The sequence below is a fragment of the Aegilops tauschii genome, chromosome 1 (genome assembly GCF_002575655.3).
Source record: "Aegilops tauschii subsp. strangulata cultivar AL8/78 chromosome 1, Aet v6.0, whole genome shotgun sequence".
In the NCBI taxonomy this organism is placed as follows: domain Eukaryota; kingdom Viridiplantae; phylum Streptophyta; class Magnoliopsida; order Poales; family Poaceae; genus Aegilops; species Aegilops tauschii.
Window position 1 is genome coordinate 350,615,220 of NC_053035.3, and position 72,089 is coordinate 350,687,308.

The 72,089-nt window shown below is 44.6% G+C and overlaps 2 protein-coding genes across 6 annotated transcripts; one reads left to right on the forward strand and one right to left on the reverse strand.

The window, feature by feature from the left end:
* Nucleotides 1–17,267: 17,267 nt before the first annotated feature.
* LOC109744918 (uncharacterized) lies at nucleotides 17,268–23,687 on the reverse strand. Of its 3 annotated transcripts, XR_002228408.4 has the most exons (7): nucleotides 23,472–23,687; nucleotides 22,851–23,209; nucleotides 22,303–22,398; nucleotides 20,764–20,823; nucleotides 20,014–20,251; nucleotides 19,192–19,267; nucleotides 17,268–17,386 (listed from the first exon to the last, which is right to left on the reverse strand). XR_002228408.4 is itself a non-coding variant. In XM_020304054.4 (6 exons), exons 1-5 carry the CDS (start codon nucleotides 23,584–23,586, stop codon nucleotides 20,027–20,029), a joined length of 855 nt encoding a protein of 284 aa, XP_020159643.1. In that variant the 5' UTR covers nucleotides 23,587–23,687; the 3' UTR covers nucleotides 18,857–19,267; nucleotides 20,014–20,026. The 3 variants fall into 3 exon arrangements, 2 of the variants coding, with proteins under 2 accessions (XP_020159643.1, XP_020159644.1); XM_020304054.4 differs by lacking the exon at nucleotides 17,268–17,386 and having other exon boundaries at nucleotides 18,857–19,267; XM_020304055.4 differs by lacking the exons at nucleotides 17,268–17,386; nucleotides 19,192–19,267 and having other exon boundaries at nucleotides 19,705–20,251.
* A 4,061-nt stretch (nucleotides 23,688–27,748) lies between these two features.
* On the forward strand, nucleotides 27,749–33,557 carry LOC109744917 (CSC1-like protein At4g02900). Of its 3 annotated transcripts, none has more exons than XM_040386506.3 (11): nucleotides 27,749–28,179; nucleotides 28,365–28,514; nucleotides 29,384–29,519; nucleotides 29,685–29,786; nucleotides 30,041–30,160; nucleotides 30,282–30,368; nucleotides 30,433–30,773; nucleotides 31,660–31,905; nucleotides 32,036–32,360; nucleotides 32,641–32,874; nucleotides 32,975–33,557. In XM_040386506.3, exons 1-11 carry the CDS (start codon nucleotides 27,866–27,868, stop codon nucleotides 33,224–33,226), a joined length of 2,307 nt encoding a protein of 768 aa, XP_040242440.1. In that variant the 5' UTR covers nucleotides 27,749–27,865; the 3' UTR covers nucleotides 33,227–33,557. The 3 variants fall into 3 exon arrangements, with proteins under 3 accessions (XP_040242440.1, XP_040242448.1, XP_020159642.1); XM_040386514.3 differs by having other exon boundaries at nucleotides 32,662–32,874; XM_020304053.4 differs by having other exon boundaries at nucleotides 30,282–30,362.
* The last annotated feature ends 38,532 nt before the right edge of the window (nucleotides 33,558–72,089 follow it).

Here is a 72,089-nt window from a genome sequence, read left to right on the forward strand (position 1 = left end):
TTGGAGTCAAGGGAAAGTTAGCCCCGAGATTTGTAGGACCGTATCGTGTTTTGGAACGTATGGGAGAAGTTGCCTACAAGTTGGAGTTACCTGAAGGACTGTCAGGAGTTCATGATGTGTTTCATGTTTCACAGCTGAAGAAGTGTCATGCTGAGATGGCCGATATACCGTTAAGAGATACAGTACCCTTGGAGGCGATTCAGTTGGACAGTGATCTGACCTATGAGGAGAAGCCAGTCAGGATTCTTGAATTTCCCAGCTGAGTCACCCGCAGCAAGGTTATCAAGTTTTGCAAAGTTCAGTGGAGCCACCATACCGAGGATGAAGCCACCTGGGAACGAGAGGATGATCTTCGCAAAGACCACCCACACCTATTTTCTAGCCAACCCGAATCTCGAGGGCGAGATTCATCTTAAGGGGGTAGGTTTGTAACATCCCAAATTTTCAATTTGGAATGTTATACATAGATCATTCATGCATATCATATTTTATTGCATTTCGTTTCGCGATCCTCGAAATCCTAAGCAACTCAAGGACCTCGGAGAGAGTTGGGGATTTCCCTGTTTTCATATTTGAGTTTTATCAAATATTGAAACGAGGATTATTGGTTTTAATTATTTTTCTCTCCGAAAATATTTCATATTAAAATACATGAGAGGAGATAATATGACTTCTCCAAAATAATTGAAATATTGGAGGAAAAATATAAAAATCAAATATTTGATTTTATTCGGAGTTTATTGCTATTTTATTTGCATTAGAAAAATTGCACGTTTTTCAAAATTGCACTTTAGGGCCAAGAAAATGTTCATCTCGTTCTAAATATTTTATTTAGACGGTGAAAATTTGTTTTGCTATTTTTAGATTTTTATTTATTTTTCTAGGATTTATCTTCAGCGGAAACTGTTTAAAAAAACTTCAGCGCCCGACTGGGCCGAAGCCCAGCCGAGCCAGGCCGGCCCGCCCCGCCGCCACCGCCTTCCCCCGCGCGCCCGTGCCCGCACCAGACTCCGCCGGAGTCTGGGAGTCCGTCGCCACCCCAGTTTCCCCTTCCCCAAGCCGACCCCGTCCCCCCCCCTTTATATGCCGCCCCGCCCCGCCGCCACCACCCCGTCCCGCCCGCCGCCCGCAGCCGCAGCAACAGCAGCCGCCGCCGCCGCTTGCCGCGCCACCGCCCACCGCCGCCGCCGCTTGCCGCGTCGCCGCCCTTCGCCGTCGCCGACGATGCCACCGAGCCCCGCCGGAGCCCCGAGCCCCGCCGGATCCGACGAGGTAGCCGTCGCCGCCGGTTTTCTCTAGAAAACGGATCCAGTTTTTTTAGAAAACCCTAGTTCGTTTTTTTATAGACCGGTTTTATTTTTTTCTCGGTTTAGTTTATTTAGCGGACGTTCGTCCGTACGTTCGTTTAACGAACGGTGTTCACTCGTTAGCCGCAGACAGCGAACGTTCGTTCATTAGCCTGTTCGTCAGTTTTTCTTTTTCTCGGATTTCTCGCGATTATTTTCGATCGCGATTTCTATTCCGATTTTCGTTTCAGTTTATCTTTTCGCTCATTTACCGGAATCAGGCGATTCAAACATCTAGATCTTCGTCTCGAAACCCTCTTTCTGTTTAATCAACTTGAACAAGATTTTGGTACTGTAAAATTTGACTTTAGTTTAGATTAGAAAACGGATCTTGTTTCTTTCGCAGTTTGAGTTTCGTTGCTCCGTTTGATTTGATTCTTTTTGCAAACTAGAGTTCTTAAGTTGAACTTTCTGGTCAATTCTTCTTATTTGAGTTTTGCCCGTGCATCTTTGCTTGAATGCTTATGTATGCTGTTGTTTGTTTGCGATAGAATTCCCGGAGTGCGAAGCGTGCTACTACGAGTCCCTAGGTTTTGCGGATCGTCAGCAAGGCAAGTAACACATTGATCATACTCCTTTCATACCCAGTTTTTATGCATTAGTTCCAATCCTCAAACATTGCATGATTAGGATGTGATTAACTTGTGGGTTTCGGGAAGTAGTTGATGAGGTAGAACCTATTGCCCTGTTATAATCAATCCCTTGGGAGTTACTTCTACGTATTGCTTATATTGCTATGCTATGCTCGTAGACGTGGTTTGGGTGAGTGAATCCATGACAGATGTGGGATGATTAATTAATGGTTCAACTTAAGGTGGCAACTTTAATACACATCTGGGTGGATTGCTTGTCGGGCACCTGGAGAATCCAGTGTTGTCCTAGGATAACCCGGAGTACCCGTGTGATCATCCGAAGGTCTGCCACCCAGGCTCAAAGGGAACTGAGATATTTTCATGCTAGAAACTTCCGTGTGCAGTGTTGGGGAACGTAGCAATAATTCAAAATTTTCCTACGTGTCACCAAGATCAATCTAGGAGATGCTAGCAACAAGAGAGAAGGAGGTTACAAGAACGCGGTTGATGGAGTCATATTCGCAGCGATTCAAATCGCGGAAGATCCCATCTAGCGCCGAACGGACGGCGCCTCCGCATTCAACACACGTACAGCCCGGGGACGTCTCCTCCTTCTTGATCCAGCAAGGGGAGAGGAGAAGTTGAGGGAGAACTCCAGCAGCACGACGGCGTGGTGGCAATGGAGCTCGTGGTTCTCCGGCAGAGCTTCGCTAAACACTACGGAGGAGGAGGAGGAGTTGGAGGAGGAGAGGGCTGCGCCAGGCCAGGGGTGCGGCTGCCCTCCCACCCCTCCACTATATATAGGGGCAAGGGAGAGGGGGGCCGGCCCCTTAGATCCCATCTGGTGGGAGGGGCGGCGGCCAGAGAGGATGGCTTGCCCCCTAAGTCAAGGGGGGCGCCCCCCTCCAGGGTTTCCTCCAACCCTAGGCGCATGGGCCCTAGGGGGAGGTTTGCGCCCAGCCCACTTAGGGGCTGGTTCCCTTCCACCAACAGCCCATAAGGCCCTCCGGGGCAGGTGGACCTCCGGAACCCCTTCGATGGCCCCGGTAGAATACCGGCATACCCCCGAACACTTCCGGTGACCGTATGATGACTTCCCATATATAAATCTTTACCTCCGGACCATTCCGGAACTCCTCGTGACGTCCGGGATCTCATCCGGGACTCCGAACAACCTTCGGTAACCACATACTATTTCCCATAACAACTCTAGCGTCACCGAACCTTAAGTGTGTAGACCCTACGGGTTCGGGAACCATGCAGACATGACCGAGACATCTCTCCGGCCAATAACCAATAGCGGGATCTGGATACCCATATTGGCTCCCACATGTTCCACGATGATCTCATCGGATGAACCACGATGTCGGGGATTCAATCAATCCCGTATACAATTCCCTTTGTCAATCGGTATGTTACTTGCCCGAGATTCGATCGTCGGTATCCCAATACCTCGTTCAATCTCGTTACCGGCAAGTCTCTTTACTCGTTCTGTAACACATGATCCCGTGGCTAACTCATTAGTCACATTGAGCTCATTATGACGATGCATTACCGAGTGGGCCCAGAGATACCTCTCCGTCATACGGAGTGACAAATCCCCGTCTCGATTCGTACCAACCCAACAGACACTTTCGGAGATACCTGTAGTGTACCTTTATAGCCACCCAGTTACGTTGTGACGTTTGGTACACCCAAAGCATTCCTACGGTATCTGGGAGTTGCACAATCTCATGGTCTAAGGAAATGATACTTGACATTAGAAAAGCTCTTAGCAAACGAACTACACGATCTTGTGCTATGCTTAGGATTGGGTCTTGTCCATCACATCATTCTCCCAATGATGTGATCCCATTATCAATGGTATCCAATGTCCATGGTCAGGAAACCATAACCATCTATTGATCAACGAGCTAGTCAACTAGAGGCTTACTAGGGACATGTTGTGGTCTATGTATTCACACATGTATTACGGTTTCTAGTTAATACAATTATAGCATGAACAATAGACAATTATCATGAACAAGGAAATACAATAATAACCATTTTATTATTGCCTCTAGGGCATATTTCCAACATTCTCCCACTTGCACTAGAGTCAATAATCTAGTTCACATCACTATGTGATTGTGATGAATCCAACACCCATGGGGTTTGTTCATATCTCGCTTGTGAGAGAGGTTATTAGTCAACGGGTCTGAACCTTTCAGATCCGTGTGTGCTTTACAAATCTCTATGTCATCTTGTAGATGCAGCTACCACGCGACTTGGAGCTATTCCAAATAATTGCTCTACTATATGAATCCGGTTCACTACTCAGAGTCATCCGGATTAGTGTCAAAGTTTGCATCGACGTAACCCTTTACGACGAACTCTTTTACCACCTCCATAATCGAGAAAATTACCTAGTCTACTAGTTACTAAGGATAAGTTCGACCGTTGTCATGTGATCCATTCCTGGATCACTACTGTACCCCTTGACTAACTCATGGCAAGGCACACTTCAGGTGCGGTACACAGCATAGCATACTGTAGAGCCTACGTCTAAAGCATAGGGGACGACCTTCGTCCTTTCTCTCTCTTCTGCCGTGGTCAGGTCTTGAGTCTTACTCAATACTCACACCTTGTAACACAGCCAAGAACTCCTTCTTTGCTGATCTATTTTGAAATCCTTCAAAATCTTGTCGCGGTATGTATTCACTTTGAAAGTACTATTAAGCGTTTTTGATCTATCCTTATAGATCTTGATGCTCAATGTTCAAGTAGCTTAATCCAGGTTTTCCATTGAAAAACACTTTTCAAATAACCCTGTATGCTTTCAAAAATTCTACATCATTTCTTATCAACAATATGTTAACAACATATACTCATCAAAAATCTATTGTGCTCCCACTCACTTCGTTGGAAATACAAGTTTCTCATAAACTTTGTATAAACCCAAAATCTTTGATCATCTCATCAAAGCGTACATTCCAACTCCGAGATGCTTACTCCAGTCCTTAGAAGGATTGCTGGAGCTTTGCATACTTGTTAGCATCTTTCAGGATTGACAAAACCTTCTGGTTGTATCACATACAACCTTTCCTCAAGAAAATTGTCGAGGAAACAATGGTTTTTGACATCCTATCTGCAAGATTTCATAAATAATGCAGTAACTGCTAATATAATTCCAACAGATTCTTAGCATCGCTACGAGTGAGAAAATCTCATCGTAGTCAACTCCTTGAACTTGCCGGAAAACATCTTAACGACAAGTCGAGCTTTCTTAATGGTGACACTTACCATCATTGTCTGTCTTCCTTTTAAAATCCATTTGCACCCAACAGCCTTACGACCATCAAGTAGTTCTTCCAAAGTCTACACTTTGTTTTTATACATGGATCCTCTCTCGGATTTTATGGCCTCGAACCATTCGTCGGAATCCGGGCCCGCCATCGGTTCTCCATAGCTCGTAGGTTCATTGTTGTCTAGCAACATGACTTCCAAGACAGGATTACGTACCACTCTGAAGTAGTACGCATCCTTGTCGTCCTACGAGGTTTGGTAGTGACTTGATCCGAAGTTTCATGATCACTATCATAAGCTTCCACTTCAATTGGTGTAGGTGCCACGGGAACAACTTCCTGTGCCCTGCTACACACTAGTTGAAGTGACGGTTCAATAACCTCATCAAGTCTCCACCATCCTCCCACTCAATTCTTTCGAGAGAAACTTTTCCTCGAGAAAGGACCCGTTTCTAGAAACAATCACTTTTGCTTCCAGATCTGAAATAGGAGGTATACCCAACTGTTTTGGGTATTCTACGAAGATGCATTTATCCGCTTTGGGTTCGAGCTCATCAGCCTAAAACTTTTCCACATAAGCGTCACAGCCCCAAACTTTTAAGAAACGACAGCTTAGGTTTCTCTAAACCATAGTTCATACGGTGTCGTCTCAACGGAATTGCGTGGTGACCTATTTAAAGTGAATGTGGTTGTCTCTAATGCCTAACCCATAAACGATAGTGGTAATTCGATAAGAGACATCATGGTATGCACCATATCCTAATAGGGTGCAGTTATGATGTTCGGACACACCATCACACTATGGTGTTCCAGGCGGTACTAGTTGTGAAACAATTTCCACAATGTCTTAATTGTGTGCCAAACTCGTAACTCAGATATCTCTATGATCATATCATAGACATTTTATCCTCTTGTCACGACAATCTTCAACTTCACTCTGAAATTACTTGAACCTTTCAATAATTCAGACTTGTGTTTCATCAAGTAAATATTCTCAGCATCTACTCAAATCATCTGTGAAGTAAGAACATAACGATATCCACTGCATGCCTCAGCACTCATTGGACTGCACACATCAAATGTATTACTTCCAACAAGTTGCTCTCTTGTTCCATCTTACTGAAAACGAGGCCTTTCAGTCATCTTGCCCATGTGTTATGATTTGCATGTCTCAAGTGATTCAAAATCAAGTGAGTCCAAACGATCCATCTGTATGGAGTTTCTTCATGCATATCTACCAATAGACATGGTTCGCATGTCTCAATCTTTTCAAAAAACGAGTGAGTCCAAAGATCCATCAACATGGAGCTTCTTCATGCGTTTTATACCAATATGACTCAAATGGCAGTGCCACAAGTATGTGGTACTATCATTACTATTTTATATCTTTTGGCATGAACATGTGTATCACTACGATCGAGATTCAATGAACCATTCATTTTAGGTGCAAGACCATTGAAGGTATTACTCAAATAAACAGAGTAACCATTATTCTCCTTAAATGAATTACCATATTGCGATAAACATAATCCAATCATGTCTATGCTCAACGCAAACACCAAATAACGATTATTTAGGTTTAACACCAATCTCGATGGTAGAGGGAGCGTGCGATGTTTGATCACATCAACCTTGGAAACACTTCCAACACATATCGTCATCTCACCTTTATCTAGTCTCCGTTTATTCCGTAGCCTTTTATTTCGAGTTACCAACACTTAGCAACCGAACCAGTATCTAATACCCTGGTGCTACTAGGAGTACTAGTAAAGTACACATTAATATAATGTATATCCAATATACTTCTGTCGACCTTGCCTGCCTTCTCATCTACCAAGTATCTAGGGTAGTTCTGCTTCAGTGACCGTTCCCCTCATTACAGAAGCACTTAGTCTCGGGTTTGGGTTCAACCTTGGGTTTCTTCACTAGAGCAGCAACTGATTTACCGTTTCATGAAGTATCCCTTCTTTCCCTTGCCCTTCTTGAAACTAGTGGTTTTACTAACCATCAACAATTGATGCTCCTACTTGATTTCTACTTTCGCGGTGTCAAACATCATGAATAGCTCAAGGATCATCATATCTATCCCTGATTTGTTATAGTTCATCACGAAGCTCTAGTAGCTTGGTGGCAGTGACTTTGGAGAACCATCACTATCTCATCTGGAAGATTAACTCCCACTTGATTCAAGCGATTGTAGTACTTAGACAATCTGAGCACATGCTCAACGAGTGAGCTTTTCTCCCTTAGTTTGCAGGCTTAAGAAACTTGTCAGAGGTCTCATACCTCTTGACGTGGGCACTAGTCTGAAATCCCGATTTTAGTCTTTGGAACATCTCATATGTTCTGTGATGTTTCAAAATGTCTTCGGTGCCTCAATTCTAAACCGTTCAACATTACGCACTGAACTATCACGTAGTCATCAAAACGTGTATGTCAGATGTTTGCAACATCCACAAACGACGCTCGAGGTTCAGCACACCGAGCGGTGCATTAAGGACATAAGCCTTCTGTGCAGCAATGAGGACAATCCTCAGTTTACGGACCCAGTCCGCATAATTGCTACTATCAACTTTCAACTAAATTTTCTCTAGGAACATATCTTAAACAGTAGAACTAAAGCGTAAGCTACGACATAATTTGCAAAGACCTTTTGACTATGTTCATGATAATTAAGTTCATCTAATCAAATTATTTAATGAACTCCCACTCAGATAGACATCCCTCTAGTCATCTAAGTGATACATGATCCGAGTCAACTAGGCCGTGTCCGATCATCACGTGAGACGGACTAGTCATCATCGGTGAACATCTCCATGTTGATCGTATCTACTATACGACTCATGTTCGACCTTTCGGTCTCTTGTGTTCCGAGGCCATGTCTGTACATGCTAGGCTCGTCAAGTCAACCTAAGTGTTTTGCATGTGTAAATCTGGCTTACATCCGTTGTATGCGAACGTTAGAATCTATCACACCCGATCATCACGTGGTGCTTCGAAACAACGAACCTTCGCAACGGTGCACAGTTAGGGGAACACGTCTCTTGAAATTTTAGTGAGGGATCATCTTATTTATGCTACCGTCGTTCTAAGCAAATAAGATGTAAACATGACAAACATCACATGCAAATCATAAAGTGACATGATATGGCCAATATCATCTTGCGCCTTTGATCTCCATCTTCGAGGCGCGGCATGATCACCTTCGTCACCGGCATGACACCATGATCTCCATCATCGTGTCTTCATGAAGTTGTCTCGCCAACTTACTTCTACTACTATGGCTAACAGTTAGCAATAAAGTAAAGTAATTACATGGCATTTTTCATTGACACGCAGGTCATACAATAAATTAAGACAACTCCTATGGCTCCTACCGGTTGTCATACTCATCGACATGCAAGTCGTGATTCCTATTACAAGAACATGATCAATCTCATACATCACATATATATAATTCATCACATCCTTTTGGCCATATCACATCACATAGCATACCCTGCAAAAACAAGTTAGACGTCCTCTAATTGTTGTTGCATGTTTTACGTGGCTGCTATGGGTTTCTAGCAAGAACGTTTCTTACCTACGCAAAAGCCACAACAGTGATGTGCCAATTGCTATTTACCCTTCGTAAGGACCCTCTTCATCGAATCTGATCTGACTAAAGTGGGAGAGACAGACACCCGCTAGCCACCTTATGCATCAAGTGCATGTCAGTCGGTGGAACCTGTCTCACGTAAGAGTACGTGTAAGGTCGGTCCGGGCCGCTTCATCCCACAATGCCGCCGAATCAAGATAAGACTAGTAACAGTAAGCAAATTGAACAAATCATCGCCCACAACTACTTTGTGTTCTACTCGTGCATAGAATCTACGCATAGACCTAGCTCATGATGCCACTGTTGGGGAACGTAGCAATAATTCAAAATTTTCCTACGTGCCACCAAGATCAATCTAGGAGATGCTAGCAACGAGAGAGAAGGAGTGCATCTTCATACCCTTGAAGATCGCTAAGCGGAAGCGTTACAAGAACGCGGTTGATGGAGTCGTATTCGCAGCGATTCAAATCGCGGAAGATCTGATCTAGCGCCGAACGGACGGCGCCTCCGCATTCAACACACGTACAGCCCGGGGACGTCTCCTCCTTCTTGATCCAGCAAGGGGAGAGGAGAAGTTGAGGGAGAACTCCAGCAGCACGACGACGTGGTGGCAATGGAGCTCGTGGTTCTCCCGCAGAGCTTCGCTAAACACTACGGAGGAGGAGGAGGAGAGGGCTGCGCCAGGCCAGGGGGTGCGGCTGCCCTCCCACCCCTCCACTATATATAGGGGCAAGGGAGAGGGGGGCCGGCCCCTTAGATCCCATCTGGTGGGAGGGGCGGCGACCAGGGAGGGTGGCTTGCCCCTCAAGTCAAGGGGGCGCCCCCCTCCAGGGTTTCCTCCAACCCTAGGCGCATGGGCCCTAGGGGGGGTTTGCGCCCAGCCCACTTAGGGGCTGGTTCCCTTCCACCAACAGCCCATAAGGCCCTCCGGGGCAGGTGGACCCTCCCGGTGGACCTCCGGAACCCCTTCGGTGGCCCCGGTACAATACCGGCATACCTCCGAACACTTCCGGTGACCGTATGATGACTTCCCATATATAAATCTTTACCTTCGGACCATTCCGAAACTCCTCGTGATGTCCGGGGTCTCATCCGGGACTCCGAACAACCTTCGGTAACCACATATTATTTCCCATAACAACTCTAGCGTCACCGAACCTTAAATGTGTAGACCCTACGGGTTCGGGAACCATGCAGACATGACCGAGACATCTCTCTGGCCAATAACCAATAGCGGGATCTGGATACCCATATTGGCTCCCACATGTTCCACGATGATCTCATCGGATGAACCACGATGTCGGGGATTCAATCAATACCGTATACAATTCCCTTTGTCAATTGGTATGTTACTTGCCCGAGATTCGATCGTCGGTATCCCAATACCTCGTTCAATCTCGTTACCGGCAAGTCTCTTTACTCGTTCTGTAACACATGATCCCGTGGCTAACTCATTAGTCACATTGAGCTCATTATGATGATGCATTACCGAGTGGGCCCAGAGATACCTCTCCGTCATACGGAGTGACAAATCCCAGTCTCGATTCGTACCAACCCAACAGACACTTTCGGAGATACCTGTAGTGTACCTTTATAGCCACCCAGTTACGTTGTGACGTTTGGTACACCCAAAGCATTCCTACGGTATCCGGGAGTTGCACAATCTCATGGTCTAAGGAAATGATACTTGACATTAGAAAAGCTCTTAGCAAACGAACTACACGATCTTGTGCTATACTTAGGATTGGGTCTTGTCCATCACATCATTCTCCCAATGATGTGATCCCGTTATCAATGACATCCAATGTCCATGGTCAGGAAACCATAACCATCTATTGATCAACGAGCTAGTCAACTAGAGGCTTACTAGGGACATGTTGTGGTCTATGTATTCACACATGTATTACGGTTTCTAGTTAATACAATTATAGCATGAACAATAGACAATTATCATGAACAAGGAAATACAATAATAACCATTTTATTATTGCCTCTAGGGCATATTTCCAACATGCAGCCACAAGCTATTATGGGCTCTAGCATAGTTGAGTAAGTTGCATGAGCTCTTGAAGAGGTGGATCAATAGGTAGAGGGATGTAGGTTGGTATGGTCTGCCCGGAGTAAAGAGTTAATGTTTCTGAAAGACTGTGTCTCGGTCATCCGTTTCTCAAACACCATGTAGTGCGAGAAATCCAACGGAGGAGATCGAGTCTTGTGGGGAAAAGTGCGCAAACCTCTGCAGTGTGTACAATCTAATCATGGTTAGTCGTGTCCCCGGTTATGGACATCTTGATTATCTAGTACTTGGATTATCCTAAGCATCTCATCACTTTAAATTAATATTGTTGGGTTGATAATTACTTTTAATTGGGATTGAGTTGGAGGAACCTTCTCAATGATGTTTCAACCACCATGATAGTTAAAATAAAACTTATTTCTTTGTTGTAGGGAAAAATTGGCTTTTCGCAAAACTATAACCATAGAGCTTTTCACCAGCCAAATATGCATGTAGTGATAGCATTATTCTGTTCTTGCTCTACGTTGTTATATTGCCAGCATATTCCATGTGCTGACCCGTTTCCGGGCTGCAACGTATTATGTTGCAGACTTTTCAGACGAGGAGTAAGGTTGGTTAGGTCATTGCCATACAGCTCAGCTATGCCGTTGGAGTTGATGGACTCACTTTATCTTCCAAGCCTTCCGCTGTTATCGTATTAGATGGCCTTAAGCCATATTTATTGTAATAAGTTCTCTTCTGAGACATTCGATGTAATAAGTGTGTGATTGCTACTCTGTTATAAATCCTTCGAGTACTGTGTGTGTCAGCATTACCAATCCAGGGATGACACTGAAGCACAGAGACTAGACCGGGTGAGGTCGGGTCGCTACACAACCATTGTATGAGAGTTTGGGAGAAGGTTTTGGAGAAGTAAAATCAACTAAGGTACCCGATGGTAGACGGTAGAAGAGGATTCTAGCCTTTGTATCAGTAGTGGCCACTAATCTGACCACGGGAACCAATCATCACTAGTACAGCTATTCAACCCGGTTGCTCAAATTGGACACATAAGTTGTGGTGCACTTCCTAACCATGGCATAAATAAATTTCCGGTGCCTCCAATGCCCAATATCTGCAGCGAGATGAGTAAGGGAATGCCCCTCACAAAGCAATACATACTAGATCTTGGACCCCTTCAGTATCATCCGTTGCTTTTATAAAAGAAGTCGATCTAGCCATTCCATCATGCATATGCCTAACCCACGAAAACTTTTTCCTACTTTCTTAACTCCTATTGGACCAAACTGAAAGACTAGCGAACTCCTTGAATTCACACATGCCTCTTCACCAAGTATCTGACTCCCTTCGGGTTCTGTTCTCTGACCAGCATAATCTTTATGACTTACAATGATATTTTATGTGTGGAAAGACTTACAATGATATCGATCACCTTTTAACCACAGTAGTGACCACATGGCATGTATCTAGCTCCATCAATCCACTAGTGCCTGTACAACTCATATCTCCTAAAAACTTGTTTTTTTTACTATTTTACTTTGTATATTTGAGGCCCTCCAAAAGATACCTATTAGAAGCAAATACGTGAATGCACAGTGAAAAGAGTGAGTTAGACGATTGATTATTTGTGCATCCGACAGTTAGCCTAAACAATAGAGTGTACAATTATATTCTCTGTTTGGATGCCTGATGTTATTGGAACATATAATTGTCATATGGATTCCATTTAGAAACAGAAAGTATAATAAAGACATACACACATATATCACTAATAAACTAGAGTCGTGGAGGTTTAAGATTGACGAAGTCAACAATAACGCCTCGTTACTAACATTTGTCGCTTAAAAACAGTCCATCTTCGTAAGACACACGAGATATCAAACCTAAGATTCGGTCCTGGTGAACTAGAGGTACAACCATGAACTACCTCCACTAACCACGCAAGCTATGAGTCGTCCATGTATGTACTATTTTTTCTTTGAGACTAGAGTTTAATGAAAACACAATAGATGAAGCAGAGAGGTGGGTACACACACATGATTAACTAACTCATACACTTTGTTCTTCGTACATTCGGCGGTCAAGGAACCATAACAAGGCTTTAGAGATGTAAAATCAACTCGGCCGCTGCTAGCCCCTACATCATCAGTGCCTATTGATCTGACCATAGGAAGTAGAGGACCAGTACTGGTACTGAACCTATCTGCTCAAGTTTTTTTTTTTTTTTTTGAGATGGAACACTCCCGATTCCTTTTTTTTTTTTGAGATGGAACACTCCCGATTCCATAAATCACACCGGCTCAGCTCCAAGGCTTGCCATCCGGACGTTTACATCGTCAGGCAGGTCCTTAGACCAAATTTGCCTAGTCGCATCACAACGTGCACCAAAGGCAGCTATGGAGTGTGCTAGCTTATTACACGCCCTGGGGGCAAAAGGGAAAGAAATACTACTGTAGTAAAGTTTAAACGGGCAAACTGCCGGATGTCCCTGAAGATCACTCCTTCAGCTGCTAGATCAGACGCCTTGCCTTTGACTGCATTAATTAGAGCCTGACAGTCCGGTTCCACATCAACATTCATCATTCCCCATTCACAAGCCGACTGAAGGTCCGCCGCACACGCTTCCGCCTCTGCGCGGGTTGCTGTCGCAACATTTCGCAGCTGACCAGCACCTGATCCTCGGAGTCTCCAGTGCTGTCGCGTATGACGAATCCCCAACCACCTGAGCCTGTAGTAGTCGGATTAAAGGCCCCGTCACAGTTCAATTTCATCCGGTCACCCAAAGGCTTCTCTGCCAGACCGCCTCCTGTCTTACTGTTCTCTCTGTATGAGTCTTACCACACAGATTCAGAGAATCCGTTGCAAGGTGACTAATTTCTGATGGTAGGTGATGCACCGATCCCACCTTCTCCCCTGCATTCAGTTTATTACGCCATGTCCACCACTTCCAGAGCAGGCAGGTGACTAGGATTCGTTGGTCACAAAGGCCATGATGGTTTCCAAGAACTGGGCAACGCTTTAGGTGACTAGGATTCGTCAGTTCGATCCACTAGAGCCTGTACAACTCATATCTCAAGTGTGTTTTTTGTACTGTTTTACTTTGTATATTTGAGGCCATAGGCAACGCACACAAGCGATCAAAGCACTTTACATACAATATTTTCCTTGATCAGCTCAAACGGAAGGTTTGCGACTGCAATGTGACGGTTCAGGCATGTCGAAGAGCTCGAGCGCAAGCGGGAAACAAGAGAGCTTGCCAGCTTGGGGCACAGATTAAAAGGAACTGGGCAATTGGCCGAGGACCTTGATAATCCACACGTGTCATTTGTTTTACTAGTACAAATGCCCGTGCGTTGCAACGGGCAAATAAAAGTGCGCTTCATGTGCCATTTCTTATATCCAAGGTTGATAAACCAGAGTAATAATGTTAAACTCTTATTTTTGTTCAAAGCTTGAAGTGTGGTCATGAAGAACCAACCTAACTTCCCACATGTGTTGGAAGAGTAGTTGTGCATGGAATAGTATGTGAATCGATTATATGTTTTGCTTTTTGAAAAAAAAACACAAATATTTCTTTATTTTTTAAGAAAATGAATATTTTTTTATTTTTTATTATAATTAAAACATGTTTTGAAGTCGAACATTATATAAACACGCGATTTCTTGATTTTTTAATGATTTTGTGAACAGTTATAACTGGTTTTTAATTGGAACCATTTTTTGGGAATTTTCAGCATTTCTTAAAAAGTTTAAACATATTTAAAACATGAATATTTTTTTGAAACCAAGAACATTTAGAAACACTCGCTATCTTAAAAAAACACACGCCTCCGTGTTGGTAAATAAATAATGATTATTGGTGTTCGCACCATGGAGTAGAGTTAAGATAGTCATAGTGATGTCCTTTGATGGCACTCCATTAGCTTAGCACTATCACCGGGTGAAAGAGTGGTGTATTTATTTTTAGTGCGACATACAAACATTGGAATGTTCTATACCAATCGAGAGTTTAAAAACTAATCCAAAAGTTTTTTTTAGAATTTTCAAAACATTTGAATGCAAAGCATTGTTACTATGTTGGATTTCTTAGAGATAGTTGTTTGTTTGGTTTGAAAGGGTTTATTTTTTTCATATTAAATATGCGCGCGCGTTGCAACCGAAGAGAAAATTGATGTGTCCACCAAAACACCCATCAGTATAGCATGGCAGGGGCAGGGAGGCGCATGCAAATGGATTGGTCAGTTTCGCTTTAACCCTGAGAACCAACCTCTGATTGGATGGTTTGGAGGGCGGTGGTACCCAATACCAGCAAGAATTAAAACCTAGCTTTGACGATTTCATGTCTCACAAAGGCGAAATATTATTCCAGTGGATGGTGACGTTCGCGTCGAAGCGAGACACTTGTGGTGTGTTCATCAATCTCAAGACCTGTCGGCTCAGTCTCTCTAGGTGTTAGTGTATGTACGTGTTTGTGAGTCTGTGTTTGTCTTTGCTTTTCAAAAGAAGGTCCCCTTTAACCTTTGTATGCATCATTTAATGTGTCATGCGTTGCACTAGAAGGAGAAAGTCTTCGCATGTTTTCAGTGACTCGTTCATGTTGCCACTTTTCATGTTTGCCACCGTCGTCAATGATAATACAATTTTTGGTGTCCACAATTCGGAAAAAGATTAATGAAACTATATTCATGTCCTTCGATGTTGCCTCAATCAACATCACACTATCACCGAATGTGAGAGGAGTGGTGCATTGAAGTGGGATTGTTTAAATACAGTTATTTATTAATATTCGAAAGCAAATATGTTGATTTTGTTTTTAGAAAATGTTGGTTGTTTGGTTTGTCAAATTATATTATGTTCCTTTTCTTTTTTGCACTTCTTGGACTTGGTCCAAACACAAGCTTCTCGTGTAGATTGTAGGCTCTTTCCTTGAAAAAACACGCACACTTCGAATAGTCCAGAACGGCACACACACATCTCTTTCCGTTCCACATCACAATAACAAAGAGAAGTTTCCTAGCACATAATCTTAGTGTGCATGTATCCAACGGCTTGGAAAGGTGATTGAGACTACGTTAAATCTCAATTCACTGAGATTTATCGAACCCCTTTAAAATTAGTAGCTAAACTCACTTAAAAGAAATATCTAGCTCAAAGTAGCTAGCACAATGGCCCATGCGTTGCTAGAGACAAAAGGCGACGATTGACTTTAAATGCATCTTTTTTAATTAGTGCATCTAAATTTTTTATAAGTATCAATTTAATCTAACATATGCCTGTAAGATCCTTCACGTTTGATAATATTTTTTTAAAGAGAACTTAGTTTTTGTGACCATATTTATCTTCCTGAGCACACATTTATATACACACGACATACAATTGCAAGTGTTTCTTACCACTCATATCAGCCTTGAGCTAAAATAAGTGAACCAAGCATAAAATTTCAAATGGGCATATGGGACAACAGAGACCTATAAAGTGTTCATTATGTACGTTAGATATGTAATAGTACTGTACATCTGAAAAATGCAGACTTTAAGTTACAGTAAAGTGTGTAAAGTATAATTTAAACCAATTATCAATCACAAATTCACAATTATTGTATGTTAGAAATTATCATAACGGCGAAACTGCAATCACAATTAGCTATAGCAGCGCCGCTAGCAGCTGATGGATTATTTATTAGGAGCCGTGAGGACCGGAGTCAAGCTCTTGGCTGCCCCGCTCTTCTGCCAGCCCAATGCGACGCTCTCCGAGGCCCCTCGTTCTTAGCTCTCTTCCTTACCTCCGAGAATTAGTATGCGCTCGGCCTGCCCTTCTTCTGGCAGAGTGCCCGCCGGCAGTCGTTCTTTATCCAATCACCTCTCTCATATGTCCACCATCTATCTGCATCTTTGCCGACCTTCTTTCTTCTGGCCAAATTCCTCCAGCATTCGTTCTTTATTCCTTAATCCCTCTTCCCACTTCCGGGGTTAATTCTTTCGTTCGGTTTCCATCTTCTGTTTATTGACTTCTGCTACGACAAGTCCGCCGATGTATAAAAGTCGATAAGTTAGAGTGCAAAGAAGCGATGTGGGACTATTATATCCACAGGGACACAACTTGATCACAAAGGCCATGGTGGTTTCCAAGAACTGGGCAACGCTTTAGGTGACTAGGATTCGTCAGTTCGATCCACTAGGGCCTGTACAACTCATATCTCAAGTGTGTTTTTTGTACTGTTTTACTTTGTATATTTGAGGCCATAGTCAACGCACACAAGCGATCAAAGCACTATACATACAATATATTCCTTGATCAGCTCAAACGGAAGGTTTGCGACTGCGATGTGACGGTTCAGGCATGTCGAAGAGCTCGAGGCAAGCGGGAAACAAGAGAGCTTGCCAGCTTGGGGGCACAGATTAAAAGGAACTGGGCAATTGGCCGAGGACCTTGATAATCCACACGTGTCATTTGTTTTATGTGGGAATCATAAACACTGAAGATGACATCAGGCACAATCAGAGAACACTTATGAGGTTCGCTCTTGATACAGACTCCATGTCAACCACGTTCACAGGGTACCAGATTTCCTGCAACATGCAATATTTTCTGTTAAATCATCTCTCTTTTTGGAACAACAAATAGAAGGTCCAACAGAGAAGGTGTGTATGGGCTGCAAGAAGACAAATACTCCATCCGTTCCTAAATATAAGACCGTTTAGATATTTTAATATGGACTACATACAGAGCAAAATGAGTCTAAAATATGTCCATATATCCGTCTGTAGTCCGTATTGAAATCTCTAGAAGGGCTTATATTTAGAAACGGATGGAGTAGATCACAAATATTTTAGGAACTCCGCGCGGAAGTGGTTGAGAAAACTGATACACTCAAGATCACCATTATCCCTATATATCTCGCTAGTAGCGTTTTCTAACACATGAAACTACGTTGATCTGCAGAACCCACACCATTGTCAAACTAGTGAACGGCTAGCTAAAGGGAAATGCAAGCACGACCTAAGCCTATACTATCATATCCAGGAACTAATTGACTACAAACAAGCAGATTGTCTGGATTATGCAGAGGGTGTGTAAACAGCTACATGAACTGGACCAAGAACTATAGATGACCATATAAACTAGCTGCTGGAGACGCTCTTAGGTCGGTTGTGCTTCACAAGCAATAACAGTATCCTCTGCTCACGTCCCGCTGCTGCCACAACGGGGCATTACATCAAGGAACCATGACAAGGCTTTGCAAATGTAAAATCAACTCGGTTCGTTTCGGAAAAAAAAGTTTCGGAAAAAAAAAATCAACTCGGGTACCCGATCGTAGAATGTAGAAGAGGCTTCTAGCCTCTGCATCAGTACTGTCTAGTGATCTACCCCGGGTACTAATCATCCCCAAGAAGAGTTGCTTAACCCGTCTGCTCAAGTAACGCCTCACAACCTTGGCGTAAATACATTCCTGATGCCTCTAAGACACAATATCTACAAAGAGATAATGAATGTCCCTCACAAAGCAATACATAATATGATGCCGACAACCGCCTAGCTACTTCTTGCTGGATCTTGGACCCCTTACAGTATCATCTCCGTTGCTTTTATAGAAGTCGATCTACCCATTCCATCATGGGTGTTTGGCCCACGTGAACTTTGTCGTGTTTCTTAACTGTCATTTGACCTAAATGAAAAAACTAGTAAGCTCCTTGAATTCACCACACCTTCCTCTTCACCAAGTACCTGACTTCCCTTCAAGTCATGGTTCTGCTCTTTGAAACCAGCTTGATCTTTATGAACTTCCAATAATATCGATCACCTTTTAACCACGTTAGTGACCACATGGCATGTATCCAGCTCAATCAATTCTACTCCCTTCGTTCCTAAATATAAGTCTTTGTAGAGATTTCACTATGAACCACATACGGATGTATATAGATGCATTTTAAGTGTAGATTCGTCCATTATGCTCCGTATGTAGTCCACCTAGTGAAATCTCTACAAAGACTTATATTTAGGAACGGAGGGAGTATATACTAGTGCATGTACAACTCATATCTCATGAATCATGTTTTTTGTACCGTTTTATGACTACTTTGTACATGTCTTGATCAATTGTAACACAAACAAGCAATCAAGCGCTTTTATCTGCACCTGAAGCACTTTATATAGAGAACATGCATTGATCAATTGAAACGGAATGTTTGAGACAGCAAATGCGACGGTTCAAGCATGTCACGAAGAGCTTGAGTACAAGCTCAAGCTGGAAATAAGAGAGCTTTGGGAACTGGCCAGTTGGCCGAGGACCTTCATAAGGTCGTGAGCGCCATTCGTTTTATGTAGGAACCATAAACACCGAAGATGGCATCAGGCACAATCAGAGAAAGCTTACGAGGTTGTCTCTTGATACAGACCCCATGTCAACCACGTCTTGGCCCCCCACATAGATCCACAAGTCACCGTAGTTCCTGCAACATGCAATATTTTCTGTTAAATCATTTACCTTTTTGGAGCAACAGAAAAGGTGTGCATGGGCTGCAAGAAAACAGATAGATCATGGATATTTAGGAACTCCGACGGAAGTGGTTGAGAGAACATGAAACAAATGAATCACTATTATCCACTTCGGCACAATCAGTGTTTCCTAATGCATGAAACTACATTGGTCTACAGAACCCACACCACACCAATGTCAAACTAGTGAATGGCTAGCTAAAGTAAATGCGAACATGACATAAGCCTATACTAGTATTGTATCCAGGAATTAATTGACTGGAATACATAAGAGCAGACTGTCTTCCTGTCTGGATTGCACAGAAGGCGTATATATGCATGTATGTACATGAACTGGACCAAGAACAAGGTAAACAGTCGGTGCACGATAAAATGCAGAGCTGTGCAGAAATTAGATGTCCAAAAATGCAATGACTGACAACTTATAAAATGTTCTGAACTGTTATACATTCATAATGGTGCCTCGTTTAGAAGGGCTTGATATTATGTCTAAGGCTGTAACCATACAAATGGGGAGAAACAAGCTAAAAATGAGGAATAGCTTATCCATAAGTCAATACTATCAACAGTTTCATGTTTTGCGGAGTATAAGCTTCCATTATTCTCAAGAGGCATCCATACTAGTTAGGAAAAATAGAGTGTGACATACATAACACGAGGCACTAAGTAGAAGCGAGAACTTTTCTATAGAATGACCTACAACTCCAGATTGTTTACGCAGTCTCCACATCGGGCACAGCATCGCCAGCAGTGTCTTCAGGCCCAGCATCCTTCTGGACGAAATCATACCCATATTCCTCTTCTGAAGCATCCTCCTCCACACTTCTGCCAAAGATGAATGGTCTCTTGCCCATCGTCGTGAAAGGCATCAGCCCCAGTGCACGCGCTGTTTTAATCTCCCTCGCCACCTTGCGCTGAGCTTTCGCACTTATCTTGGTCTGGTGAGCAGATCAATAAGTTAGAAACAATAGGCAAGGAGGTGCCTCATAAAGAACATGGATACACCCATGAAGCTGACCCTCAGAGGCAGGCAGGTACTCGCTCAAGATAATAGTAAAACAAGATACGATAAAAACATCTTAATTATAGAGATGGGTTACTTGAACATTATGAATGAAAAAGTTTGTGCTCGACAAGCATGAACATGAACACCTCAACAACAGTACTATGAGCGAAGGGGGACATTCACAAATAACCAGTGTCCCATTTCTGTTAGTAAGACTGTAAGAGAAACGTCTAAAATATAATGCATTGAAGGATAGTTGCTGCTTGAGCTCTGACACTCCTTCGTAAGAGAATATGCATTCAGCTCTGAACAAGAGAATATGCATTATTGACAACAATCTGAGAAAGCATGATCTGCATTTATATTATATATAAGGAAGACAAGAATCTCTCCACCCAATATTTTCTTATATCTTATATAAAAGCCAGGAAAGTACCATATTACCTGATTCCTCTTGATGATAATGCCAGCTTCTGTAATAAAGTTGGCGAGGAATCTAACATTCTGCAAGGAATAATTCCATGTGGTCAGAGAGTGCAACTTAAGGATAATTGTAATAGCTCAAGATATCGAAATATATCAAGCAGATCAAAATTGGTCTCTCGAAAACCATGTGTCCCTGCATGAAGGTGTCTACCAGTAGGTAGATTATTCAAAAAGAAAAAAAGTTACAAACCACCAAAAGATAAGCAGTTTAGTAATACACTGTTTAAGCAAAATGGCAGACTTCCAACCAAAACATTACCAAATTTACATATTACCATCGCTTCAATGCCATTACTGATTACTCCCTCTAGCAAAACGCAGGCGGTATTTTTCTTGGTTAACACAGTTTTGAATCAAATCTAATGAAATGCCATCAGATTTGATTGCAAAGTACTTATGATTTTAATTTTGTACCACATAAGCCAAATATTAACGGAGAATTGTCGGTCAAAGCATCTACATACTCTCCAAGAATGTTATGTTGGTTATGGCCGGAAAAGGAAGATTTAATTTTTCCTGATGCATGACAAGGTTCAAATATTTTATTACTTTTTAATTTCTGCTTGTAGATATGGTGCATATGTGTTTATAAGTTTTTTGTAGGGGAAGTATGGATAATGCCTGTTGCCAAGTACATGCAGGACAAAACAATTGTGTTTGTTCTTGAAGAAGGTTTTAGCAATATGCATTTTGGGATGGAGAGATCAATAATAGAACAAGCCTGATGAGCAAGCTCTAGGCTACACAAACCAAAGATTTAACAAGTTCACTTTTCGTTTGCCGAAGCATAAGTTCATTGTTGTGCTTGAGAAGGTTTGGGCTATGGTTGCTGCAGTTTTGTTTGTATTGATTGGGTTGACTAGTAGAACTTACCTAGTAATATGGTCCTCCTCTTGAAAATATTCTACCTTTATTTGTGCTGATTGGTTACATTTTCTTCTTCTATAATGCAGGTGGCCGTGCAATACTAATCTGAAGCACACAGGGATTTGTATGCTAAGTTGCTAACACATGAAGGTTTTTGGAAATACGAAAAATAGGGTAAATAATATGCTCCATGCCTACATAGCATCTTGATCTGGCTTTGACACTTGCTGTGTTCCAATATTGGCATCTAAACACCATGTTAGAAAGTTAGAAGAATGTGAGGCATAACTCAAATCAACAGAATAACAAGCAACATGTGAGTTCACCTATACTGAACTTGTTAATAATTGCTAAACTCAAATATGGCAACAGAAAGCATCAAGAGAAAATGTCAGAACCCTAACAACCTTAGGGTAGTGTTACAAGATATTTGGACAAATTAGCATGGATGTAACACTATCATCATCTAGCATATGACTTACTCAGTGCCGTTTGAGGCATACCATAGTCATTGTATTCCTGAAGTTTATAATGGTTAACAGTTCTAGAGTTTACAAGCTGCCAAAGTACTCAAAACTTTAAACAAAAACTGTGGCCAGTTTACATAGGTTGCCAAGCAGATGTACTCACCCTAAAATCAGCTTTCCTTAAAACTTCCTTTGTAGATGTTTCAAACTGAGGTCTAGGAGGATTCCTTGGGGCTGCAGGTTTTGTCAGGTCAAGATCCTGCATGCAGTAGAGTTGAATAAAATCTGGTGTTAAAAGTCATTCCAGTAGACAACATACTGATGCTTGCATGCTTAAATAATAAATGTTTTTTCGAAAGCTAAAACGATACTATAACACTATCTTCTGGTGATTACAGTTGTCCAGGCAACAGTGGATCAGACGAGCAATTTCTTTCTGTTTTGACTTTTGACGGACATCGATCCACAAAATAGTACTCCCTCTGTAAACTAATATAAGACCTTTTAGATCACTAAGGTCTTATATTAGTTTACAGAGGGAGTACACTATACTTATGGAAATATACTAGTAACTACGAAGAACCTAGCTCACAGATTTAGCGACGCTTCCTGAATACTTGCATAGGCTAAACAAAATCTCAAGATTGCAAAGGATTTATGATCTCTCAAATACTTGAATCACTGAAGTAATGGAACAGATATCCCTCTTACCCGGACATTGTAAGTCGAGCCTCGCCTGTAATTCACATCTGGCCTGAAATCATAGTCATCATCCTCAACCTCATCCGTCATGTGAAAGGTGCGGGCCGCGTCGTCCAACTTCTCGTTCATGCCATCGTTCAAGGAGTCGAAACCGTCCATGATCCCATGACTACTCCTCCCACCAAACAAGTTACCCATCTCGCCCTGCTGACTGAAGGCACCCATCCCAGAGCCGGTGCCATGTCTTCTTCCGAAGGAGCTCCCAACCCCATCGAGCTTCCCGAAGAACGAGTTGTCATCCGGCTCCCTCTGGTTTCCAAACATCCGCTTTTCAAAGTCCTCCGTGCTCTCGCTCGCCGCACCCTCTTCTGCGAAGCAGCATTTGGAGCAAACAAGCATGTAAGGAGAAACAGGATCGCCGAAACATTTTAAACAGCAATTCCCCAGATGTCACGCATATCAAAATGATGAGGGATTTTAGCACGAGGAAGCTAGAGGGCGGGTTTGCTTTAAACCTAGATCTCTGTACCCGCCGCTCGATTCAATCGGTGCGGAAAGGGTGAGCTAAGTCCGGACGCGGCAAGAGGTGCCGGAGATACCGCACATGAGATAGGGGTTCGGGGTGCTCACCGGACTGGAAGGAGCGACGGAACGAGGAGGTGGCGGCGGGTGGTGGGTGGGAAGGGAGGAGGCGCCGGAGCAAGCCGCGCCGTGTAAGAGATCGTCTCAGCGCCGAGCTCGCCATCTCGCTCGGTGGCTCGTCGGCGGCGCCGCAATCCGTCACCAGAGGAAGCAGAGGGGAGGAGGGTTGGGGGTTTTTGGATTTCTTTTTGCGTTTCGGACCCCGTAGATGCTTCATTTTGTGCTTATCTTTTCAAGTCAGCTGATGGTGTCGGCCCTCTTTGGTTTGAAAGAATTTCATAGGAAATTTGAAGGACCATACGAATTGTTTCTATGAAAGTCCTTTGGATCATATAAGCATTGGTTCATCAAATTCCTACCGAATCCATTCATATACCCTCCGTTCCATAGAAATTTAAACATAAGCTGAAACCTCACTTTATTTGTCTTTCGAGAAGTCCAATACACTTGCACTCTATCTCTCTCTCCTCTATCATCTACTACCTATGTTCCTAAATATAAGACGTTTATACAGTTCAGTACAATTAATATGTCCATTTGGTATGCACTACTCAAAGACACATCTTATACAATTTATATGTTTTGGAATCATGTCGTAATTCATAGTACATTGCATCTCGTTCCTACATTTTTCCCTTTTCTACGTTTCTAAATTTCTATGATCCAAAGAAGCCAGTGGGATAGTGGGGATCCATAGGTAGCTTTCATGAGTTTGGCATTTTTTATGTCTTATATTCGAACTATTCACCATTTTCAGAAAATGAAAAGTGCAAATGAGTTCATTTGTATTCGAGTGGTTTGAAATGATGATTTACCATAAAGAGTTTCAAAGTGTACAAATACTTCGTGACGTCAAACCTTTGACGCAACCACATGTGGCTATGTGTCTTATTTTTTCTTTGTTAGGTTCACAATACATCCCTTAGCTCTGCTCTTACAAATTAGTAAGTTGGTGGTCGTCTGTTCACAAATTAATTCTTCATTGTCAATAAAATAAATACTACAAATATGATACATCCTACGTTGCAGCAAATGTATCACGATCTTTCAATTAGTTGATTTGATTGATGTATATTTATGATGTTGTTTTATTCCAACAAAGTTAGGGCATACAATTACACAAGAGTTTTTGAAGGAAAAAACAATTGCTCAAGAGTTTAACTAGCTCATGCAAAAAAGGGCTTCCTTATCTATACTAGTAATAATGTACGTGCAATGCACGTTTATATCAGGTAGGATATTAATTGCACGTTATATTAGGTAAGATATATTGGTATTTGGTAAGATACCAAGTACTTTTTCGCGGAATGATAGGATATTAATTACATGGCAGATTTCAAGGGATAACGTTGAGTCAAAACGTGTTTATAACCAATGGCAGTGGTGGGTAATTAAAGCGTAAAATGTGTTTAGTGCTCAACATTGAAGCGATTTGAACCGCTAGATAACATGATTTGACGGTTGAGATAGTTTGGATCTGCCCATTTGGGTCTTTTTATATTGGTATAGATACGAGCATTTAATTTTTAATACCAACACACGACTATTTAGCTAGTTAAAGAAAATCATAGAAGCCTCGAATCACGGTTGTGGGTGATGGGTCTAACAATCCTTATTTGACTAAATGTTAGGTCAGGTGCTCAACAAGCAAGTCATAGAAGTAGTGGCATAGTAAAGTCGGCGATGACCATGGGAAGTGAAAGAAGGAAGTGTTGGTGAAGGAGTGGCGGTCTACGGAGCTACGATGATAGTGTTGAAACGTTGATACGACCAATTCGAGGCCGATGGGCTTGAAGAATGCAATTTGATATGCGTTAAAGGGTAATGTTGTTAACCAATACTATGTCTAATAGTCGTAGTCATAGTCTCGGACGTCTTCGTGTTTGTTGATTTACTTAGTCCATATCTGGTTATATCTGTTGTTCTATTGATTTAATATAAACCAGATTTAATTTCAAAAAAGGACAATGTTGTTAACCAATTAGAGAGGTATTAGGGGCTGCTTGGATTACGCCTGCACATGCCTTGCCAATCCCCGGCGTGCCAATATTTTGGCGATGAAATCCGCCGCCACCGAAATTTTGGCAGAGATCCGATTTTTTGGCCTTGATCCAAACGGCAGCCCGAGCCAGTGGTCAACGCCAAAATTTTGGTAACGCGCTGTCGGGCTATCATCCAAACAGCCCCTTAGTCTTACACATATGATGCACCTTAAACTTGGATAACCGTGGCGATATATGCAGCCAAATATTTTAGCAAGACGTAAAATTTATGATAAACTGCAACCTTGCACATATCTTCTTCTTTGTACAACCACTCATTTCACAAAAAAAAAAATCATACGAACAACGTGTTGCATTATCCACTTGCTATGCTAACATCGTTTTGGCTCTCATGGATTGGATCTGGGATTCAAAAACTGGAATTGAATTCCAGAAATAAGTTGACTCCCACAACAATTGAAATTGTAAATTCCGAATCAGGAACAAACACGTCGCCAAACTTTTTTGAGTCCCATCCCTTTTTTCCCATTAACCAATAATGTTACAACCATTGAACAAACTTGGTTGGTGAACATGATTTGTGTGTCGCTAATCTAGCGGCTTGCCGATCATTTAACAAACTCACACCATCCAAGCAGCAATCCAACCAATCGGATTTCCCTTTCCTCTTCCCATGTGAACTTTGGCGGGTTTCCCCATGATAGGAAGATCTGCGAGAACTCTTACGATATCATGCCACATCTTTAGAATTGTCTGCTCATAGCGACGATGGAATCGTCCGACTATAGCTCGAGGCATTGCTTCAATGGCTCGATAAGTTAGAAAATAGAATTTGTAGGTCGAACATACATGCGTACTTGGACCCACAAAAATACACAAACTCGGTCCTCTGTACACCGAGTCGTCTCCGAAATTTTCAGATAGTTTTTTGTTATGTGTGAAGACAAGGATGAAATGAAAACAAAGTTTTACGAAACATACCTATACAAATATGTGGGACCACTTGCACGAATTGATACACCAATAAGCCCAAAGGTCCTCCCCGCCATGGTGGATATCGCCTATTGAATTTCAAAGATTTCCCTTGAAAATTCATACTATGTGACATGGAAATAAAAATATAAACACATAAATTTTAGGAAAGCGTGTACGTAGTTGTGTTGTTCGATCCGCCGATGAGATCAAGGTAGTTCCTCCCCTACGTGGACAAAATGTTGGTCGGTCTCCAGTTGACATCAAGTAAATTTTTATGTGTGAATACGAGGTTCAAATTGTAAATGCCAAAACCGAATAATTCTCGTTTCCACGTGACATCCAAACATATAAATATTAAAGTTGAAATGTTGTAGAATCAAATTCAGTTTTTCATTTAATAAGTAGTCCAAATGGTAAGTACACCGTACATGAAATTTGGTCCAGAGTTACAAAAAAGGAAAATTCTGAGCTGGTACAGTTGCAATTTAACCGACGAGGACGTCGGTTGGAAACCGCCACCCCTCCTTCGTCTCGTCATTCCGCCGCGGCCCTGCCAGCCGGACACAAGGGAGGCGCGCGCCAGCCGAGACGAGGGAACCGGCCCCGGCGCGGCGTCGTCGTCCCCATCCCCTCGCCATCGGGATAGCCAAACCCGACAAAATCCAAATCTCCTCTCCGTTAACGTTTCCCTACCGTCTCTGCCCACGGGCCTTTTCCCAGGCCGGCGCACCGATCGCGGCCGCAGGAAGCGTCGTCCGGCGAAGAAGCGTGAGGGGTGCCTAGCCTAGCCTAGGAGGTAATGCCCTCCTACCTGTGTTCATGCATGGCTGTGCCCAATCTCGAGTGCCTTCGATTCATACATGGTGATATCGTCAAGGCATTTCTCGGCTAACCAAAAACATGTTCTGGGGTGCCGCTTCATAGATCCTCGAACGATGTCATTGAAAATCTCTTCGGATCCCATTCGTTCCTGTGTATGTCGCACCTAACATGCATTTTCCTAGGAAAAAAAAAATCATATTGTCATTAACAAGCTTAACACGTGTTATTGCTATATTGGCTGCATCTAGGACTAGGTTTTCATTTTGTATCCTGCTGGTTTTCGCGTTATGGAATTCTGGTATGAATTGCAGAAATCTTTCCAAGCTGTGTCCCGAAGAATTACTCACAAAGATTTGATGTTCGTACTCTATCAAAGATATTTAAGTTGCTAATGTTGATGATCATGACCATGGTTTTATTCAACTTGACCAACAGATGGCCATCCTACTAAGTATAATATTATTAACTCTAAGAGACATTTTTTTGTTCCCATTGCTTCTTTTCTATGCAGATATTTAGCCTTGCAGTTAACTACGCTTCGATGAAGCGTGTACTGGAGTGAGTCTCTCTAGAGACAGACAGATGGGTTCCCTCAACGAAATCGCCATTGCTGCGGGAATAAACATATCATCAGCATTGGGTTTTCTTCTAGCGTTTGCAATTCTGAGGATACAACCTATTAATGATCGGGTGTACTTTCCAAAATGGTACCTCAAAGGGACAAGGAGCAGCCCGAGGCACATCGGGGCTGGTTTCTCCAAATTCGTGAATGCCGATCTGTCGACATATCTGCGGTTTCTGAATTGGATGCCAGCGGCGCTACAAATGCCAGAACCAGAGCTAATTGAGCATGCAGGACTAGACGCCGCAGTATATGTCCGCATCTACCTTCTTGGGTCAGCATGATTTTCATGTTTCTCAATTCTCACATCACTGTGTTTTTGCTTTCACTTTCATGTCTTGCAAGCTCAAAAATGATGACCTCGAGCTGTCGACTGCTAGTACAAAACATGACTCTTTCTTAAGATGACAGACAAAGAAATTACATTTACTGACGGCGCATTGCTTTCTTGCTTTACAGTTTAAAAATATTTGTGCCAATTGCTTTGCTCGCATTCATTGTCCTAGTACCTGTTAATTGGTCTAGTGGAACATTGGAACATGAAAAGGATCTGAATTATGATGAAATTGACAAGCTTTCGATATCAAACCTTGGAAAAGGTTCAAAACGGTATGGTTTTGTTTACTCCACCTATATGTTGTATTACTTTCAGCACAGGCATGGATCATGTTGTTTCTTTGAAGAGTTGTGTGTTTTCTATTACGGAGTGTTCCAAGATCGCAAAAGCTATCGTATTATTTTCAGATATTCTATATCCATAATAAAGTGGCACAAATATTTATGCAGTAATGGCTTAATTATAGCTAAACCGAAACCATCGGTAATTGAACTGGTTTAAGTTGATCAATTACTTACCAAACAAAACCATTTGAAACTTAGCCATGTTCTTACTTCCACATGTAAGGATTACCTGCAAAAAAGGTCCGTTAGTGCAGGTTATTCCAGAGAATAGTTGTCATTTTTTGCAGTCAATCTTTAGGATTCTGTCATAGTATTTTTTTAACACTCCCTTATGCAGCTCCCTCTTGTATTTATGTCTCTTTTACATAAAATTTTACTGTCAGGGCCTCACTACAGTTTTCCGTTCAAAAAATGTACAATTTGCTTTGCATAACCCTCTAGGAAGCCATTTAGTTAGGACTTATGGTGCAACTTACAATAACTTAATTTTGTATTGTACTTAACAAACAGAAAAACCTAGCTGTATAGTGTTGAAAACTACAATGTTAAGAGTTGGGAGTAAGCCAGTGCTTTAGAGATAATACTGAACTGTAAGTGCTTCCAGGAAAAAAACCATATGCAGGCTGCATATATTTGGAGCAAAACAAAGACAACTCATGTTTTGTATCTGCAACTGAAACTAAATGACTTCATATAGCTACAAATTTTCTCTTATGCACTTCTTTTTTTCGATATCTATGTTTTGTACTGTCTACGTCTTCACTTTGGCTGACAAGAACTGTTGAATGTTTTCATAGGTTTTGGATACATATAGGAATGGCCTATGTGTTTACCTTTTGGACATTTTACGTGTTGTTTCATGAATATAAGGTTATAACAACTATGAGATTGCGCTTTCTTGCTAATCAGAGTCGTCGACCTGACCAATTCACAGTAAGAAATATTCTTCATACCAATTTAACTAATAGATTAAAAAATCATCAGATTTAAATGTTAAATTTTTATCTTCTTAGACTTGTTGCGTTTAAACCTATTTTAGCAGACTTACTAATGTTGTGTAAAGTTTCCTACTTTTCACTCCTATCCTGCTCTATTTAGGTACTTGTGAGAAATGTACCACCGGACCCAGATGAAACAGTTAGTGAACATGTTGAGCACTTCTTTGCTGTGAATCATCGAGATCATTACCTCAGTCATCAGGTTTTACTTTTTGCCGATCTTATCTCCACTGTGGTATTGTTATGGCGAATACAAAAATATGAATGAGAACCAAGAAAATTAAAATTGAAGCAGATATTTTTATTTTGAAGTGCAAGCTTTTCTATACTCTTAATCTGAAGTAGAAGCATCTGTTTACTCTTCTAGAAAAAGGGATACCATGTCTATACCAAAATTCCAGTTGCTCCTTTTTTATGATCACATTTGGAGTAATTTGGTGAGTGTGTTATCAATAGATTGTATACAATGCAAACGCCCTTGCTGGTTTGGTTGAGAAGAAGAAAGGCTTGAAGAACTGGCTGGTCTACTACGAAAATCAGCATGCTCATAATCCTGCAAAGAAGCCAACTATGAAGGTATGATTTTCTCCTATGCAAAGCATGCACTTGAAGCTTCTTTTCATCTATAACAAAGCTATTTCACTCTGTGATTTATTAATCTGGCAAGTGGTATATGACTCGACTACATCTCTTATAGACAGGACTGTGGGGTCTTTGGGGGCGAAAAGTGGATGCTATAGAATACTATAAGGCAGAAATTGAGGAGCTATGTAAACAGGTACTAGCTTCATTGAAAGGAATGGTCCACAACACTGGGCAATATTGATAGTCCTTAACTTGTGTTCCAGGAAGACGTGGAGAGACAAAAGGTGATGAGTGACCCTAATGCTATTATGCCGGCGGCATTTGTTTCTTTCAAAAGTCAGTGGGGGGCTGCTGTTTGTGCTCAAACACAGCAGACAAGTAATCCGACAGTGTGGCTAACCCAGTGGGCTCCGGAACCTCGTGATGTTTACTGGCCTAATCTCGCAATCCCTTTTGTTGAGCTCTCGGTTAGGAGGCTTATCATTTCCGTTGCGCTGTTCTTCCTCACTTTTTTCTTCATGATACCAATTGCATTTGTCCAATCCTTGGCAAATCTAGATGAGATTGAGCGTCTGCTTCCTTTCTTGAAACCCATAATAGAAAGGTGAGTTTTATTTCTAGTATTTTATAGTTGAATTTTAAATAAGAGAAAAGAGCATTTACAGCGTGTTTTTCGCAAGAAGCATCTTCTGAATCCTGCCATCCTACTACTTCAACAATTTAGGCAACAACTGGCTTGTGACTCGGTTAGTTCAGGTCCTAAGAGCTACATGGAGACGTTTTGATTCGATAAATTAGCTTGTTCAATCAAAAAGATGTAAAAATTCCAAACTACCATGACATGTTAGGCTTACAAGAGGGCTACTTTTCAGGCCACATGCCAGTGACACGTATACTCCGACTTGGATGATTTTTGCAATGATATGCATTTTGGAGCAATTTTGCCAATGGCCAACATTTGCAGTTCATTTGTAGCCGTTCTCAGCATCATTTAACAACAGCATCTTAACATCTTATATAGTGTAATGTTGTACTATTTCATAAATATCATTTTCTTGCTAGTTGCTACATTGAACAGATATTATAAAGCTCATGGAAAAGAAGAACCTCAAATAAATGTAAAATCTGAACATGTTATAAACAGTGCTGGAAATCTAGATTGGTAGAAGTTATACTCAATTCTGCTCTCTAGAAACCTAAATACCGATTAATAAAAATGTTGCCCAAGTATGTTTCTTTACTGAGCAATAAAGTGCTGAAAGAAATTTTGATAAATTTAGTAAACCTCAAATTACATAAAATGACTATATTGTACTCCGTCCCATAATATAAGAGCGTTTTTGACACTAGTGTAGTGTAAAAAATGATCTTATATTATGGGACGGAGGGAGTATTTGTCTGGAAGATATTGTCTTTCTGGATCTAGTTTTTTGTTTTTTTGAACAACGGATCTAGTTTCATATTTTCATTATTGATGCACTGTCCTGCAGAAATTCTTTGAAGTCAGTTATACAAGGTTTCTTGCCAGGGATTGCATTAAAAATCTTTCTTATACTTCTCCCGATGTTTCTAATGACCATGAGCAAGATGGAAGGTCATATATCAATCTCTGGGTTGGACAGGAGGACCGCATCGACATACTTCATGTTCCTTTTTGTCAATGTATTCTTGGGGAGTGTAATAACTGGAACAGCATTCCAACAGCTCGACAGTTTTATCCATCAGCCAGCTAACAAGTAGGCTAGATCTTGAAATTGCTTCTTTTTTTTGCACTAATGGTATTTCTATTATAAGTTTATAACAATGGGGCCAATGTTTACTGACACCTAATTCTTTTGCCCTTCGTTCTCCTTTTGTCATGACAAGAATTCCAGAGACTGTTGGAGAATCAATTCCCATGAAAGCAACATTTTTCATTACATATGTAATGGTTGATGGATGGGCCGGTATCGCTGCTGAAGTTCTTAGGTTGAAGCCGTTGGTCATGTTCCACATAAAGAACACTTTCTTGGTCAGAACTGAGCAGGATCGTCAGCAGGCCATGGATCCTGGGAGCTTGGACTTTGGCACCACTGAACCACGAATACAACTCTACTTCCTGCTAGGACTAGTATATGCTGTTGTCACACCAATTCTTCTTCCTTTCATCATCGTGTTCTTCAGCCTTGCCTATCTTGTGTTCAGACATCAGGTACTAATCCCTGTTCATATCATCTTTCTGTTTTTTCACCAGTATGTTTTTATTTCTTTTTGTGAGATCTTGCAACAGTATGTTTGCTGTCATCACAATCATATCAGCATAAAACACCTATTTATGCTCATAAAGTTATAGCTATTCATGCCATTCTTAGTAAACAACTGGATGTCTCATTTAGTAAACTAAAATAACCTGCATGCTAGGCAGCTTTCATACTTCATTCTTTTCTACTAGCTTAGGCCACTAATATATTTTCGGCTTCTTTCGCTGCAAGATCATTAATGTTTATAACCAGCAATATGAGAGCGGCGCACTATTCTGGCCAGATGTGCAAACACGGCTTATTGCCGCATTAATAGTATCACAAATCCTCCTACTGGGACTACTGAGCACACAGGAAGCAGAGAAGTCTACTGTCGCTCTCCTTCCTCTTCCTGTCCTGACCATATGGTTCCACTATGTTTGCAAGGGTCGGTTTGAACCAGCGTATGTAAAGTTCCCCTTGCAGGTAGGATTGAAACTTACTCTTCATTAAGATCTTCAGCATAGCATCTCAAATATTGAGCTAGGATAGCCTTGATGCATACACTTACTGTTTGGTTTTGCAGGAAGCCATGGTGAAGGACACACTGCAACGAGCAAATGACCCAACTCTGAGTTTGAGAGAATACCTGAAGGATGCATATGTGCACCCGGTCTTCCAGAAGGATGACATGTATGAGCTTGTTACCATGGATGAAGAGAAGAATCCCACCGTTGCGACCAAGCGTCAATCGCGCATGAACACGCCAGTAGAAAGCAAGTTCAATTCCAGTGTTGGCACTGATGAAGGAGAGTTCAGTAGGATGCATCCTGCTTGAGAAAATGTAAAGTTTCTGGATTTTTGGTGATCTTGTAAACGTTGGAGCAAAAAGGAAATGCAGGATGTAGCAGAATGTACAATATACATGATCAACAGTCGCATCACTGCATTAGCATGTGCTGCCGCCATGAAATTGAAAATTTCGGACTACTGCAAGATTATGATTTGAGCCCCAGAGCACTTAAAAAACTCAAAACACTGCCATTAGTTGAATCGAGTCCTTCCATCAGTTGAATTTAATATTATGATACTAGCGCATGCGATGATGCCTTACAAATGCAAGCTACAGGAGTCTTGAAAGTTTGGATATGTCAAAACAAATTTCCTACCAAACGAACTTGGGCAAATGGGTGCATCAACTCAGAACTTCTACTGATAATTTCAAGCCCTAAACTTACGAAACAAAAACAAATTAGAGGTTCTGTTCATAAATAAAGAAAACAACATAAACAGCAACTGGAAAAAGGACGACACTAAAATTATAAAAGGTTATCTTATAGAGATCTTGGAAAGTACAATATAGCTACAGAACTGGAATTTCTTTCGTGTTTAATTGTTGGAGAAAAATCATCTCAAGCTGAGCATTCTTTCCAATATATGACAGACTTTGTACATTTCTGTGCCTTGACAGTATCCTTTCTTACAAAAAGCAATGATCACTACTCGGTACAAGTACACATCTATTGCAAAGCCTTGTCCAAGAATCCACCCAATCAAAGTATGCAACTCGCCAAACTTACCACCAACAATGAGACCTCGTACAATACTTGTAACTACAGACGGAGAGAAACCATCCTCTAGTGATCGGTAGAAACAGCTAAGAGCAGCCAAGAATTTCTCCTCTCTACATAGACAATCAATCACAAGAATGTAGGTGGTTTCATTGGGGGCAATGCCCTCTTCAATCATGTCATGAAGCAAGAGGTAGACCTCGTTAGATTTCCCCAACAAACTGAGATGACGGATCAATGTATTGTATGTGATAACACTGGCAACAAACCCTTCACTCCCCATCAAGCAAAGTGCATTGTGAAGCTTCCCAAGTTTACAGAGGCTGTGGACTACGATGTTGAAAGTCCAACTATTTGGAGCTATGCCCTTCTTCGACATGTCAGTGAACAGCTTGACAACAGCCAACCATTTCCGCTCATCACAAAGCCTCCTCATCACGGTGTTATAGTTGACAACACTGGCATCCCATCCAATGTCTGCACTGCACTCCAAAAGCCATTTCGCAGCCCACGCACTTGAGGTGCGACAAACGCCATCAAGAAGGATATTCAGAGTAACCTCATTAGGATGCAGCCCCTTGGATAGCATCCTATCGACCAATGCAAAGCTCTTATCTAATCTACCAGATCTGCTTAGTCCGTCCATGTAAGTGCTGTATGTGATTGTATCCGGCGTCCACCCTTTTGAGCTGCTCTCCTCAAGAAGCACCTCTACTTCCTCAAAAGCTCCAGCCTTGCAAAGAGCTTTAATCAAGACGTTGTAAGTAGCCGTGCTTGGAGCACATCCAGCAGCAATCATCGAGTCCAACAGCTTCTTGGCCTCATGAATCATCCCAGTAGCGCTGTACGCGTGCATGATAGGTGTATATGTGTGCGCATTCGGGTGGCATCCTTCCTCCAGCATCAAGTCCAGCACGCCCAGAGCTTCGGCCACCCGCCCGGCACTGCACAGCCCACATATCAGAGTCGAGTAAGTGACAACATCTGGGGCCACACCATTCTCCGTCATCCACCCGACGACCTCGTACGCGGCGTCGAACCGCCGCAGGTGGCAGGCGTACACCCCGACCAGGACCGTGCATGCCACCGTGTCGGGCGTGACACCGTCCAAGGCCATTGCTTCTAGCACGGCGAGAGCGGCCTTTGGGCGGGAGGCAGCTGAGAGAGCTGCCGCGACTGTGGTGAAGCAGGCGGCGTCAGGGCGGCGCTGGAGGACGCTGCGCATTTCGTCGAGCAGGTGGAGGGCGCGGTCGGCGCCGGCGCCGGCCCCGCCAGCAGCATCCAACGCGGCATGCGCGGACATGAGGCGGTTGTAGTCGTAGGGGTGCGGGGACTGCGGCCGGGACGGGAGAGGCAAGGGCGCCGGCTGGTCGGAGAGCTCCTTGGCGAGGGCAGCGAAGCGCAGGAGGAAGTGGTGGTCTCGAAGGTGAGCGGAGGAGAGGGAGCGAATGAGGCGGAGGCAGGGAATGTGACGAGTGAGGTAGGGCATAAAGTGGTGGGAATGGCGGCGGCGGCGACGGCGACATCTGAGAGCCTGAGAGAGGCGGCGGCGGGTTGCAGACTCGCAGCCCAGAGCGGAGCGCGCGCCGTTCCTTGTGCAACGGGCGTGTGGGGATTCTGGCGTGACGTGAGACAGAAGAACGGATTGGGGGTGAGCAATGGGCCCAAACTTCTTTTCAGAAACGATATTGGTTAGGCTAGGCCTCTTTGACTCGCATGATTCAAAAACAAATAGGAAGAAGATACTTCCTTCATTTTTTTATTCCATATATAAGATTTTCTTAAATCAAGCCTCATAAATTCGATTAAATTTATATTAAATAATATTAACATTTACAAATAAAAATAAATGATATGAAAATTAATTTCATGATGCATCCATAATGGTATTGATTTTATGTTGTGGAGATTGGTTTTTTATCCCGTAATCTTAGTCAAATTTTACGATGTTTGACTTAAGACAAAACTTATATATGCAAAGTAAAAATAAATGAGGGGGTACATTTACAATGTCATGACGATTTGATTCTTGCAAAATGTTGTTTTATCCATCCATCATCGATAGTAATGTGTCCAACACTGTGATTAGCCTTTTGTGGTTTTAGTCAATTTATGGTTTAAAGCTTGCATTTTTTTATCCCAAATTTCATGTGGCATGTGCTCTAAAAGTTGACATATTTCTCTCTAACTTCATGTTGTAGCTGAGAGTAGACATTGCTTCTATACGAAGCTTAATCATGGAGGATTTTTTTGCTGGATCTGGGAGTAGTCGTTCATATAATTGATGGCACATTTCACTTGTTCCATTAGACATAGAAACATAGCCCTTTTCTATCGATTGGAGATGTGGGGGTGACTTAGGGTATGAGATGAATGAAGAGTGAAGGTTTGTTGTTCTTGCATGCATGAGCAAGTTAATGAGGATGGCGTGAAGTTGATTAGCAAATACCAACAAACTCCGGACATGATATAGAAGGTAAAGGCATGTCATATGTTTCTTCTAATTTATCTGGATCATGTGCACCTAACTTTTGGCTTTGCTTGAGATGGTGCCATTGCTTATCTAGCCGTTGTGTCTCATGTGATCAACACAAAAAGCAACCTAAAGTGCAATCAAGTGATGATCGAGCTCTCATCATATCATGGACCTTGATAGCTCAAGTTGATTCCCCTCTGAGCACTCGTACTACTAGAACTCTAGCTTTAGTTAATAAGTACAAGGAAGATGGCAACGACATTGAAACTTCAAATTCACGGTCTGATGCAGGGAGTTGAAGATTCATATTCACTGAGAAGATGGTGATGATGACTTGTATGAGCATAACGTTGATGCCCTGGATGGTCCAGAGGGAAGGGGAAATCAATTTTAGGAGGGTAAAATGCCGAGAACCACCACATTTATGGCTATGGTAATAGATAACCACCACTTTTGGCAAAAATCACAAAGAAAAACACCACTGCAGAGGTCGGTGAGTAAAAAAATCACGGATTCGAATATTAGTGCGTCATAATAGCGAACTTGACTGGTTGGACCCACCCATAGAGCTTACGTGGCAAGTCGAAGTGCCACACGAGCATCTTTTGACCATAGCCATCTTTGACCTTCCTTATCTAATCCCTTTCTCTCTCTCAACTCGCCAGAAACTGGCAGCGACTCACCATGTCACCAGTGCAGAGAAAACGCTAGTGACGACATGCCAAAATTCACCTTAGTGGCATGTCGACTCCACGCCACCGATATGGCGCTACTGATAAAATATATTGATGACGAGGTGGACACCACGCCTCTAGTGATTTTTCACAACCGTGGTGTGGCTTATGTTCCACACGCCACTAATACGAAAAAAGTTGATGTTTCCCTCCGTCAACGATACAGAATGACAATTAACATAACAACATTACTCGAGTTAGCATAGCAGTTTAACAAGTTAGATAGGTAATCAACTTAGCATAGCAGATTAAACAAGTTAGATAGGTAATCAACTTGGCGCATAGCAGTTTAACAACTTAGATACTCAATGCTACATGTCCAGAAGGGGGTTCATTCACGTTTAAAAGCATTATACATGGTAGGAACCAGCTGTTGGATGGGTTAATATGGTGAATAGGAGGTGGATCGAAGATTCGGGTACATCATAACAATTGGATCCCACGAAAGGGGAGTCTGAAGCCATTGGGCCAGGACTATGTTCACGACATTAATCGTGTTTGTGATCTGCTTGATGCACGCGGAACTTCATGGGACAGCAGCAAGGTTCATCACATGTTTCCTCCTGATGAAGCACATGAAAATAATGCAAATCACTATAGGAGGATCGGATGATGAGGACTACCTGGCATGGAACTTCACTAAAATGGCATGTTCACTGTGAGGTCGGCCTACCATCTCCGAATGTCACAGACACGACTCAAGTCTGGGCGTCCGAAGCCCTCCTCATCGGTTGCAGATCATAAGTCATGGCTCGGCCTGTGGGATACAATAGCACATGGGGAAATTAAGACACGTTCTTGGAGGTTGATTAGGAATGGATTGGCGGTTGGCTCTGAGCTCCATAGGAGAAGGATTAAGCCTGGAGTCCCTTGCGTTTCTTGTGGGCGCGATGAAACAAACTATCACAGGTTTTGGGGCTGTCGTCACTCAGCAAAATTCTGGAAAAATCATGCACCCGGAATTGGGAGTGCCGGTGGCGATCCCACCGGCTTCAGTTAGCTCCCGGAGTGAACTAGCGAGATGGTTGTTAATGTGGTTTGCCGACGCATTATAAGACCAGAAAGCGGTCATGATTCAAGGGCTATATGGACTCTGGCTAGCAAGGAATAATGCACCCGATGGGAAAAGGATAGAAGGTGCAGTGGATATTGCACGATCAATTGTGAAGCTGATGGAGGAATGTCAGACTGTGCATGGCCGAGTAAGCAAGATTAAAAAGGTGATTCTAGTCCAAAAATGGAAAAAAAAAACTTGCTGCATATAGGATGGGTCAAATTGAATGTTGATGGTGCAACCTCCAAGAAAGGAGACAAGGGAGGTGTGGGAGTAGTATTTCGGAATGATGAAGGGCGTTCCTAGGAGGAGCTTGTCAATTTTTCTCTCAGGGGGTGGAGCCGGCGAAGATGGAGCTACTGGTGTGCAAAAGGGCAGCCCAGCTAGCGGATGGGGTAAATGCATCAGATATACACATTGAGAGGGACTGCAATGAAATAGTTGGGAAACTTCAGAGCATCGAACAGGATCTATCTTCGCCAGGGTTGTTGGTTCAGGAAGTCAAGCGTCTACTGGAGGCGCGCCAGAGTTGGAAGGTGAGCTAGGTTAGGAGATCAGCTAATGAGGCAGCTCACAGATTAGCTCGGGAAGGGGTAATGAATAAATTGTGTAAGGTATGGCTACATCAGCCTGATTGTATCCTCGATGTTATTTCGGCAGAAATTCCTGCCTACTATGAGTAAATAGGGAATGTGTTGAACTTAAAAAAAAGATACATAATCAAATTAGCACAATAGTTAACAAGCTAGATATATAGGTAATCAAAATAGCATAGCAGTTTAACGAGTTAGATAGGTACTCAATCAACTTAACATGAAATTGTTAGAATTCACTCATCAAGGATTGCCTTGATCTTGCGATGCTTCTACCTATTCACATACCTAGCTTTGGGCAGATCAGCGATCATACTTTACAGCTCTTTCCTCTCCTCCTTTAGTTGATCCCTCTCCTCCTTCAGCTCATCCATATCATCCTTCAAATGACCCCTCTCCTCCATCAGTTGATCCCTCTCCTCCTACAAACCGTCAATCACCTCCTTCGGTTTTCTGATGATGTGATTTCTTGAGAGTCCAGAAGTTACCTGTTGATCTTGTCCATATCACAATCCTCTTACTGAGCTTGCCCAGACCTCCTCCCGGCCCGAGTCGCTACATAGCCCTAAATTAGCATATTTTTAGGAACACATCGAACTTTCATCCCTACACTATCTATGGACTACGTTGCATCGAAAGTTTGAAACTATAGCAAAATATTTTGAGTAGATGAATCACATATTAGATTCATATCACTACAAAAAAAAGACACATCCGTGACATTTTGGGCCGAACGAAAAAAAAATTATGTCATACTTATGACACTTCTATGACGATAATTGTGACAAAACCCGGTATCATCATAGATGTGGTGGGCTCCTACTTCTATGACAAAAAATCAAGACAGAAAATGGGCTTTTCGTCCTGCGCGGGCCAGAGATGCAGCTGCATGACATTCTTTGGGCCGTCCATGACGGAGAAAACCGTGGTAGAAGCGAGGGCGAGGAAAATATCAGGGGAGTTCCCGGTTACGGTGGGTGGTCGGGGGCCGAGCGATGCGTGTTTCTCTCATACTTACGCGCGTGTGTGCGAGGCGTTGCGCTCTAACTGAACCCGAGCGAGGCGTTGGGCTCTAACTGAACCCGAGTGATTGCACTAGCTACGTTACTGAACCCCGATCGATCCCTTGCTGTTAACTGAACCCGAGTGATTCCTTCGCTACTGCTGCTAACTGAAGCCGATCGAACACTGATGCCTCTTCCCTTGATGAACAGTGAGCGTTGTTGGGGGGTGGATGAACAGTTCCCGGTGGGGGGTTGGATGAACAGGACCTCGTGGTAGTAGAGGTCGTTGCCGCTGGATGGACAGGACCCTGATCAATCGAGCCGGTGGATGAACAGGACCCCGTGGAGGGCTGGTTGAATGATACGTCTCCAACGTATCTATAATTTTTGATTGTTCCATGCTATTATATTATCTGTTTTGGATGTTTAATGGGCTTTAATATACTCTTTTATATTATTTTTGGGACTAACCTATTAACCGAAGGCCCAGTGCAAATTGCTGTTTTTTTGCCTATTTCAGTGTTTCGCAGAAAAGGAATATCAAACGGAATCCAAACCGAATGAAACCTTCGCGAGGATCTTTCTTGGAACAAACGCAATCCAGGAGACTTGGAGTGGAAGTCAAAGACGCAACAAGGCGGCCACGAGGTAGGAGGGCGCGTCCAGGGGGTAGGGGCGCCCCCCACCCTCGTGGGCCCCTCGTAGCTCCACCGACCAACTTCTTTCGCCTATATATACTCTTATACCCTGAAAATATCCAAGGGAGCCACAAAACCACTTTTCCACCGCCGCAACCTTCTGTACCCGTGAGATCCCATCTTGGGGCCTTTTCCGGTGATCTGCCGGAAGGGGATTCGAGCATGGAGGGCTTCTACATCAACACCATAGCCTCTCCGATGATGTGTGAGTAGTTTACCACAGACCTTCGGGTCCATAGTTATTAGCTAGATTGTTGGGGAACGTAGTAATTTAAAAAAAAATCCTACGCACACGCAAGATCATGGTGATGCATAGCAACGAGAGGGGAGAGTGTTGTCCACGTACCCTCGTAGACCGAAAGCGGAAGCGTTAGCACAACGCGGTTGATGTAGTCGTACGTCTTCACGATCCGACCGATCAAGTACCGAACGCACGGCACCTTCGAGTTCAGCACACGTTCAACTCGATGACGTCCCTCGAACTCCGATCCAGCCGAGCTTTGAGGGAGAGTTCCGTCAGCACGACGCCGTGGTGACGATGATGATGTTCTACCGACGCAGGGCTTCGCCTAAGCACCGCTATGATATTATCGAGGTGGATTATGGGGGAGGGGGGCACCGCACACGGCTAAGAGATCAAGAGATCAATTATTGTGTCTATGGGGTGCCCCCTCCTCCGTATATAAAGGGGGAGGAGGAGAGGACCGGCCAAGGGGGTGGCGCGCCCTAGGAGGGGGAAACCTACTCCAAGTAGGTTTGCCCCTCCCTTTCCTTGTCCAAGAAGGAGGGGGAAGGAAGGAGTGGGAGAGGGGAAAGGCAAGGGGGGCGCCGCCCCCCTTTCCTTGTCCTATTCGGACTCAAGGGAAGGGGGCGTGCCTCTTGCCCTGGCCGGCCCCTCTCTCTCTCCACTAGGGCCCAACAAGGCCCATTAGTTCCCGGGGGGGGGGGGGGTTCCGGTAACCCCCGGTACTCCGATAAATGTCCGAAACCTTCCGGAACCTTTCCGGTGTCCAAACATAGTCGTCCAATATATCGATCTTTATGTCTCGACCATTTCGAGACTCCTCGTCATGTTCGTGATCACATTCGGGACTCCGAACAACCTTCGGTACATCAAAACACATAAACTCCTAATATAACTGTCATCGAACCTTAAGCGTGCGGACCCTACGGGTTCGAGAACTATGTAGACATGACCGAGACACGTCTCCGGTCAATAACCAATAGCGGAACCTGGATGCTCATATTGGCTCCCACATATTCTACGAAGATCTTTATCGGTCAAACAGCATAACAACATACGTTGTTCCCTTTCATCGGTATGTTACTTGCCCGAGATTCGATCGTCGGTATCTCAATACCTAGTTCAATCTCGTTACCGGCCAGTCTCTTTACTCGTTCCGTAATACATCATCCCGCAACTAACTCATTAGTTGCAATGCTTGCAAGGCTTATAGTGATGTGCATTACCGAGTGGGCCCAGAGATACCTCTCCGACAATCGGAGTGACAAATCCTAATCTCGAAATACGCCAACTCAACAAGTACCTTTGGAGACACCTGTAGAGCACCTTTATAATCACCCAGTTACGTTGTGACGTTTGGTGGCACACAAAGTGTTCCTCCGGTAAACGGGAGTTGCATAATCTCATAGTCATAGGAACATGTATAAGTCATGAAGAAAGCAGTAGCAACATACTAAACGATCAAGTGCTAAGCTAACGGAATGGGTCAAGTCAATCACATCATTCTCCTAATGATGTGATCCCGTTAATCAAATGACAACTCATGTCTATGGCTAGGAAACATAACCATCTTTGATCAACGAGCTAGTCAAGTAGAGGCATACTAGTGACACTCTGTTTGTCTATGTATTCACACATGTATCAAGTTTCCGGTTAATATAATTCTAGCATGAATAATAAACATTTATCATGAAATAAGGAAATAAATAATAACTTTATTATTGCCTCTAGGGCATATTTCCTTCAGTCTCCCACTTGCACTAGAGTCAATAATCTAGTTCACATCGCCATGTGATTTAACATCAATAGTTCACATCTTTATGTGGTTAATACCCATAGTTCACATCGGCATGTGACCAACACCCAAAGGGTTTACTAGAGTCAGTAATCTAGTTCACATCGCTATGTGATTAACACCCAAAGAGTACTAAGGTGTGATCATGTTTTGCTTGTGAGATAATTTTAGTCAACGGGTCTGTCACATTCAGATCGGTAAGTATTTTGCAAATTTCTATGTCTACAATGCTCTGCACGGAGCTACTCTAGCTAATAGCTCCCACTTTCAATATGTATCCAGATTGAGACTTAGAGTCATCTGGATCAGTGTCAAAACTTGCATCGACGTAACCCTTTACGACGAACCTTTTGTCACCTCCATAATCGAGAAACATATCCTTATTCCACTAAGGATAACTTTGACCGCTGTTCAGTGATCTACTCCTAGATCACTATTGTACTCCCTTGCAAAACTTAGTGTAGGGTATACAATAGATCTGGTACACAGCATGGCATACTTTATAGAACCTATGGCTAAGGCATAGGAAATGACTTTCATTCTCTTTCTATCTTCTGCCGTGGTCGGGCTTTGAGTCTTACTCAATTTCACACCTTGTAACACAGGCAAGAACTCTTTCTTTGACTGTTCCATTTTGAACTACTTCAAAATCTTGTCAAGGTATGTACTCATTGAAAAAACTTATCAAGCGTCTTGATCTATTTCTATAGATCTTGATGCTCAATATGTAAGCAGCTTCACCGAGGTCTTTCTTTGAAAAAATCCTTTCAAACACTCCTTTATGCTTTGCAGAATAATTCTACATTATTTTCGATCAACAATATGCCATTTACATATACTTATCAGAAATGTTGTAGTGCTCCCACTCACTTTCTTGTAAATACAGGCTTCACCGCAAGTCTGTATAAAACTATATGCTTTGATCAACTTATCAAAGCGTATATTCCAACTCCAAGATGCTTACACCAGTCCATAGATGGATCGCTGGAGCTTGCATATTTTGTTAGCACCTTTAGGATTGACAAAACCTTCTGGTTGCATCATATACAACTCTTCTTTAATAAATCCATTAAGGGATGCAGTTTTTTTATCCATTTGCCAGATTTCATAAAATACGGCAATTGCTAACATGATTCTGACAGACTTAAGCATAGATACGAGTCAGAAACTCTCATCGTAGTCAACACCTTGAACTTGTCGAAAACCTTTTGCGACAATTCTAGCTTTGTAGATAGTGACACTACTATCAGCGTCCGTCTTCCTCTTAAAGATCCATTTAATCTCAATGGCTCGCCGGTCATTGGGCAAGTCAATCAAAGTCCATACTTTGTTCTCATACATGGATCCCATCTCAGATTTCATGGCCTCAAGCCATTTTGCGGAATCTGGGCTCATCATCGCTTCCTCATAGTTCGTAGGTTCGTCATGGTCAAGTAACATGATCTCTAGAACAGGATTACCGTACCACTCTGGTGCGGATCTTACTCTGGTTGACCTACGAGGTTCGGTAGTAACTTGATCTGAAGTTTCATGATCATCATCATTAGCTTCCTCACTAATTGGTGTAGGTGTCACAGGAACCGGTTTCTGTGATGAACTACTTTCCAATAAGGGAGCAGGTACAGTTACCTTATCAAGTTCTACTTTCCTCCCACTCACTTCTTTCGAGAGAAACTCCTTCTCTAGAAAGGATCCATTCTCAGCAACGAATATCTTGCCTTCGGATCTGTGATAGAAGGTGTACCCAACATTTTCTTTTGGGTATCCTATGAAGACGCACTTCTCCGATTTGGGTTTGAGCTTATCAGGTTGAAACTTTTTCACATAAGCATTGCAACCTCAAACTTTAAGAAACGACAGCTTAGGTTTCTTGCCAAACCATAGTTCATACGGTGTCGTCTCAACGGATTTAGATGGTGCCCTATTTAACATGAATGTAGCTGTCTCTAATGCATAACCCCAAAGCGATAGTGGTAGATTGGTAAGAGACATCATAGATCGCACCATATCTAATAAAGTACGGTTATGACGTTCGGGCACACCATTACACTGTGGTGTTCCAGGTGGCGTGAATAGTGAAACTATTTCACATTGTTTTAACTGAAGGCAAAACTCGTAACTCAAATATTTTACCTCTGCGATCATATCATAGAAACTTTTATTTTTGTTACGATGATTCTCTACTTCACTCTGAAATTCTTTGAACTTTTCAAATGTTTCAGACTTGTGTTTCATCAAGTAGATATACCCATATCTGCTCAAATCATTTGTGAAGGTCACAAAATAATGATACCCGCCGCGAGCCTCAATATTCATCGGACCACATACATCAGTATGTATGATTTGCAACAAATCTGTTGCTCGCTCCATTGTTCCGGAGAACGGAGTCTTAGTCATCTTGCCCATGAGGCATGGTTCGCAAGCATCAAGTGATTCATAATCAAGTGATTCCAAAAGTTCATTAGCATGGAGTTTCTTCATGCGCTTTACACCAATATGACCTAAACGGCAGTGCCACAAATAAGTTGCACTATCATTATTAACTTTGCATCTTTTGGCTTCAATATTATGAAAATGTGTATCACCACGATCAAGATCCAACAAACCATTTTCATTGGGTGTATGACCATAGAAGGTTTTATTCATGTAAACAGAACAACAATTATTCTCTAACTTAAATGAATAACCGTATTGCAATAAACATGATCAAATTATATTCATGCTCAACGCAAACACCAAATAACACTTATTTAGGTTCAACACTAATCCCGAAAGTATAGGGAGTGTACGATGATGATCATATCAATCTTGGAACCACTTCCAACACACATCGTCACTTCACCCTTAACTAGTCTCTGTTCATTCTGCAAATCCCATTTCGAGTTACTACTCTTAGTAACTGAACTAGTATCAAATACTGAGGGGTTGCTATAAACACTAGTAAAGTACACATCAATAACATGTATATCAAATATACCGTTGTTCACTTTGCCATCCTTCTTATCCACCAAATACTTGGGGAAGTTCCGCTTCCAGTGACTAGTCCCTTTGCAGTAGAAGCACTTAGTTTCAGGCTTAGGTCCAGACTTGGGCTTTTTCACTTGAGCAGCAACTTGCTTGCCGTTCTTCTTGAAGTTCCCTTTTCTTCCCTTTGTCCCTTTACTTGAAACTAGTGGTCTTGTTAACCATCAACACTTGATGCTCTTTCTTGATTTCTACCTTCATCGATTTCAGCGTCGCGAAGAGCTCGGGAATTACTTTCGTCATCCCTTGCACATTATAGTTCATCACGAAGTTCTAATAACTTGGTGATAGTGACTAGAGAATTCTGTCAATTACTATCTTATCTGGAAGATTAACTCCCACTTGATTCAAGCAATTGTAGTACCCAGACAATCTGAGCACATGCTCACTGGTTGAGCTATTCTCCTCCATCTTGTAGGCAAAGTACTCTCAGAGGTCTCATACCTCTCGACATGGGCATGAGTATGAAATATCAATTTCAACTCTTGGAACATCTTATATGCTCCGTGGCATTCAAAACATTTTTGAAGTCCCGGTTCTAAGCAGTAAAGCATGGTGCACTTAACTATCAAGTAGTCATCATACCGAGCTTTTGTCAAAACATTCATAACGTCTGCATCTGCTCCTGCAATAGGTCTGTCACCTAGCGGTGCATCAAGGACATAATTCTTCTGTGCAGCAATGAGGATAAACCTCAGATCATGGATCCAATCCGCATCATTGCTACTAACATCTTTCAACTTAGTTTTCTCTAGGAACATATAAAAATTAAACGGGGAGCAACATCGCGAGCTATTGATCTACACCATAGATATGCTAATACTACCAGGACTAAGTTCATGATAAATTAAAGTTCAATTAATCATATTACTTAAGAACTCCCACTTAGATAGACATCCCTCTAATCATCTAAGTGATCACGTGATCCAAATCAACTAAACCATGTCCGATCATCACGTGAGATGGAGTAGTTTCAATGGTGAACATCACTATGTTGATCATATCTACTATATGATTCACGCTCGACCTTTCGGTCTCAGTGTTCTGAGGCCATATCTGTTATATGCTAGGCACGTCAAGTTTAACCTGAGTATTCCGCGTGTGCAACTGTTTTGCACCCGTTGTATTTGAATGTAGAGCCTATCACACCCGATCATCACGTGGTGTCTCAGCACGAAGAACTTTCGCAACGGTGCATACTCAGGGAGAACACTTATACCTTGATAATTTAGTGAGAGATCATCTTATAGTGCTACCGTCACTCAAAGCAAGATAAGATGCATAAAAGATAAACATCACATGCAATCAATATAAGTGATATGATATGGCCATCATCATCTTGTGCTTGTGATCTCCATCTCCGAAGCACCGTCATGATCACCATCGTCACCGGCGCGACACCTTGATCTCCATCATAGCATCGTTGTCGTCTCGCCAACTATTGCTTCTACGACTATCGCTACCGCTTAGTGATAAAGTAAAGCAATTACAGGGCGATTGCATTGCATACAATAAAGCGACAACCATATGGCTCCTGCCAGTTGCCGATAACTCGGTTACAAAACATGATCATCTCATAAAATAAAATATAGTATCATGCCTTGACCATATCACATCACAACATGCCCTGCAAAAACAAGTTAGACGTCCTCTACTTTGTTGTTGCAAGTTTTACGTGGCTGCTACGGGCTGAGCAAGAACCGTTCTTACCTACGCATCAAAACCACAACGATAGTTTGTCAAGTTGGTGCTGTTTTAACCTTCGCAAGGACCGGGCGTAGCCACACTCAGTTCAACTAAAGTTGGAGAAACTGACACCCGCTAGTCACCTGTGTGCATAGCACGACGGTAAAACTAGTCTCACGTAAGCGTATGCGTAATGTCGGTCCGGGCCGCTTCATCCAACAATACCGCCGAACAAAAGTGTGACATGCTGGTAAGCAGTATGACTTATATCGCCCACAACTCACTTGTGTTCTACTCGTGCATATTACATCAACGCATAAAACCTGGCTCGGATACCACTGTTGGGGAACGTAGTAATTTAAAAAAAATTCCTACGCACACACAAGATCATGGTGATGCATAACAACGAGAGGGGAGAGTGTTGTCCACGTACCCTCGTAGACCGAAAACGGAAGCGTTAGCACAACACGATTGATGTAGTCATACGTCTTCATGATCTGACCGATCAAGTACCGAACGCACGGCACCTCCGAGTTCAGCACACGTTCAACTCGATGACGTCCCTCGAACTCTGATCTAGCCGAGCTTTGAGGGAGAGTTCCGTCAGCACAACGGCGTGGTGACGATGATGATGTTCTACCGACGCAGGGCTTCGCCTAAGCACCGCTACGATATTATCGAGGTGGATTAAGGTGGAGGGGGGCACCGCACACGGCTAAGAGATCAAGAGATCAATTGTTGTGTCTATGGGGTGCCCCCCTCCGTATATAAAGGGGGAGGAGGAGAGGACCGGCCAAGGGGGTGGCGCACCCTAGGAGGGGGAAACCTACTCCAAGTAGGTTTGCCCCTCCCTTTCCTAGTCCAAGAAGGAGGGGGAAGGAAGGAGTGGGAGAGGGGAAAGGCAAGGGGGGCGCCGCCCCCCCTTACCTTGTCCTATTCGGACTCAATGGGAGGGGGCGCGCCTCTTGCCCTGGCCGGCCCCTCTCTCTCCACTAGGGCCCAACAAGGCCCATTAGTTCCCGAGGGGGGGTTCCGGTAACCCCCGGTACTTCGATAAATGTCCGAAACCTTCCGGAACCTTTCCGGTGTCCAAACATAGTCGTCCAATATGTCAATCTTCATGTTTCGACCATTTCAAGACTCCTCGTCATGTCTGTGATCACATCCGGGACTCCGAACAACCTTCGGTACATCAAAACACATAAACTCGCAATATAACTGTCATCAAACCTTAAGCGTGCGGACCCTACAGGTTCGAGAACTATGTAGACATGACCGAGACACGTCTCCGGTCAATAACCAATAGCGGAACCTGGATGCTCATATTGGCTCCCACATATTCTACGAAGATCTTTATCGGTCAAACCGCATAACAACATACATTGTTCCCTTTGTCATCGGTATGTTACTTGCCCGAGATTCGATCGTCGGTATCTCAATACCTAGTTCAATCTCGTTACGGGCAAGTCTCTTTACTCGTTCCGTAATACATCATCCCGCAACTAACTCATTAGTTGCAATGCTTGCAAGGCTTATAGTGATGTGCATTACCGAGTGGGCCCAGAGATACCTCTCTGACAATCGGAGTGACAAATCCTAATCTCGAAATACGCCAACTCAACAAGTACCTTTGGAGACACCTGTAGAGCACCTTTATAATCACCCAGTTACGTTGTGACGTTTGGTGGCACAAAAAGTGTTCCTCCGGTAAACGGGAGTTGCATAATCTCATAGTCATAGGAACATGTATAAGTCATGAAGAAAGCAATAGCAACATACTAAACGATCAAGTGCTAAGCTAACGGAATGGGTCAAGTCAATCACATCATTCTCCTAATGATGTGATCCCGTTAATCAAATGACAACTCATGTCTATGGCTAGGAAACATAACCATCTTTGATCAACGAGCTAGTCAAGTAGAGGCATACTAGTGACACTTTGTTTGTCTATGTATTCACACATGTATCAAGTTTCCGGTTAATACAATTCTAGCATGAATAATAAACATTTATCATGAAATAAGGAAATAAATAATAACTTTATTATTGCCTCTAGGGCATATTTCCTTGGTTCTCAAAAACTGAGGGAAATGCTTACGCTACTTTGCTGCATCACCCTTTCCTCTTCAAGGGAAAACCAACGCATGCTCAAGAGGTAGCATTGAACAATAGCCGGTGGAGGGCTGGATGAATAGTAGCCCATGGAGGGGTGGTTGAACAGGACCCCGTGGAGAGGGCTGGTTGAACAGTAGCCGGTGGAGGAGCGGTGGAGGCTGGATGAACAGGAGCCCGTGGATGAACAGTCGCAGGTGGAGGCTGGAGGAGGTTGACGGTGGATGAACAGTAGCCCATGGAGGCAGTCGATGGTGGAGATGAACAGTATCCCGTGGAGTCCCGTTTTGCGGTACGGCACACCCCTCCCGATGAACATGACCCCCGTTTCGACCGTAGCGCTCCAACACAAGTCTGTTTCCTCTGTTTTGCGGTACGCCACACCCCTCTCGATCAATAGGACCCCGTTTCGACCGTAGGAGGTCCGTTTCCTCCGTTTTGCGGTACGCCAGACCCCTCCCGATGAACAGGATCCCGTTTCGACCGTGGCCGGTCGAACACAAGGCCGTTTCCTCCGTTCTGTGGTACGCCAGGCCTCGTTTCCATCGGCTGTTCCGTCCAAGCTGGTTGGCTCCCGATGAACAGCACGCGTTCTGTTGCCTCCCGATGAACACGACGCATTCCGTTGCCTCCCCATGAACACGACGACGACGCAGTTTCTCCGTTCTGACCCAGCCATGTACACGAGCCTTGGCCGTACGTATGCGCGAGTAGGCGTCCGAGACCCCGCCTGTATGTACGTACATGGTCGTATTTACTTTCTTGCACCCTGGCCGCTGTACGTACGTTTACATGCTACGTGCGCACCTCTACTACAACACGTGCGCGCCTCTACTATGACACATGCCCTTCCTTACACGGCCACGGTTCATCGCTGTAGCCTGCAGACAGACCGATCGTATGTACATACACGTTCGCGACCAGAATGACAACGCTACGTACGCTTCGACCGGGTGGGTCCCGACTGTCAGGCACTTCCTTGCGTGCGAAGATGTAGCTGGTTGGTCCTAGCAGTCAGGGGAAAATGTTTTTTTTTCGTGAAATACGGTGGCCCGTCCGGTGGGTCCCTGCTGTCAGGTGGAGGAATCATTATTTTCCGAGTAATAAGGAGGCACTTCCTTGCTGCATCCGTGGACCCAGCTGTCAGCCTCTCCACATATAGTACTCTTCCGATGGAAGTCGTTCCTTGACCACGTTAACCACGCCGCGGCGAGAGCACCAGGGCGGTGGACGATGGCGAGGCCTAGGAAGGGGACGACGCGGAGCCGGGGAAGACGCGGCAGTGGATGCCCACGCGGAGAGTAGTACGTGGGTTCACTGGTTCGGCTTCGGTGTGAGGCTGCCGTCGCCGCAGAATAACACGGGGTGTGGGTGAGTGGAGGGATGGCCTGGCCAGCGGTGGTAGTAGTAGGGGGCGGTGAGGCCTCCGCGGCAGCACAGCCGGCCACAGGAGGCAGGAGCAGGCGGCACGACCGGCGCTGCTTTGGGCGGCTGGAGCAAGAAGACCAGAGGTTGAAGAAGCACTACGACCGTTGGATGGACATCGTACGGTCACTGGAGCTAGAATCGTTCATATTGCCTAAGTTGACAAAGCCCTCCGTCCCTGTCAACTTAGTAGGCCGAAGTCAGCCTCCCACTATGCTGGGTCCCAGCTAGCAGGGGGAGTATTCATTTTTTTGTGCGTAATAAGGAGGCACTTCCTTGCGTGCGAAGATATAGCTGGTGGGTCCGACCTGCCAGCGGGGGGAACGTTTTTTTCGCGAAATACAGAGGCCCTTCCGATGGGTCCCAGATGTCAGGTGGAGGAATCATTATTTTGCGCGTAATAAGGAGGCATTTCCTTGTGTGCGGCCGTGGACCTAGCTGTCAGCCTCTCCACGTACAATCCATGTCCGATGGATGTCGTTCATTGACCACGTTGACCACGCCGCGTCGAGAGCACCAGGGCGGTGGACGATGGCGAGGCCTAGGAAGGGAATGACGCGGAGGCGGGAAAGACTCGGCAGTGGTTGCCCACGCGGTGGGGAGTACGAGGGTTTACTGGTCCGGCGGTCGTCACCGGAAAATAACAGGAGGTGTGGGTGACTAGAGGAATGGCCTGGCCAGCAATGGAGTAGGGTGGGGCGGTGCGGCCTGTGCGGCAGCACAGCCGGCCACGGGAGGCGGGAGCAGGCAGTCCCACCGGCGCTGGTTTGGGCGGCTGGAGCAAGAAGATCAGATATTGAAGAAGCAGCACGGCCGTTGGATTATCATCCAACGGTCACTGCTGCCAGAATCGTTTGTGGACTAAGTTGACAAAGCCTTTCGTACACGTCAACCTAGTAGACCCACAGGTCAGCCTCCAAATCTGTCCCAAATAACATACAACCCGAAATTTCTAGCCAGATTCAAATTAATTTAAAAACTAAACATACCTTAATTTAAATCCAATGAAATTTTACCCGCACAAAAACAATGAAATTTAAAATATCAAAATCCGAAAGAAAAAAGTATTTTGGAACTAATTTCCTGTTTGCTGTAATTTTTCATTTTACAGCCCATTTGTTATTACCTATAGCCCATTTCTTATTACTTATAGCCCATTTTCTGGGCAAAATGCATCCCTCCTCGTCTTGAAAGATTTCTGGCCCAGCAGGGCGTCGAAAAGCAAGTAGGCCTACGTTGGTTATTCTGCAAAAAACAAAATAGCTGGGCTAGCCATTTTCAGAAAGGAAAAAAACAAACTGGGCTGGTCATGTGCTAAACATATGAAATAAAAGCCTGGGCTAGACGGGCCACAGCTCCCGCACAACCCAGTTGATACCCTTCTCCGTCCCGAAAAAACAAAATTACTGCGCGCGCTGCTGGGTCCCTACTGTCATCCTCACCATGCACAGTCATCTCCTTATTCCTCTCGGTTGTTGACCATGTTGACAACACCGGAGGGCGGCGCCGCGGTGAGCGAACCAAGGCGGAGGACGATGGTGAGGCCTCGGATGGGAACAAACAGGAGCCGGGGAAGATGCGCAGAGTTTTAGGGTGCGATGTGGCCATGATGCGTGCGCGGCAGTGCAGCCAGCTGTGGGAGGCGGGAGCAGGCGGTCCCGCCGGCACTGGTTTGGCTTTGGCGGCTGGAGGAAGAAGAGACTGAAGAAACACGACAGACGTTGAATGTCAATCCAACGGTCAAGGTTGGCACAATCATTTGTTGACTAAGCCGACACCAAGTAGCATACTTTTTTATATATAGGAAGAAAATAAAACCTGGGCTCATTCGCCTGGTAACATTCCCGAAACTGCGACCGTTCGATCTTGCGTCGCAACTAAAACTGCGAGAAAAATGTGTTCGTCTGCCGTCCTCCTCCCAGGGAACGTTCGCCACATAAGTGACTAGCACCCTTGGTTTTCAACCGAGAGGCCTTGGGTTCGAGTCCCAGGAACTCCCAAATTTGTCCTCCTTCCTTCCTCGCAAAAAAAAGAAAGAAAATCAAAGACTTGAGAAGGCGTACAGAACAAGCTAGTGTACCAGTAAAGAGATGTTGCTGAGTTTTAGAAAAAAGAGAGACGTGCTCCTGTAGCTGGTTTGAATCCAAACCTAGACTATGACTATATATGGTGCTATGCTACTCTGCAAGTAATGAAACTGACATATCCAACGTTCGCTTCTCCTCTTCTCTACTTACTCTGCCTAGCATCAAAAGCTCTGGCCGCAGCAACCATGTCCGCTGGCTGCTCGTCCACCTGCTCTTCAGCAGGCAACAACCAGATATGCGCCAAGTCACCACCTGTACCATCACCTATGGGTCTCATCACACCCCCGCCGGCACACGCACTGCAGCCGGTTTCTCATCGCAACCCGCTGTCGTTGGTGTGGTGCCACTCCTGCAAATCACGTAGAGTCATCTGTCGCGTCTCAACCACAATCCTCAACCCTGGTCGAGTCTTCTACAAATGCCCGAATCATGGGGTAATAATATGTTTAAGTGTTGTTCTGCTGCTTTCAGTTGCAGATTTTTTAATAGTTTGGTTGATGATCTTCCAATTTGATTCGTGCAGAAAAGGGAAGATTCATGTGATTTGTATTTCTGGGAAGTTGCTGATGTGGGGGAATGCAACGACACTGATTATTTGGTTAGGAATCCCAATACCAGCAGGTTGGGGTGTTGGACAAGTAACTGAAGGAACAACAGAAGAGGAAGATGCAGAGCAGAAGGTTAAAGATGCAGTTCCTCTGATCATGGCCAAGCAACAGCTGCTGAACGACCTTGACAGCAATGAGGAGATGAAAGAGCTTGTGAAGATGATGGGCAAAATCGATGTGCTCTGTAGGATGATTGTCTCTTTATTTGCAGTGTATGTAGCACTCGTGATGTATTCAGTGGCTATGACATGAGCACTTTCCTGAAACTAGTAATGAATGAAACCTGTGTAGCAGGCTGGGCGTAGTGTTGTGAACATCTGGTGATTTCTATTAACGGAAATCGGGGGGTATCCCCTTTTGCTCATAAATAAATAAATAGCAGAGGCCCTTTTGGTAATAAATAAATAAATTAGCACAGGCCCTGTCGGGTTAGCTTTGTTCCCATTCGAAGACGTCGAGCAAATTGCAGTCCAACAGCAAACTATGTCATCAAATTCAAGTTTCACAGCCAAATATGAGTACAACTAAAGAACAATGTCATCATGTTTTACTCGTCATACAATCACCAAACACAAATCAACATACATAACAAGTGATGTTTTCTCACAACAAAATACTAAACAACACGTTCATCAGGTTTCAGTTGTCATGGCAAACACAATTTCACATAGTAGATAAAAAACGTCTTCTGAGAAACAAATACGATAAAAGCAATCTAATCATCATCCGCAGCAGCAGCGTCAACATCTTCGCCATGTGTATCAGTCTGAATCGTAATTCCCCACAGTGTCATCTTCTTCTTCATCCCCAATGTCCTCGAATGTTGGCTTCTTCTTGATCAACTCTTGTATGTCCACAACACGACAGGCAATCTTTTCGCCAGCGTCATTGACGTGATGGTTCTCAAAGATATTAGGAACATCTGTGGAATCTTGTACATCAGGAGCGGTGTAAGCATTATCTTGTTGTGCAACTTCATTAAATGAATTCCTCTGCTTAAACCTTTGCAATACTCTTCAGTCATCGCTACGTGCAAATGTGTCTTCCAAGAAAAATATCTGTGTTGCTTGATTTGCCAAAATAAAAGGCTCGTTGGTCTGGTACGCCGCCTTGACATTGATGGATTTGAAATAATCATCAGCTCTGGGTTTTGCTATCCTGAAAAACAGGTTATACCAATGACAGCACAACAAAACCACACATCGATGATCCTCGAAACTGGAGATATACTGCAACTGAACAATGTCTGTTATGTTAGCATACATTTCAGTTGTCACTCTGCCGTACGTATCCGTGCTCATGATGGCACTGTTTTGTGTCTTCCTGCCTTCGTCACGTGCAAGGGTGTTGTAGCGCACATCTCCAACAACGCAAGATTCATAATGTCTTACCCGAGTATCAGGACCCATTGCTAGTGCGTAAAGGGCATCATCAACTACCTGCCCATCCTCCCACATCTTCTTAACCTATGTTTAGAAAATAGACAGGCTAATCATCTTATGTACTCAATATATTAAAAAACTGACAGTGCAATTCGAAAGCTTATATGGCTCTTGAACCATTTTGCAAATCCTGCCATAACCAGTTTGTCAATGTTTCTTGGATTTTGCGGCAGTAACTCCTTTTTGTAGATGATGCACAACATAGTGACCGCGTCAAACATCTAAATATATAAGAATGTGTTGCAAGTTTAGTAGATTACGGTGTATAAGCTGTAGTACTTAGCACTTACTTGATATAAGGTGGTATCTCAGGATAGTTACTCAACATATACCAAACCATTTTGTCCATATCTTTAGGTTTGTCCTCTTGTCAACTCTTCCCTGTAACTCGAACAGAATAATCGAAAACATTGAGCCCGGGATTGTCTTCACCCACCTCTTTGCTAAGCTGATCAGCTATTTCAATGTATTTGGAGCAGAATGTCAACGCTTCTGTAGCAATGTAGGCCTCTGCAATGGAACCCTCAGGTCTAGCTCTGTTCCTAACATAGCCCTTAAAAGTGCCTAGCTGCCTTTCAATAGGGTACATCCAGCCATACTGTACTGGACCTCTAAGTAGTGCCTCATTAGGTAGATGAATAGCCAAATGCACCATCACATCAAAGAAGGCTGGAGGATATATCTTCTCAAGGTCGCATAGGATAGTTGGTATCTTGTCTCTAAGATGCTCCAAAGCATCTATCCTGATATTTCTACTGCAGAGTTCCCTGAAGAATTGTCCCAACTCTGCAACTGCTCTGTATAAGTCAGGGCGGCCCAATCCTCTAAGGATAACGGGTAAAACCCTTTGAAGTAGGACGTGGCAGTCAAGAGTTTTCAACCCTTGTACCTTGTTTCCATCTGCACTGACTCTCCTTTCAGGGTTGGAAGCAAATCCATATTGGAATCTCACACGTGACAGGACCTCGCAGAATTCTTTTCTTTTTACCTTGTCCAAGACGTACACAGCTGGTGTCATATCCCGTGGTTTACCTTCATTTTGCACCTGCAAATCCCTTCTGATACCTAGGTGTGTCAAATCAATCCTAGATTTTAAGGTATCTTTCGTCTTGCCTTCAATATTAAGAAGTGTGCCGATAATGCTATCATATATTCTTCTCGATGTGCATCACATCAAGATTATGCCACAGATCCAAATCTTTCCAATACTCCAAGTCCCACAAAGTGGACCTGCGGGTAAACAATAATCTCTCTTCTGCGCTGCCACGCTTCCTTTTCCCGCTACCATTACCAGGATGGTTTCCTGGTGTAATATGCCTGACCTTCTCTAATTCCACTTGCAACTCATCGACGGTGAGCCTCTTTGGCGCATCACGGTTTTCATGCTTTGCATTGAACACATGTCTTTGGTATTTTGTAGGACGCGACTTGTCCTTGGCAAGGAAACGGCGGTGTCCAATGTAACAGATCTTGCTAAGTTTTGCGTATGACAGCGGATTCCTGTCACAACGAACACATGCATTGTAACCATGTGTCGTTCGCCCTGACATAGTGCCCAAATATCATGGATGCACCAAATTATAACAGCACGCAGAAAGAAATCAGCTGGTGGGCTGCTATATAGGTCTCGAGTGAGAACACCCCTCCATAGCTGTTGAAGTTCCTCCACAAGAGGCTCCATGAATAAATCAAAATCCTTTCCAGGACTTTTTGGACCTGGGATGAGCAAGGCCATCATGTAGTTTGATTCTTTGGTGCAGACATTTGGAGGCATGTTGTAAGGGATAACAAGCACTAGCCACATGCTATATGTGGCACTCTGGTGGCCAAATGGGTTAAATCCATCTGAAGCTAAGCCAAGTCTAATGTTTCTCGGGTCAGCAACAAACTTTTTATGTTTCTGATTGAAGCTTTGCCACTCACTACCATGAGATGGATGGCTCATTACATTCTGATCTCTGTACTCCTGGTTCCTAGAATGCCACAGTACATCCTCTCTTGTTTCAGCATCATGAAACAACCTCTGCAATCTTGGTATAATTGGAAAATGTCTCAGAACATTATGAGGAGTCATCTTCACAGCATCGCCATCTTTCATCTTGATGATTTGCATTTCGGGCATTCACTTAAGTTGGCATAATCCTTCCAGAACAGAACACAATTATTCTTACAAACATGGATCATATCATATCCAATTCCAACTGCACGAAGGAAATTCTTCATTTAATGTAGGCGTGTGGCAGCTCAGACGCATCCGGGAAAGATTTGCGGAAAGCAGCCAACATTGCATCGAATGATTTGTTGGTCATCCGCTCAGATGTCTTCACCTGAAGAAAGGTGACCATAGCTGAGAATACTGACAGCTTATTTCCTGGGGTGACAGCCACGTTGCATTATTCCAACATGCAGGCCCACCATTTTTCTTCTGCAGGTGAAAGTTCACGAAATGCATGAGCACTTCGTAGCATTGTTTCAATGTCGGTCAAACTCACTGGCTCCGCCACCACCACCTCCTCATCCTCTTCCACCTGAGCATCAGGCAGATCAAGATGGTGATCTGCTGCTTCCACGTAGTCAGTAAAATTGACGTTTTTTTCTTTAGGGGGCGAAGCACCTAGTCACTACTCTTAAAAAAAACAGAGTTGGTGATGATGGTGTGCCTGCCATCCTGCAATATAGGCCGTCTGATTTATATCTGACGGATAGGAAGGAAACTATGGCAATTTTGCAAAAAGATACCCACACCCCTCTCCTCATTTGCAAATAAGGCCTTCCCTCGTTCATCCTTTTCTCTCACAAGATAAACTGCTCATACAAATACATCTTGATGTTACGTGCAACGCACGAGCATCTTGCTAGTTTAAAAGGAAAAAAGGCGATACACTCACAGCACCCCTGTCGCGGTCGCATTGCACCCCACACACGTTCGGTCCTGCACACGGCTCACGCAAACGGAACCGCTTCGGCTTGCCTCTTCACTGACACGTGGGACTGCACTTGGAGAAACCGACCATGCGCCAAACTCCCCCCACCCACCGCGCGAAAATCCCTCCCCCCCCCCAAAAAAAATTCCCCCCAAATCCCAAATTCAACTGCCCTTCGGCCAACTAGCCAATAATATTCCCCAAACCCCCTCCCCCTCCCCCTCCACTCCATTCGCTCTGCCAAAGCCGCTCTCCCTGCTGCGCCGATACGTCGGCGCCGCAGTTCGTCGAGGGGACGCACGGCGATCCTCTCGCTCCCACAGTACGCTCTCGTAGACTGCCGTCCTATAGCCGCGCCGCCACTGCTGGCGACGTTCTTGTGGAGGCGCACGGCGGTCAGCACCGCCACCGCTGGCAATGTTCGTGTGGAGATGCACGACGGTCAGCTTTGCCCACGGTACGCACATTCTAGACTGAGGCCCCGTGCATGTCGGTGTAGCGCTGAATGTTAGCCGATAGACGCTGTTAATCTCACTGTTTGCCGAAGTAGTTTATAGTCAATATGCTCTGCTTAAGAAGCTTCCTTGCCCTGTTCTACACTCAATCTGCTTAGCTGAGATGGCATGCCAAGCCCGATTAGTTGCTAAAATATTCTGCCATATATTTATTGTGACGTAGATTGCCATGGTCTAGTAGCCAATCTGTTAGGTGAAATACCTGTACACCGTTTTATACTCGATCTTTGTTGATGCGATGGCCTTCAATAGTTCGATGGCTGTGTGCTCGGCCTCATTGACTGCTGAAACAACCTGCCATAGTTTAGCACTCAAATATGTTTGCTGAATTAGATTTACATATATCTCGTTACTTAGATCTGCTCGTCCAAATATCTTGCCATAGCTTTAGACATCGACCTAGGTATTTTTTCTGGACTTCATAAAAAAGCATATATGTTTTTCCTGTAATATCTAGTAGAAGAACTAATTTGTATGTCTAACAGATGGACATGACTTGGATAACTTCTACTCGAAGATTCTCCGCTGCATATGTCGAGGGGGTTGAAAACTTCATGAACTTTAGCAAAGCTGAGTACGGTGGTCCGAAATCAGATTTTCTCTGCCCGTGTAGCAGTTGTATGAATTCAGTTACAAGACCCCAGTCAATTGTGCAAAATCATCTACAGTTGTATGGGATGTCGGTCACATATACTAGATGGGTTCATCATGGTGAAGCTGTGAAAAACTTGGTGCTTCGTGCGATCCATCGATACTACTACTAGTAATCCGGTAATCCTGGCTAAAATGGCGCAGCCGGGTCTTTTCCCGCACGATATGCTGGGAGGTTGGCTTAGTTGGGTTTTTAGGACGAGTAATGCTACACCTACGTAATCCCAGTTACGTAATTAACGTAATGTGAAACGTGTGAGCTGTTGATGGTAGATTGGGGGAGGGAGGGACCCACCACCATGAAAATCAGGGAGGAGAGAGAGAGGCAATTTACGTTAACCCTTTTGTAGGTTCCCGTAGATGTAGAAAGATGTGAAATGCGTGAATGTGTAGTGGACGTACTATTGGAGTGCCTAAGATAAATTGTGTATGTAGATTATGTGTTCATTTACTTCGCATGTTAGCTTTGTCTCGGTTCAATAAAAAGCAGAGTTGGTGATGATGGTGTGCCTGCCATCCTGCAACATAGGCCGCCCGATCTATATCTAACGGATAGGAAGGAAACTATGACAATTTACCCGCACTCCTCTCCACATTTGCAGATAAGGCCTTCCCACGTTCATCCTTTTCTCCCACAAGATCTTGATGTTCCGTGCAACGCACGGGCATCTTGCTAGTACTCCCACAATATACTATATTATTGTGAAAGTTCATATACACCGGCCGGGATTAATGCAAACACGGCAGATTTTCATTACATTTCGAACTTTTATAGGACAAAAAAATAAAAGAAACTCGACCCTAAACCTATTCTACGGCGGCGACCAATGTCCTCCATCTGCGATCTCCATGTACGGGGGCGGGGTTCAAGACCCGTGAAGTGAAGGTGCGGTCTCCGGCGAGGAAGAGTAGAACACAGGAGACGGACCAGACAGTTGGCACACCATGCCCTGCCGCCTCCCATGCCCTACTCATCCTCAGAGGAGTCCCCGACCTCGGCGGTGCCGGACGTTGGACGACGGCAAGTAGGACGTGTGGCTGACGGTGCTCCCCTCGTCGGCCGCCAGCGTGGCCACCGGTTGTGCGGTCGCGTCCGCGTCCGGCTACGCCGCTATTGCGTTGCGAGCGGCTACTTGAGCGAGGGCGGCGACCTCGAGCTTCATCCCCGAAGACAAGCTCTCCCGCAGAGCATTCGCGCTCGCGGTCATGGCGGATGTGGTGCCAGGTAGCAGGACGATGCGCTATGGTGTGGAGGTTAGCTGCGCGTTGCCGCTTTAAGTAGCGCATTCCGGTGAGGCCAAGCGTCCGGGTGCGTCATTAAGTCGCCGGAGTTGGTTCCTCGGGCACCGAGCCTCTTAACGATGGCATACGGACAGACGGCATGAATGCGGGCAGTTGGCGCCGGCTAGGAACACACCGCGCGACGGCTCGAGGGACGAGGGCTTTTGGTGTGCCAGGGTAGTCAGTTGCGGTCGTGGCAACGTTGGAGATGCCCTTTTCTCACATGCGACCCCACATGTCATTGAAAAAGCAAGACGACCCGACATGGTCTCAGGTCCTGGGGATGCAGTTGGCCGTGCTACACCACTCCGCGGACGCGTCGCGGCGCACGCGCACTTCGGCGCCCCGTGCATCCTCGACGAGCCGGGTGTTGATCTGCTGGTCGTGCCACAGCGCTAACGCCACCCTCGGCACCCTGAAACTGACCGTGTAAAGCGACGATGAGCGTGTCGCTCCCGCATGCCTCATTTGAACATTCCGCCGAGTATCATTCACATGTGGGCCTAGACCATGCTTGTATTTCCAATGTTGTAATTTGTCCGACATGCATACAAACAAACGGTTCATTTAAAGTTTCACTTTGCCTCCACTACGTGTCGCTTCCCGTCTTAGTTTTGACATTCCATTCGGTTCATGCCCCGACACTTCTTGACGAGATCGATTGATGTTGAGAGATCAATTGCGTGTCGTGCAAGGAGATAAAGGTTTGGTCTGTTTCTATGATAGAAATGACCGGCGGGGGGGGGGGGTCTGTGGGGATCAGAGGGAGTATATTGTACGTTCATAAGCGAAACGAACGTATTGTACCCACCCTAGTCCTCTTTCAATCGATCTCCGGACCCCGAGATGAAATCTAGAGAGAACGAGTGGGTGCATGTGTGATACCTAAGGCGGATTCAAAATTTTGAACCGGTGATCATAGCATCCACAAATCATATATAAAGGGTATTCAATGTTTGTTTCGCTCTTGAACATACAATATACTCCCTCCGATCCTTTCTAGTTTACATATAAGTTTTATGTGTAGTCAAAGGATCTCTACTTTGATCAAACTTACAGAAAAAAGTATCAACATTCAACAACCCCCAATCAATATTGTTAGATTCGTACGTACTCCTAGATTTGTATTCAAACAGATATGGTTTCCAGTTTGTTTTCAACCACATGAATGTGCTTGTTCTCGCGCATGATCTTCCTACTAGGATTTCGCCACGTATAGCCGGTCCAATAGTAACTTTTTTTAAGCTCCCTGTCCAATAGTACTAGTGGAGTACTGACAACATCTGTAGTAGAGTATGCAGACTCCCTCCTTCCATTTATATAGGGCCTATATGGAGGAGAGAGATGTGAAAAAGTAAGGGGAGTGAGCTCTCATGCAAGAGCCTAGCTATGTATGCATTCCTAATTAAATACAATAAATATGAAGAAAGAGATAGAGAAGAGATGGAAAGAAGTACTAATACAATAGCCAACCTTATATTTTTTTGCGGGAAATAGCCAACCTTATAGCCCACACTACTGTATGAGTGCATATAGTACATGAGATGACATGGCAGTTCCTTATAGCCATCAGCTGTGTAACGCCCCGGATCCGATGCGCCAGGTGTCTTCCAGTTATTCACTGGCGTTGCCATGTATTTTGCTTGCGTGTTGCATTTTGCCATGTCATCATATGCATTGCATCCTCATATTTTCAAAACTTGCATCCGGTCTTTTTCCCCGTTGTCCGTTTCGCGTTCCAACACTCCCGCACGCGCCCGTTGCACCTGTCAGACCTCGTGTCGTGAGTGGCATAAAAATGTTCTCGGAATTGGATGAAACTTGGCATGCGGTGTTGTTATAGAGTAGGTAGACCGCCTGTCAAATTTCGTCGCATCCGGAGGTCGTTTGATGCCCCAACGGTTAACCGTGTAACCCTGAAACCCCTCTCTCTTTGCAGCCCAGCCCCCTCCATAACAGCCCTTGAGCCCATCCAAACCCCCTCCATGCTCTCGGTCGTTCGATCACAATCGTGTGGGCGAAAACCGCACCTCATTTGGACTCTCCTAGCTCCTCCTACCTATAAATAGGTGCCTCCCCTCCAAATTCGCGGATGAAAACCGTAGACTTCTTCCCCTCGCGCCGCCGGACTCCCCCCCCACTGACGGACATGTCCGCCGCCACCGTCCGCCCTATTTGCCGCCGCCGCGTGTCCCGCAGTGCTGCCCGCCGCCGCGGCTCGGCGGGCCCAGGCGCGGCCCGCCCGGCCCAGTTCGCCGTCCCGCCGGCTCCCGCGCCTCGCGGAGCCTCGCGCCGCCGCTCGCCGACCCCGCCGCCGCTTTGCCCGCGCCTCCACCTCCGCGCTGGTGACCGCACCGCCTTGCGCGCTCCGACCCGCGCCGCCCTTCGCCGGCGCGCCCGCCTCCGGCGACCGCGCCCCTCCCTCCGGCCTCCTCCGTCGAGATCCGGCGACCCCGCGCCCGGATCCAGCGTTTCCCCTCCTCCGGCGAGCTCCCCACCCCTCTCCGGCAAGTCCTCCGGCGAGCTCGCGCCGCGCCTCGACGTCCGTGCCCCGAACCCTAGATCTGTTTCGGGAGGTGATTTTCTACTAAGTCCCCGGATCTGCAACCTTTTCATGCCATGTTCATTGCATCATATCTCCATGACCATAGCTCCGTTTTGCGTGCATGATATGTCATTCTTAGCTTCATAATAATGCCTTCTTACTGTTGGTTACCTTGCCATGCCATGTAATTCTCTGTAGTGAGTTGTACAAGCTCACCAACATGCCTACTTATCGTTGTTCCTGCCATGTGCTGTTATTTTCACCGTCTGAATCTGTCATATCATTTGCCATGTTTGCATGGATCCTACCATCTTTTCTGTTGATCTTTGGAATATGTTCAGTAAGGGAGTTTTGTTCTTTGTCTTTAGTGTTAGCATGCCATGCCTTTGTTTGCCATGCTAGCTTGCTGTAACATGTTGTTTTATAGCTCTAAACATTGCAACCTGATGTTATTCCTGCCATGTCCTGTGAATTCTGCTAAGTCTGTGAAACTGTTATTATTTGCAATCTTGTCATGTCCTTTTGAGCATGTTCTAGTGATTTCTGGAGTTAGCTCAGTGTTCATGTTTTGTAATGCTTTACTGCAAATCACGTCCATGTAATTTGTTTTCATGTTGAGCTGCTGTAGCATGTTGTTTTGATACTTGCAAGTTGCCTAGTTGCTGTTTTGGACAGCTTGTCCTTTAAACTTGTTTCATGTGTATGTGTGGAACCGTTGCTCCGTTTTGAGTGTGCTCTACATGAAACTTGCTTAGTTTTGCATGTAGTTTCATGTTACCTTGTTGCATCCATGTTTTGAGTGTGTTTGCTTGATGTTTGAATGCATTTTGCATCAATGCCATGTTTAACTTGTTTTACTCATATCTTCTAGGCCGTAGCTCCGAATCTAATGAACTTTATATGTAACTTGACTAGGATTTCGTGTAGATCATCGTGGTGCATCTTAACTTGCTGTTTAAAAACTTGAACATAAGGTTTATTCAGATCTGGACCAATTTCCAAATTTGCATATGAGGACTTACCGGAATGGTTATATGTTGTTTCCGGCCTCATTTAAACTTGTTTTGATGTGTTATTCTTGTATGCCTCATCTCTTGCCATGAGTAGCTTCATGTAGCCTTGTCATACATCATACTTGGTTGAGCATCATGCCTTGTTCATGTGTGGTGTGTTTACCATGTTGTGTGCTTCTTCTCGATAGTTCCCGTTTCGTTGCGATCGTGAGGATTCGTTCGTCTACGCTTGGTTTATCTTCTTGGCTTCGTCTTCTTCATGGACTCGTTCTTCTTCCTTGCGGGATTTTAGGCAAGCTGACCGCTACCCTGGATCTCACTACTATCATTGCTATGCTAGTTGCTTCGTTCTATCGCTATGCTGCGCTACCTATCACTTGTTCTTCAAGCCTCCCAATTTGCCATGTCAGCCTCTAACCTTTTTCATCCTTCCTAGCAAACCGTTGTTTGGCTATGTTACCGCTTTGCTCAGCCCCTCTTATAGCGTTGTTAGTTGCAGGTGAAGTTGAAGATTGCTCCATGATGGACAGGATTATGTTGGGATATCACAATATCTCTTATTTAATTAATGCACCCATATACTTGGTAAAGGGTGGAAGGCTCGGCCTTATTCCTGGTGTTTTGTTCCACTCTTGCCGCCCTAGTTTCCGTCATATCGGTATTATGTTCCCGGATTTTGCGTCCCTAACGCGGTTGGGTGTTATGTGAACCCCTTGACAGTTCGCTTTGAATAAAACTCCTCCAGCAAGGCCCAACATTGGTTTTACATTTGCCTAACAACCTATTACCCCTTCCCTTGGGTCGGCCAACCCGAGGGTCATCTTTATTTAGCCCCCCCGGGCCAGTGCTTCTCTAAGTGTTGGTCCGAACCGAGCCGCCTGCGGGGCCACATCGGGGAAACTCCAAGTCTGGTTTTACTCGTAGCCTGTCTCATCCGGTGTTGCCATGAGAACGAGATATGTGCAGCTCCTATTGGGATTGTTGGCACATCGGGCGGTCTTGCTGGTCTTGTTTTACCATTGTTGAAATGTCTTGTAACCGGGATTCCGAGACTGATCGGGTCTTCCCGGGAGAAGGAATATCCTTCGTTGATCGTGAGAGCTTATCATGGGCTAAGTTGGGACATCCCTGCAGGGTTTTGAAGTTTCGAAAGCCGTGCCCGCGGTTATGTGGCAGATGGGAATTTGTTGATATCCGGTTGTGGTAAACTTGAAGTAAACTCTTCTAAAATACACCAACTGCGTGCGTAACCGTGACTGTCTCTTTTCAGGGTTGTTCGAGAGGAGAACACGGGTTTTTGGGTTATGTTTGACGTAAGTAGGAGTTCATGATCACTTCTTGATCATTACTAGTTGGCGACCGTTTGTTTAGCTCCTCTTCTCGCTCTTGTTTCGTAAGTTAGCCACCATACTGTGCTTAGTCGCTGCTGCAACCTCACCAGTTTACCCCTTCCTTACCCATTAAGCTTTGCTAGTCTTGATACCCATGGTAATGGGATTGCTGAGTCCTCGTGGCTCACAGATTACTACAACAACAGTTGCAGGTACAGGTTATGCGATGATCATGACGCGAGAGCGATGTTTACTTGTTTTCGGAGTTCTTCTTCTGCTTCTTCTTCGTTCAGGGGATAGGTTCCAGGTCGGCAGCCTGGGCTAGCAGGGTGGGTATTGTTTGAGTTTCTGTTTATGTTTCATCCGTAGTCGGATGTTGTTCTCATGTATATTGATGTATTCTTGTGGCATTTGTATGCCTTGTATGTATCCCCATCTATTATGTAATGTTGATGTAATGATATCCACCTTGCAAAAGCGTCTTCAAGATGCGCTTCTATCCTTGGTGGGACCTTCGAGTTCCTTTAGGATAGGGTCGCATCTTGGGCGTGACAAGCTGGCTATATTGTTAACCATGCTCTAATGCGTTTTTCAAACCGCCTTTGACTACTAACAAGATTAATAGTACATGAGATTTATAATGGGAAAATTATATCATTGGAAGCTCCTTTCACATACGAATTTGACCGTATGCTTTGTGTAAGTTGCATGTCATATATTATTACTCAAACATTTGGTCAAAGTTAGCCTCGAAAAATGCATTAGGCCCTGTAGATGGAAGGAGGGAGTAGTAGTGGAAGTGGATCCTCTGACGTAGGTATCCCTGCCTTACCCTCCCTTTCGTTCACTTACTAGCGGACCCCATGCTTGCTAGGCCCCGCATGTCAGTTACTCAATGGGTTCGGCCACGTCAGGGGATCCTCATCCGTAGTATACTCCCTCTATTTTTATTTACTCCGCATAAAACAGAGGGAGTGGTAGTATAAATGATGCGGGCAGGGGAGGGGGAGGGACGTCGGTTTGCTCTCAAATGTGGTCCCACAAGCGAGCAAAAATGCAAGACGAAGCACGTTCCATTCCGTGAGCGACGTGGAGGGTCCAGCGTGCCGGGGTGCAACGCGAACGCGACAAGAGCGATGTACAGTCAAAACCGATTGACCGGTCGTCAGCGGAACCACTATTCACACCAGAACCTTCTCTACTCGGCCTACGCCAGCCACTGCCCCAAAACCACACCTCCTCTCCAGCCCATTGCCCCACCTTTCGATCCCCTAGCCCGCATCAAGCATCCCCTAGTTCGCCGGAAAGCCATGGTGCGCCGCAAGATCACGTACTACAAGACGCTGACGCCGGAGCGCCGCGCAGAAATCGCGGCGGCGGTCGACGCCACAGACCTCCGTTCCCAAGCTCGCTTTGCGGCGGGCCAATCCCCGAGTGCTCTAGAGCCAGGCTACGAGGAGGAGGAAGCTGATCCAATGTTCATGGCGGAGGTTGCGGCATAGAAGGCCCCCGATGGGTATGAGACGAGGGGCATCGACTTCGTGCCGGCGTCCGGGTCCCCCATGGTGCAGGCGGACCAACGGTTCAACCTGGCTATACTAAAGGAGGACCAAGAGGCAGAGGCTCAACTCGACATGGAGCGCGCGCATGCCACTGCCATCGAGGCTCTCCTGCAGGAGAAACCGGATGTCGTGGATGTGAACCAGTCAGCGGAGGCTCAACTTAAGGCAGAGCGCGCGGATGCCGCTGCCATCGAGGCCCTCCTGCAGGCGGAACTGGACGTCCTGGACTTGAACCGGGCGGCGGAGGCTCAACTCGACGAGGAGCGCGCGGATGCCGCTGCCATCGAGGCCCTCCTGCAGGCGGAACCGGACGTCCTAGACTTGAACCGGGCGGCAGAGGCTCAACTCGACGCGGAGCGCACGGATGCCGCTGCCATCGAGGCCCTCCTGCAGGCGGAACCGGACGTCCTCGACTTGAACCGGGCGGTGCTCTCGTCAGTGCAGAGCGCCCGCACGATCCCCGTGAACGAGTAGCTGGAGGCCGAGGACAACCACGGTGCAGAGACACACGTCGGCAGCTACGGCTGGTTCGCGCCGGCAGCCAAAGACGACGAGGCTGTGTCGTTCCGCGAGCAGTGATAGTTTTTCTTTATGTTGTTGTTTTTAGGGATCTTTTGCTATGTAAAAACATATATTGTTATGCAAGTCGCCTGACTTTCATCATTTGGGTCAGTCTACCATTTCAGGCGGTTGGATGAATAGCCTACGTCTCCTAACCCTTCTTCCTCACCTCTTCTTCTTCCCCAACAGACCATCGCACGGGCCGTACGTATCCTCCCTAACATGTGGTTGGATAAACATACTGTATGAACGAAAATTATGTGTCAACGATAGGATGGCTGAGTTTGGTTTGTTCACATGCGGTAGCACGTGTCAGTGAGGGTGCGTTCCCTTGGTTGGGTTTGCGGCGTGCAGGAGCGACTGTGTGGTGCGGAGCGACCGTGTGAGGGTGCGGTGCGACCGCGATAGCCGTGCGCAAGTGTACCTGCTTTTCATTTTGAAAACTTTAGGCAAGCTTGGCAAAAATGTGTGGCCAAGTATGGCAATGCAAGGCCTAGACCCAAACAGGATAAATACGTACGTACTAGGAGTACTAGTGTTAATAAAGAAAGGCGGGGTTTTCCTTCACGGGATTAATCGATACAAATCCTCGTTTGACGTGTCAATTAATGCGTATTTTGTTCCAAAGCCCAAAGAGCTAACCATCTCACTCCTCATCGCTTGATTAATGTAGCGCCATGCAAACCAACCTTCTCACTTCCGCATGCATGCAAGGGTATATTAATGTCCTTGGTTGCTAGTACGAGGCAAACCACATCAATTTTGCCTCGATTAGTGTTAGTGGCCTTTTGCAAATTGTAACTTTGATATACTGACCTTGTGTACAAAAAATGGAGGTAGTAACTATTTGACTTCCTTCCCCATTGTGGTGACGTCGACGATATCTTGAACGTTGTGGTTTGGCGAAGTGCATTCGACGGAGAACACCGTTGAGGGAGACCACGGTAAGCTATTCGCAAGTGCCGCCTGCAAGCCAAGTCAACCGCCTTATTTGCATCCAGGAAGTCTGTTGAACCAAAGGACGCGTAAATGTACTAGTACTACTAGTACACAATAGCGCCGTCCGTCCAGCTTAGTGCGGTGAGGTGGTTTCTCGAAGAAGACGATGGAGAAGCGGAGTCAGCGAAGAGTGAAATGATGGTTGCTTCATCCGTGCTTTGTGATTTGACGCCTCAATGCTTTGTGATTTGTGATAGAAGGGACAGAGGAGTAGACTCTATGCTCTATACTATACATGCGTCCAAGCACGGGAGCAAGAGGAGAGACGTTGCATTTTTCTATTCCTTCAATCAATCAATCAATCGGGGAGCTTTGGTTCCATCTTTTTGGCCTTGGCAGCACCGTCCACAATGGTTCCCATCGATGCCAAAAGCTATTTTCACATTTGGCTACACATTGTGGATGCCCTTAACCGTACCACTTGATTTTGCTCATGTGTGCTATCTATACAAATCTCAATTATATTGATCTAAAAAATTATAGAATCAAGATTAGTACTCCCTGTGTAAACTAATGTAAGAGTGTTTAGATCACTACTTTAGTAGTCTAAACGCTCTTATATTAGTTTATGGAGGGAGTAAAAAGGAGGTGATTTTGCCGCGCGGATGGCGGGGGAGGTTTCTTATTTTTAGAGGACGTTGGCCTGGCGGTTTGCTAACATGCGGTCCCATGTGTCAGTGCTTTACCAAGCCGATCCGCATCCCACATGAGGCAGAACAACGGCAGAAGCAACACGTGGTTAACTTGAAGAAGATGAGGGAGAAGCGGATTCAGCAACGAGTGAAATGATGGTTGCTTTGTCCCTCCAACTTATTTTTTTAGCATTATTACTTCGTCCCTCCAACTTAACTAGGGAAAGGTGCAACTTTGTGATTTGATGCCTCATTGCTCATTACTACGCCGGCACCATGACTGGGGTGCTTCACCCCTGCTGCTCTGCACTATATTTTGGTATGGCACGTGGACCCGGTAGCATGATGTCCCACATGTCGGTGAACGGGACTAGAACATTTATGAAAGCGAGCACTCCACTCTTACGACGGAGGAGTACACGACACGGCGGCCCCGTGAACTGTCACTTGTACTGTATAGTACTATAGTTTTGTTGTTTCGCACGATCCATCGATACAAACCCGATTAAATAGGAAAAGGCGGGATTTTTCCCGTGAGGTAGATGATACTGGCCATACATTTCAAAGGCAATTTTAATGTATGCAAACTGAATAATTAAGTAACAATATGATATCTAGTAAAACTAAAAACACATATGATTTATTGTGTTAGAGTGTAGTAGTAGTGCTGTATTGCATAGTTGTTAGATGTAACATGCGAGAACGTGTAGAGATGTAGTTTTGGAGGGCCTACAAAGAGAAAAGCGTAATACGGTCACCGAACTTCAGAATGCGCTCATTACGGTCACTATATACGTTTTGCGGTGATTATATGGTCACTTGCTCACCGTTCAGCATCGAATTGCACTATGTTAACCGGCCAAATAGTCTGCGTGGCACCATGTTGACTAGTTAAATTGACCACATTCCTTGGGTCCCACATGTTAGTTCACATAGGAAAAAGGTCATATAAACAGAAATTTATGCAGGCGCGACAAGACTCCAACCCGTGCGCGGGAATCACCTGGTTGTGTATGTGTGTGTCAGGGCCTGATGTGTGCGCATGCACGTGTAGGTTGAGCACTTGAGCGTGAGAGTGTGTCTTCACTACAAAAAACAGATACTTCCGTGATGATACGTGTTTGTCACAGTAGGTCACGTTTTCTTTCTTGCATGTACATCCATGATGATTTTATGACAGAATCAAGATAGTCATACCTGTGCTGTTGTAGAAGTGTTCTATGACATTACCAAAATTATCATCACGGAAGTTTCCACTTCCATGACGATAAATGGCGCGTCATGAAAGTGCTTTCGTCAAGGGTGACCGACACGTGGTATCCACTGTAACAGGTCGCCGTTAAGCTATCGGGTCCGGTTTTGGATCTGATAGCCCGTTAACAGCCCGGACCAATGAGGATTTTCCATGTGTAAAATTCTCATTGGCCGGAGGAAACACGTGTTGGCTCACCGTTGGGACAGATGTCATCCACTCATTGGACAGGAGGTGCCTATGATAGGTCGACACGTGGCACGGCCCAACAGTGGCCCATTCCGGTGAAAAAGGCCGGCCCAGTAAAAATTAGCAGGCTGGCCCATATAAGGCCTACTTGTGTCAGGTCCATTTAAGCCCACGGCCCATACGAGATGTGCCAATTCGGCCCGTCAACGGCCCGTTAAAGATTTGACACCATTGCAGCCCATCGTCAGTTCGAGCCCGTTAACAGCCTGCTATATATTTGGGCTCAATATCGGTCCGATGTGATTTCGGCCTGTTAACAGCACATTCAAGGGATGGGCCAATTTTCAGGATGTACATCTTTTGGCCTTTTAGCGACCAATTTAAGTGTTGGGCCAATTTCCGGCCCGGTGTGTCTTTCAGCCTGTTGACGGCCCATAAATGAGTTGGGCCATTTGTAGTCGGACCTTAGTTTTGGCCTTTTAGCGACCCATTTAAGTGTTAGGCCAATTCCCAGCCCGGTGTGTCTTTCAGCCTGTTGATGGCCCATAAATGAGTTGGGCCATTTGTAGTCGGACCTGAGTTTTGGCCTTTTAACGGCCCATGCTCTTCATGGTCCAATACCAGCCCGGTTTCTCTTTTGGCCTGCTAAAGGCCCACAACACAGTTGGGCCATTTACAGTACGACCTGACTTTCGGCCTCTTAGCGGCCCATGCTCCTCATGGTCCAGTACGAGCCCACTGTCTCTTTCAGCCTCATAAAGGCCCACAGTATAGTTGGGCCATATGTAGCCCGACCTTAGTAACGGTCTGTTAACGGCCCGTGAAATCAAATGGGCCCACCTGTTGCCCGCTTCGATGTCGGCCTGTCAACGACCCGGGAGGTAAGAGGGCCGACCATTAACTTTCGGCCTGGTAACGGCCCATTAACTTAATGGGCCCACTAAAGTTCGTACATGTCTTTAGGCCCAATTAGATAATTTGAGCCCATTACGACAAGCAATTATGCACAGGACCAAAACCGATCAAGCAAAGGTACGGCATACAGGGAAAAACGTTGCACATCCAGCATATATTACAGGAAATTACATCCACTGGGCAATCAAAGATTGATGCCAGTGCAAATAAATGAACAGAACCTAACGATCTACAACGTCACAATCTGCAACCTCAGCGCGGATGACGTCCATAAGCATGTGCGCAAGTTCTTGCTACTTTGCTACACTATCTCTGAAAACATTGATCAGTTGTTGTTGCGCATGAATGTGCAGCTCTGATTCCTCCACCATTTCCATCATTGCTTCAGCCATTAATTGGTTCACAAACATACATTTTTTCCGTTGCATTCGAGACAGAGGAAACTGAACAAACTCAGATGGCGATTTTGGCAGGCTTGTATTATTGATAGTGGAGAGTGTCTCGACCACTGCATCATAACATAAATTATGAGGGGAACTGAATAGATTAATCATGAGTTATTGCCATATTACCTGGCCTAGATTTATTGGAGAGAAACAATGGGGTTGCCTTGCTGTTTTCAGAGTTTGTCTTCTTATCTCCAGCAGCCTGCACCAAATTAACACACTAGCATTGCTATCATTGGCCAGGTCAGATAATAGAAAAGCATCATTGACACAACGAACGTTTGGGCAACTAGACCACACCAGCCTACACCAAATTAACACAATATGGCACA

Bases quoted from the DNA above. Each gene is read 5' to 3' on its own strand.
- LOC109744918 (XM_020304054.4), bottom strand. From the start codon at position 23,586: ATGGCGAGCTCGGCGCTGAGACGATCTCTTACACGGCGCGGCTTGCTC. The intron at 22,399-22,850 runs GTAAGAGGGATA...TACTGCATGCAG, and splicing joins GCTCGACTTACAATGTCCGG to GATCTTGACCTGACAAAACC. The intron at 20,252-20,763 runs GTAATATGGTAC...TCTGCTCACCAG, and splicing joins TTATCATCAAGAGGAATCAG to ACCAAGATAAGTGCGAAAGC.
- LOC109744917 (XM_040386506.3), top strand. From the start codon at position 27,866: ATGGGTTCCCTCAACGAAATCGCCATTGCTGCGGGAATAAACATATCA. The intron at 28,180-28,364 runs GTCAGCATGATT...CTTGCTTTACAG, and splicing joins GTCCGCATCTACCTTCTTGG to TTTAAAAATATTTGTGCCAA. The intron at 29,520-29,684 runs GTAAGAAATATT...TGCTCTATTTAG, and splicing joins GTCGACCTGACCAATTCACA to GTACTTGTGAGAAATGTACC.